We start from the raw sequence: 61,355 nt of genomic DNA, 5'->3' as shown, positions 1-61,355 counted from the left end.
ATCTGTTTTAGACTGCCTGACCATATACGGTCCTGCAGGCAGAGATCCGGGCGATCATGGAATGCGTGAAGTGGTGTGGTACGAACGCAAGGACGTCGAGTGTGTACATCTTTACCGACAGTGAAATGGCCATAAGGACAATAAAAACCAGGAGGGTAAGGTCACGAACAGTCTTGGAGTGTAAGAAGGAGATTAACACCTTCTCTGAGGATGGCAAAATCCGCACCGTTTGAGTGCCGGGCCATAGCGGAGTAACTGGAAATGAGAAAGCAGACGATTTGGCTGTGAAGGCCAAAGGACTGCCGTCAATAAACTTGGTTAAACCGAAGCATTTCGGGTCGACGCAGTCCTAGCTAAGGGCGTGGGCGACAAAAACGAAATAGTCGGCAGGACGGCGAAAGTACTGTGGGGGGATCTAGATCGCGAGAAGACGAGTTTTTAACTGAATGGAAGAAAGAAGCTTTCTGTGTCATAAGCACTTATAAAAAATCGGTGAGGCAAGTGATAGCATGCGTAGGGCATGTGGAGAAGATGATGAGACGTTGGAGCATTTCCTATGTCATTGTCCGGCTTTCCCTGCTAACAGACACCGACACTTAGATGGGGACACAATTCCAGACATCAACCAAATTAGAGGAGTGGTATGAAAAACAATTAAGGATTTTGTTAGTAGCACCGAATTCCTAACTTAGATTTTTTATTTCGAGGTTACTTTTTTTATACCCTCCACCATAGGATGGGGGTATACTAATTTCGTCATTCCGTTTTTTGGCACCTCGAAATACGCTAACTTTCGTCGAAAGCACGCTAACTTTCGGAGGAGTAAAGCTAGGCGCTTGATATTTTTAACAAATACTCTTTTTAGTGTAAATGGGCCATTGTGTCTTAAATAGAATTTAAGACACTCAAACATTCACTACTTTACCCACACAATTTCATGTAACCACTGTATCTCTTCTGCACATCAATGGTAATTCAGTTAACGTTACTCGTGGACTGTGCACAGATATTTAAAACCCTTGCGTTTGTACTTAATTTAAATCATGAGTTTCCGCAAATATCGAAACGAAAAGACGTCAAAATATTTCAAAGGTGTGGAACATTCGCCAAGTGTATCTTTTGCTCATTGAAATTTATGCGATGCGATTTTAAAGAGCTACAGCTAATTTGGTATTTTGGACAAGATTTTCATATAAATGTGCCCCCGCCCCCAGGAGAAATGGGTCATTAGAGTAACACAGTGTAGGAAAGGAATAACGACAAGTTGAATATGCAGATGACTGAGTGAATTAGCCGTTTCCCTTAACGATCATATGTGCGCGTACTTACTTAAAATTCTGAACTAGAATTTTGTATGGGGGAAATAAAACACAGTGTTCGTTAGTTTCGTTCGTTAAACATTTCATTTCATTATAGTTAAACAATTATTTTTGAGTCGTTTTTTTCAATTTTAAAATGTTGTTGCTTGTTTCGTTTGCTTCGTTGCATGCCCTTGTTTGAAAAAGAAAGTGGTATTTCATTAAAACTGGGACAATCTTCAAAAATGTTGGTAGCAGGTGGTATTTGGCAACAAAGAGACTTGGTGATGGAAATGGAAACTGATTTTTTTATTATAATATTTTTTTTTCGTTTTTTTTTTATTCATTTAAATTGAGATAAATTAACAAATATATTAAAAAATAGAATAAATAAATAAATAAATATTAAGCTAAATTTTTTTGAAAGAAACATTTTTGCTTCGTAAGCGGTTTACTAAGATGTGGAGAAAACCGTTGGAAACATTAATAGCTTTCTTAAAATACATTATTGGCATATTAAAATTTTGTTTGGTTTTAAACTTTTGCACAATTTCTTTTGAAATTTTAAATTTTGTCGTAACACACATATATACATACAATACTTTTTCATTCATGATTTCACATTTGCATATGTTTTAATCTAATTCTAATTCAATTTACAATTTAATACCAAAATTTCCAATTTTTAAAACAAAATTACATGGTCTTGCTTAATACGGAGCTTAACTCTAAACCACTACTTCCGCTATCGTTTGTCTACTTCCTTTGCCATTGATTGCGATATGCCAAGTATTGAGCATCATAGGGTTGTTGTTGCTGCTGTTGCTGCAGTTCCGGCCTAGGCTGATAACTGTCGGTAACCGAGTCATATTCGTCACCCGGGGTATCCGTTTGCAGAGATCTCTTCCAATAGCCGCCTCCTGATTCATTCCAATCTTCGCCATGATCCTCATAGTGATGCTGGTGATGAGCATGTTCAACATAGACAACCTGTTGTTAGAAAGATTTATTCTTTGAAATGAAATCACCCAAGGAAATACCATAGAGACCAGGTGTATACAACAACAAAACACAACAAACAAACAAACGTATGTAAAATATACATGTGTTTGAGGGACAACAAGGGTGGGGGGGATAATATTGTCCTTTTCTTGTTTTGTAGACAGTGTGGAATTATAGAGAGAGAAAGTGTAAAAAGTTTGTAGAATGGTGTAGTAGTTTTGTATTGGAATGTAATATGAGGAAAGTGTTTATTATTTTATAACGGATAAATAATTTATTAGAACATCGAAATTTGGGTAACGAAAACAAATATTTACATTATTATTATAATAATAGATATAAAATAACATTTAAACATGATTTAATGTCCAAGATTTACAAGAGAAAGGGATGATTTGGGTCGAATTTTGTAATGACCGATTCATTATGGTCTTCTAAGCCCATCCACAGTAGACATTAAAAAAATTTTTAGACAATTTATCAGTCACATTTTCTCCAAATTGACTCTATACTTTCTTCTTGCTTGTTTCTCTTTCGAGACGAGCTCAATGATCGGAGATGCAAATGGAAAAGGAAAGCCAAAGATAGCAATACACACCAACCACTATGGGACGAGTTTCGTCTTTGATTAGAAGACATTTAAACCATATTAGGTGTGATGGCTTCAAGGGCCATGCGTTGGTATGTTGTATTTGAATCGTATCAATAGCGAAAACGCATCTATGATACAATTACCACATTAACCACGCTCGACAACCCTGTCTATTAGCTGTACTTTTCCCAATGCATATATTTTTGTGTAATGACAGACATTCTTTCTGTAACAAATTACACTTCTTCCGTACTTCACATGATTTTGTGCATATGTTGGAAGTTGTATTGATGTATTCGAATGCTAAGATAACGACAATGGCTCTCGCTGTTGCTCCGTGTGGCCAGATTCGAATCCTGGCCGGGCTCTGCCGAATTTCTTATTTTTTAAGTTTTTTGCCTCGTCTCGAAAGGGAAACAAACAAGAATTGTAAAATTTAATGATCTTCGCCCTAACAGGCAAAAAACTTGAAAAATGAAAAACCTTCTTCGTTTATTATGCAAAATATATAAACATTTTAGGTTTTACGGCTTTGCAAAGATATGTAGGTATTATCACCGACCATATTGAGCATTTCTCGTTTTCGCATCATTAGGGAGTTGCAAGCATTTTAAGTTTAATATAATCAATGTGGATTTTTATTAAAAACAGGAATATAAAAAACATATGCGGTGGAAAATAACATCTAGTGTGAAAGGTGTCAAACCTGATTAGTGTTGTGCTAATATCGCAAACACTTTTGGACAGTATAAACGATATAGGCAAAATCACCAATTAATGGCCTCCCCACCTATTATATTTGAAAACCCTTCTAACCAAAGTTGAAACGCATCCCATAGTGGTTGGAGGGTTGTGTGATCTCTGGCTATCCTCTTCCATTGCAAAAAAATCTTCGATCATTGAGCTCGTCTCGAAAGAGAAACAAACGGGAAATTGTGAAATAAAATGATCTTCGCCCAAAAAGTCGAAACAAAAAAAAACTTGAAAATGAAAATTCGGCTGAGCCCGTCCGAGACTCGAACCTGCACACAAGGAGTACCAACGAGAGCCGTTACAATTGTCTGGCGTTCGAAGCCATCAATACAACTCCCAAAAGATGCACAAATATCATGTGTATACCATTGAGGCCATGTAGTCGTGAGGAAAATAACTCCATCACTGCAAATAAGAAATACACGCAGTGGAAGGGAATAACTAATGGGAAAAGTGTAAAACTTGATTAGTGTCGTGCTTACATCGTAAACACGTTTTCACCGTATATTCGATATAAGTACAATACAACCTACCAATGTATGGCCCATGAAGTCTCCACACTTAATACAGTTGAAGAATCTTCTTACCAAAGACCATAATGGTTGGTGTGTTTTGATCTCTGACTTTCCTTTTCCACGGCAAAAAATCTTCAATCATGATGTGAAGTAAAATTATCTTCACCCAAAGCAAAAAAACGTATAAGAATTATAATTTTTCGATCACTTTTTGGTGCAATTGAAATTTTTAAAAGCAAAAAAAAACGTATAAAAAATATTATTTTTCGATCTCTTTTTGGTGTAATGTAAATTTTTAAAGATTAATTGTAGTCCTTTTCTTGATTTGTCGTGTACAAGGGAGTTCCAAGCATTTTGAGTTTGATACAAAATAATTGGATTTTTGATAGATAAAAGGAGAACTAGTCTAATGAAAGATGAGCTGCGAAACTTCTATATTAGTGGATAGTAGTTGTAGTAGTGGCGCAGAGTTTAACATGTGCGCCTATGACGCCGAAAGCATGGGTTCAAATTCCAGCGTGAAAATCACAAATTTTTAAGCGGTAGTTACCCCTTTACTAATGCTGGCAACATTTGTGGGGTATCGTGCCATGTTTAAACTTTTTACCAAGTGGTGTCGTTATGCGGCCCGCCGTTCGGACCTGCAACAAAAACGGAGGCCCCTTATCATTGAGCTTAGACTTTAATCGGACTGCAACACAAATTTTATTTTCGTACGATTTGGAAGTTACGAACAATCATCGGTTTCTTGCGAGACACAATAAACGAGTTACAGGCAGTTTAAGTTCAAGAACTTTAGGTTATGTTTGAGTGACCGTCTGCCATCAGACTCTTTTTGGCGGTTTCGTCCATTGTGATACCCCAGGAACTGGAGAAGAAAGATTTTGTTGCTGTTGTTATCGAGTTTCTACCGCTGAACAATCCAGATCGCTTTAAGAAGCCCAACAATAAGAACCTAAAGTAGAACTCCTTCTGACTGGCAGCGCGGGACACCTACATTAAGTAGATATTCTATTATCTCTTCTTCCTCGAGGTCCCTCTAGCCTCTGAGGAAGTCTTAATTTGCAATTTTGAGGTTATCAGCATGTTTTCCGAGGAGACAGTTATACCAGTTGCCCTGGAATGTGTTAGGTAGTTCTTAGAAGCTCGTCTGCTCTACAATTCCCCGGGATATCTCTGTGGCCCGGCACCCAGAACATTCGAGAGCGGTTTTTTAACTCAGAAATATATTCCTCAGTGATTTTATAGCTGTCTGAGAAGATATTTATGCCAATCGTTGTTATGACATTATATCTTAGTCATTCCACCGCTTCTTAAATTGCAAGGATCTCCGCTTAAAACATACTACATACACAAGTATCTAGAGCGGACAACAAGCCGCTTATGGCTTGCTGGCTTATTTGTTCATAATCACCTGGGGCAAATAAAAATATCAAAATTTTTTTTTCAACCTAATCTTACCTGCTTTAGTTTGTAAATTTGAAGATATTGAAATTAAACTCGGTACTGATCAATATTCTATCTGTATGCAGGTTATGTTAGAAAACGGACTTCATGGGGCTATATCTTGATATAGCCCCCAATATGACCGGTCTCTCCATTAAATGTTTTAAGGCGAGCTTTTAGCCGAAGTTTAGAACAGTGATTTGTTGTAGACCCCCTGAACTTAAGGGACAATCATGGTCCAAGTCGGACCATATATAATGTAGCTGCAGTAAAAAACCAACTCCAAATTGAAGTTGAATACTTTCTACTCATTTGCACTAAATATTAGAAGAGTGAGTTCCACTGGATATTTGGATATAGCTCTCATAGAGGACGACCTCTTGACTAAACTTTACTTTACTTTTAATTGACCTAGTTTCCTGAAACCCATATAGAACTAAGACAATATGGCTAGTGAGTACAAATCCAACATCAGTATTTGGGGTCAAGTGTTAGAGGAGCCGGCCCTATCCCCGAAAACTCACCGTTTAGGACTAATGAATAAAAAGGGAATCTAAACTCAAATGAAAGCAGACGATTTGGCAGTGAAGGCCAGAGGACTGCTGTCAATAAACTTAGTTAACATGAAGCCTTTCATCCGATCGTCTTCATTTGGTACATGCTTGTTCTTGGGCCTAGAGACGAAGCCTATTGAAATTGGGAAAATCGGTTCAGATTTAGATATAGCTCCCATATATATGTTCTTCCGATTTGCAGTAATAATGTAATAAATGGTCATTTGTTAACCAATTTATTCGAAATTTAGTAGGAATGATTTTGCCTTGATTATCGTCGTTACTGGTGAATTTCATAGAAATCGGTTCAGATTTGGATATAGCTCTCACATATACATATCGACCGATTTTCACTCCTAGAGCCACTGTAAGCGCATTTATGGACCAATCCTGCCAAATTTTTGTACAACGCTTTCCTCGACGACAAGCACAATATCCGTGAAGTTTGATCGAAATCAGTTCAGATTTAGATATAGCTCCCATATGTTCGTCCGAAGGATTTTCTTATGACTCTCAACATTACTGGTGAATTTAATAGAATTCGGCCCAGATTTAGATATAGCTGTCATATATGTATATCGCCCGATTTTCACTTCTAGAGCCACTGCAGTATTTAATACATATTTGGTCCAAATTTTATACGGATTGTTAATAACTCATTTGAAAAACATCCGCCGAGGTCCATCAAAGTTGATTCGGAATTAGATGTAGCTTCCACTTTGTACCTATAGAGTAGGTGCAGGGTATTACAATATAAAGTTGGCACCGCCCACCTTTTTCTTTTCCTTACTGATTTTTTTTTTTAAATTCTCTGTAAGATCAAACTTTGATCCTATTTGTGATAATTTTTTGGCAAAATTTTCAATTAAAACTAAATTTAAAAATTTTTTGGAAGATTTTGTTTTTGTTTCGTGGAAAATTCGTCAATATTTCATTTACATAGTAAAGTTTTTCGAAACCATATTTCATTCTTTCGCGTTTTTCAGATCATCATCAGCAACCTCGTAATACATATTCGCCCGTCTGTCCGTCCGCCAGTGGTGTGATATCCGTCTCCCGATTTGTCCGAAAACCAATCTCTCCTTTCTAATTGGCATTTCGGGATAATTTTAGCTTAATAGCCCAGGATTAATTCACAACAGGCCAAGCAAGTAAAAAACAGATGCAATTTTAGTTTCATAAAATATTTTGTCGGAATTTGATTTGCATTGAAAATTACGGCGAAATTTTATTTTCAGGGAAAATATTTTTAATTTTGATTTTCACAAAAGATTTTGCAACGTAGTCTAACGGTCTGAGCAACTTATCCAAATATTTCAATTTACAATATTTTGCTTATTTCCTTTATAAATAACCCTATGGTCAAAATTATTCTTTTAATTTACAGTATTTGGCTTATTTTCTTTACAAATAACACGATGGTAAAACCGATTTAAAAATTAAGCAAGTAACACTACATAAAAACTGTGCTATAAACAAAACATAAAGGGCCGAGTGTTGCAAGCCAATGTGAAGTTTAAATGCCTTCATGAACAAGATGTTTGTTCATCTTGCCATAAAAATAGTTTTCTCATATCTTTATCTACTATTTCCCTAAACTAATCAAAACGTATTTACATTCTTTTTACAGATACTTCAATTGACGTTAAATATTTACATTCATTGAGGACGTTGCTGTTTGAAAAACCATATCAATGCCTCAAAGAAGTACCAATCAAACTTTCGCCTCAAATCACATTCACTTTTCGTTATCAACCTCGGCCACAACTATTATTGGGGTGAGTAATCAATAAAAATATTCAAACCACAACACAAAACAAATAACACTGAACGAGATAGAAAAAGTGGAGCTAAAACATTCATACCTTTTGTGGAACTCCACCACGTTTCACATCTATCCAAAACCGGGCAATATTTATCAGCAAACCAATCAGGGCAATGGCAAAGAATTTGATTTGCAAATGAGCTCCCAAGATTTTCAGCAAAAGTTCAATTTTCGCCTTTAGGAATGTGCCCAACAAAATGAGTTTCTGCAGAGCCTTCTTCTTCTTCTTCTTTTTGCCACGAGTCACTGTCAAAGAAGGGCAAATGTGAAATGTTACAAAAATCATTCTTTTTCTAAGACAGAGGAGCTTAAAGACAAAATTTGAAAAAGAAATAAAAATAAGCAAAAAAATTGGGAGGTTGGTGGTGTTTGTTAGTAAGGGTGCCATTTAGGTGCATTCGACAGTTAGAAAGCAATTTAAATAGGTATATAACAAAAATCCAACTTAAAATAGAAAACTATAACCTACTGAAATATTATCCAGAATTATCAAAAGAAAAAGTCATTTTGGAAAAACATTAGGCCCTTTTTATAATAAACCATCGATATGTACATCTATTATATAAAAATGAAATTGGTGCGTTTTGTTTGTTTATCTGTTCCGATGGTAGAGTTTAAGCTCCACGTGAAAATAGGGTACTACATTTTTTGATATCCGAAGGGGGGACGGACCTTCCCCCCTACCCCAATTTTCAAAAACGCCATATCTCGGGTTGGGTGCACCGATTTAAGCGAAGTTTTGCATGTCACTTTATAATACCCCAATAACACGAAATTAGTATAAAATTTTGGGGTCAAATAACCTGGGGGGACGCCCCATCCCAAAACCCACCCGAACGGACATGTTTACCGATTGGGACAATATGGGTATCGAATGAGAGGTATTTAAGAGTAGAGTACGAACTTCGCATACAAAAGTCACCCTAAGTGTCGGGGGGTCCCCCACCCCCATAAACACCACTCAACAGGACACTTTAACCGCTTTGGGCAATATGGGTATCAAGTGAAAGGTATTTGAAAGTTGAATAGAAATGTGACATAAAAATGTATTTTTTTGGTATCTGAGGGCCCATTCCGGTCCCCAAAACCCCCCAGCAGGACATATTTACCGATTGGGACAATATGGATATCAAATGAAAGGTATTTAAAAGAATTATTTAAAAGTATTTCAAAGATTTAAAAATATATTCCTTGATGTCTTAGATCGCGGCAATAAAAGACTCAAATAAATTGCCAGGACTCAATAGGGGGGATGACCGAGAAAATATGGCACTCAAATGAAAGAACGTGTCAGAGGGCAATCCCCCTCCCCTATCCTACCCAAAAAAAAGAAATTAAAAGCAAGTAAGAGCGTGCTAAGTTTGGTCGGCCGAATATTATATATCCTCAGCCACAGATCGCATTGTCGAGTTCTTTGCGCGGTATCTCTGTTTAGGCAAACAAAGAATAATAAATAAGAACAGTTATGCGATTGGAGCTATATCAAGTTATAGTCCGATTCGGACCATAACTTGAATGCTGAACATTGTAGAAGTCTATAGAATCTGTAGATCGATTCAGACCATATTGGACACTTATGTTGAAGGTCATGTGAGAAGCAGTTGTAAAAAAGTTCTCATAAATCGAATGAGAATTGCTACCTCTAGAGCCCTAAGGAGTCAAGATCCCCGATCGGTTTATATGGCAGCTATATTAGGTTATAGATCGATTTGCGCCATACTTAGCACAGTCATTTAAAGTCATAACAAAACACCACGTGCAAAAATACAGCCAAATGAGATAAGATTTGCGCCTTCTAAAAGCTGAAGAAGTCTAGACCCAAGATCAGTTTTTATGGCAGCCCTCTAGAGGCTCAAAAAGTCAAGACCCAAGATCGGTTTATATAGCAGCTATATCAAAACATGGACTGATTTGACTCATTTACAATCCCAACTGACCTACACTAATAAAAAGTATTTGTGCAAAATTTCAAGCGCCTAGCTTTACTCCTTCGAAAGTTATCGTGCTTTCGACAGACAGACGGACGGACATGGCTAGATCGACCCTCTACGATATCAACAAATTCTATAGCGTATTTCTTCTTTCAGACAATATTCGAAATAAAATCTCTAATCCCTTTCATTTGAGTCCCATATTGTCCCGATCGGTCCACTTTTATTGTTGGGTGGTGCTTTTGGGATAAGGGGGACTCCGCCCCCTCACTATATCAACAAATTCTATAGTCTATTTCTCGTTCCAGACCATATTTGTAATATAATACCTTTCATTTGAGAAGGGCCACCTTAGCGCAGAGGTTGGCGGGTCCGCCTATGACACTGAACGCCTGGGTTCGAATCCTGTCAAGAACATCATACAAATTTTCAGCGGTAGTTTTCCCCTCCTAATATTGGCGACATTTGTGAGGTACTGTACCATTCGATGTGGCAGATATATAAAAACTTCTCCACAAAATAGGTGTCGCACTGCGACACGTCGTTCGGACTCGGCTATGATGAAAAGGCCCCTTATCATTGAGCTTAAACTTGAAGCGGGCAGCAATCATTGATATGAGAGAAGTTTGCCCCTGTTTTTTAATGGAATGTTCATTGGAAAATTAGCTTTTTTACCTTTCATTTGAGTCCCATATTGTACTGATCGATCCACTCTTATTTTTGGGTGGTGCTTTTTTGGTAAGGGGGGAGGTCCGCCCCCTTAAGATATCAACAAATTCTATAGCCTATTGCTTTTCCGGACAATATTTGTAATCTACTCCCTAATACATTTCAATTGAGTCCTATATTGTCATTATCGGCCAATATGCCTATTTGGGGGGATCGGGCGGGCCCCTATGTATCTAGATCCAATTTTTAATATCAAGTTGGTACTCGACTCTCGAATTCCTTTCGTCCCGATCGGTCTACTTTTATTTGTGGGTGGTGCTTTTGGGGTAAGAGGGAGGGTCCGCCCCTTTCAATATCAAAAAATTGTGGAGCCGTTTTCGTGTCTATTCGGAACAAACAAACACACTTCGTGGTTCATATTTAGATTGTATTTTATTTTACATACAATCGGATTTTATCCCGCTGTAGACTGTGGTCCTCACTGTTTCTGTTAGAATTACAAATCAAAACACATTTTCTGTCTCACTTTAAAAATAGGGGGCTTTGTTTTTCTAATTCAGTAGAAACAGAGAGCTCCACAGTTTACAGCCGGACAATATCCGATTGTAGGTGTTATTTCAAGGCGGAATGAATTTAGCGCAAAACGTGTATTTTATTTTATTTTATTTTATTTTATTTTATTTTATTTTATTTTATTTTATTTTATTTTATTTTATTTTATTTTATTTTATTTTATTTTATTTTATTTTATTTTATTTTATTTTATTTTATTTTATTTTATTTTATTTTATTTTATTTTATTTTATTTTATTTTATTTTATTTTATTTTATTTTATTTTATTTTATTTTATTTTATTTTATTTTATTTTATTTTATTTTATTTTATTGTATTGTATTGTATTTTATTTTATTTTATTTTATTTTCTCTTATTTTTAGTATATTTTATTTTATTTGATTGTATGCATTACTTTCTTTTTAATTTTATTTAACATATTTGTTGTTTCACTTTTGGGAATGCACCAACAATGTTCATGGTCTCGAAGAACCGTATTACCGTCCGTTTAGTACTCTCGGTAGATAATACAGTTCATTCATTATATTTGGTTCATGACCTTGCTAACACCGCTTAATTTGTACCACAACCACAAAATGCAGACATCAAGTGTTGCATCGGTAACAGAATTAGTGCTTTCCAAACTATTCTAAAATATATGTTTGTATGAGGAAAACGGAGCTAAGAATGATTTTTTTATAATAAGAATAACAACAATTTCAACTCGAAAATTGTAAAATAACAAAAATACGTTATGTCAATAACTGTTCTACTTGAATTGAGTTATATATACCTGAGGTGTCAGTTCATTTTCGTCCGTCAGATTAATAGTAGCAGCCATCCTATAATTAAAAGCAAGCTGAAATCTATTGGTTTATATTTTAGTTTGTGCATGTCAAAACCCGTCGCCTTCGACGCTGATTGCCTGGGTTCGAATCCTGGCGAGAACTTCAGCGGTGGTTATCCACTCCTAATGCTGGCGACATCTGTGAGGTACTATGCGATTAAAAAAACTTATCATCAAAGAGGAATCGCACTGCGGCACGGCGATCGGACTCGGCTAAATAAAAACCAGTTAGGAAAGGCAAAAGTCGGGCGGTACCGACGGTACCCTACACCTACCCTGTAGGACGAGCGAGCAATGTGTAATTCTGAAACAATTTTGATGGACCTCGCCGGATGTTTTCAGATGGGTTGTTAAACAATCCGTATCTCATTTCGAGTAAATATGTTCAAACTGTAATATCTACAGTTCACAAATGACAACATTATTGCAAATTACTCAGATAATGTGGTACTCATCGAAAAAACCGTTGTGCAAAATTTTGGCAAGTTTGGAATGGCTCTAGAAATGAAAATCGGGCGATATACATATATGACAGCTATATCTAAATCTGAGCCCTTACAAGCCGCTATTTTTTCCGGTTCGGCTGAAATTTTGCATATAGTGTTCTGTTATGACTCTCAACAACAGGGCCAAGTACGGTTCAATTCGGTCTTTAACTATATTTTAGCAGAATCCATGGTGGTGGGTTCCCAAGATTCGGCGCGGCCGAACTTCGCACGCTTTTACTTATTTTTTATGGAAAAAGAAAGTCATAGGATATCAAAAACAATCATGGTGCGTTTGCTGAAAACAAGTAGGGCAACACTGGCCAGTTGGTCACTCAAATTGTCAATCCCTAGTTTGTGGTTAATCCATCTAACTTTCTATTTATACGACTCTTTAATTAAAGGCCTATATGAAAATTGCTTTCCTTAAGAAAAGATTAACATAATTTCCCATCATAGGATTACGCAGCATCTTTCCATAGTTCAGCCCTCGTCATATACATATATGTACAAAACCCAAAAGCAGTTAATGAAAAATAAGAACCAAAACCAAAAAAAAAGCAGAAAATATCTACAAGCTCGGGGTGTACGGAAATGGTGCACAAAAGTTATTCAAACACACACCTCCATTACTTCTACCATATTTTGTTGGATGCTTTTTGTGTTTTCCTCCGCCATCCAGAACATCCAAATCGGACAGGGCGTCCAGCAAACCCAAAGAAAAGTGGTCCGTTGAAGGTTCTTGTTCCACAACAACTGTGGTGACGTCCTCATCCTTCTTCTTGCGCTTACGCCTCTTTTGCTTCGATGGCTTTACCTTTATCTTATGGCCACCGAGTTGGTTTCCATGCTGTTGCTGGCCTTGTGCTAATTGATGCTCCAACGGTTGTACGATTAAAAGATTAGCGGCTTGTGAGGCAAGTTCGCCCTTTTTCTTTTTCTGCCTTTTATTGCCATTGCCAGGTTTTTTCAATTGGCCTATGGTCTCTGCGTCGCTATCATCATCATAATTAACATCATCATTATCGCCATCGTGGGATTCGATGTCAATGAATTCATTGCCATTGGAAGTGTTGTCACTCGATTGGAAATTGGTATTTTTCAGACTACCCGTGTTGTTGTTGTTTTCACTTTCTTCCTCTTCTCTGTCGGAGTCATCTTCGTTATCTTCCTCTTCATCATCTTGGTCAACTGTATTATTATCACTGGGCTGATCATTTTGCAAGCCATTGTAATTATTATAAGCTGGCACATAGTCATATTCTCGTCCTAGGAATCTGAAAGAGGTTGTGGGATAAATAACAGAGTATTGGATAGGATTGCATTTTAAATATACCCATCCATAGTTTCCGCTAAATATTCCTTCATGTAGTTCGTTCCTATTTCGATTTTCTTTAAAATCGTTGATGGTTTCTCCTTGATCACCATTTCGGATGCACTGTAGCCTCTTCTTTCTAGCGTTGAATTTAATTGAATATCCGCTTCCACTAGAAATTAAATGGAAATAAAATATTGTAAGTTTAAATTGTATCAATATATTTAGAATGAAGGATATGAAGGATTCATTCATACAACGGTCCTGTAGTTGCATACCATGAATATAATTTATTTATTTTCTGATATTTCTATCGCTCTGGTATTCCACATCATAACCAACACCGATATAGTGATGGTGTGGAGTAACAGAGTGATAGAAATATGAGTTTGATACGCCAGAAACTAAATATGATCTTCATCGATTTAGCCATTACCTTCTAAGATCCCCATATTAAGACGAAGAAATCTGAGGAACTGATCAATACAAAACTCCATCTAAAACAGAAGGTGTTCTTTCGCTCTCCTTGAGTGGAGAGAAAATTTTATATACTGGAAGCTCAAAACACCTTGAGTTTTATGTTGGACTGAAAAAGGTTATAACGCCATCACTTGCCCTATACACATTCAAGAGGGCTATTAGCAAACGTAGGACATTTATTCTTTGGCTGCATACAGCAGTTAGCCGACTGATAATGTTATATGGTGTTGTGTTCTGGTGTACAACGTATTTTTTCAAGCAGCGACAAAAATTAAATTTGTGTTTGTTTGTTAGACAAAAAATGGGAGGAGGGCGGACCCTCCCTCCTATCCCAAAAGTACTACCCAAAAATAGAAGTGGACCGATCGGGGCAATATGAGATTCAAATGAAAGGTAGTCCGAATTTCATAATAAAGTTGGGTCCAAGTACCTGGGGGGCCGCCCCAACCAAAACCCCTTAAAATAGGTTTATTTGACGATCATGACAATATGGGACTCAAATGAAAGGTATTCAGGATATTGATAACGGAATAGGTTTGTCTGGAAGGAAACATAGGCTATATTTTTTTTTTTGGACTTTAATTGAAATGGCAGAGTACGACTCTATATGCCAGGTTGTACTTCCGAAGTTGGTGTCCCCACCAACTGTATATAAAAACACGTGTAATAAAATTACAGAATTAAAAACAATGTACAGTTATAACTGTACTGAGTATAACGATGACTATGCACCGAATCCCGAAGCGTCCACTTCAGACGAATTCTAAATGCAAAGTGATAGGCTATATAATGTTTCGGTATCGAAAGGGGGACTGACTCTCCCCCTTATGCCAAATAAAAGGTATTGGAAAGTAGAATACGAATATGGTATTAAGAGTCTAAGTACCCATCGGTCCGCCCAACCCCCAAAACTCCCCCAAACAAACATATTGGACGTTCATTTCAATATGGGGCTCAAATGAGAGTTATTCGGGAGTAGATTTCGAATCTGGCATACAAAATCAGATCAAAGAATAGGGGGTCATGCCACCCTTCAAAAACGCCATTAGACCCATTATGACTATATGATACTTGCCTGAACCGATTTTCTTAAAATTTTCATAGATTGTGTACGTTTGTCTGGAAGAAAACATAGGCTATATAATTTTTAGATGGGCGGGTGGAGGCCGTTGTTCGGCCTTACCCAAACGATGCGGATAGTGCCAGACTCAGAGTTTGTGTTAATCCTCGTCTTACACTCCAAGGCCGTCTGTGGCCCTACTGTCATGGTTGTTATCACCCTGATGCCGTTAAACCACTTCACGCATTCCGGATCTCCGGCTGCAAGACCGTTTTATGGACAGGAAGTAAAAAATAGATATCAGTCCCTGGATCCTCTTATAGGACTCTAGGCCAAATCTATCCTCTAGCTTTGATTCGTCCATGTAACGTGAACCTCCAATATGGCAAGGCCAAAGATCCCTCTATCTTAGCCCTTGTCGCTGGTAGCAGTGCCTCTCACTCGACCTGAATTGTCGTCTCAGGTTTTCGAACATCTATTTATTTTTTATACCCAAATACCACAAATACTTTCTATTAGCGTGGGCCAGTTAGGATTGTAAATGGGCCATTTCAGTCCATGTTTTGATATAGCTGCCCTACAAGTCGATCTCGGAACTTGACTTCTTGAGTGTCTAGAGGACGCAATTTTTATCCGATTTGGCTGAAATTTAGCATGAGATATTTTGTTTTGATTTCTAACTCCACCACAAATACCGTTAAAGCCTGTCTGGGGAAAAAGAAGCTACTTTTGTGATATTTAGATTGGGTAACGTTCAAGTTAATAAATTCAATGACTGGGCCATATTGAAGGAGGCTAGTATATCGGACCAAAAGTACATATCATGTTTGGTCAAGCTGGGCGACTATATTTGATACCATTCAGGAATCCCAGGAGGACCAGATGGGAAAGGTCGTCAATTGGTTGAAAGGTTGGGGATATTTCAATTGGGTTTCGTGGCGTGGAGAATATTGATCTTCAGGTTCAGGCCATGGGGTTTCAAATGACGTCGGCTTTAAAATCGGCTTGTTCGATGAGTGGGTCGAAGAAGAAGAAGAGTTCTGTAGAATCCAGATGGGTAATGGACGGAATCCCTACGTAATACTCTGTTGCATTTTAATGGAACACATTTTCCTGGTTGTGAGCTCAGGGAAGAGGCGGAAATCGATTTGATAATGTTGGGGAACGGTGATGCTGATATGGCAAGGAGACTTGTTACTTATGATAGTGTTCGTTGGGCTTTACGGTCTTTCGGTCCTTACAAGACACCCGGACCGGACGGCAAACATGCAAATGTTAATTTGTCCATGAACATTCCATTAAGCAACAGGGTCACACTTCTCACATATCAATGAGTATAGTCCGATTCACGTTTAAGCTCAATGATAAGAGACCTCCTTTTTATAGCCGAGTATGGACGGCGTGCCGCAGTGCGACACATCTTTTGAGGAGAAGTTTTTACATGGCATAGTACCTCACAAATGTCGCCAGCATAAGGAGGGGATAACCACCGCTAAAAATTTTATGATGATCTCGCCAGGATTTAAACCCAGGCGTTCATCGCCATAGGCGGACATGCTAACCTCTGCGCTACGGTGGCATTCAAGACCAGACGGCATTCACCCGAAAATACTACAGGAGGCATACGAGTGCCTTTCGGGAAGATTTATTGAGCTGTGTACCTCAATCTTGGAGGAGGGTTAAGGTGGTGCTTACACCGAAGTGCAGGGAAGCTGAAATAAAATGCTGCCAAGGTTTTTAGAACGATCGGTCTCTCCTCCTTCTTTGTTAAGACATTGGAGAGAATTTTGATTTTCCACATTAAGAGTAAACTTGGGGGTCTTACTTCTCTAGATGCCATTACGCATATATTTACGGCAGATCAGTGTACTCTGCTCTACATAGTGTGGTGCGTCACCTTCAGAGGACACTGGATAATAAAGAATTCACCTTGGCGGCTTTTTTGGATATTGAAGGAGATTTTAACATTGTGCATGTGTCTTCTATTGAGCGGGCGTTATTGGGTGTAGGAGTGGATGATAACGTGATAGTTTGGATAATGAGAATGCTTACGCAGAGAGAGTTCATGGCCAGTATCGATTAAACGACGGTAATATTAACGCCACTAGGGGTTTAACTTTGGGTGTCGTCATTTCACCGCTGCTTTGGATTCTTGTAGTTGATGAGATTCTTTTCAGATTGAAGGCGAAAAGGACCTGCAGACGGACTTATAAGTAGGAACGGAAAAAGAAGACAGCCGGCTATAAATTAGGATTCCAACTTTGACGGAATGGCTAAAGAGTCGTAAACTTCTAAGACGATTTAACGATGCCCGTGTGACTGTCCGTTGAAATTGTATTTAGTTGAAATTTTACTCAGACTTGTATTTCTTCCATACGCAGGTTGAATTCTTGAATGGGCTAAATCGGACTATATTTGAATATAACTCCCATATAGACCGATCTGGCGATATAGGGTCTTGAGTCCGTACAATCCGCAGTTTTTGTCCGATTTCGTTGAAATTTGACAAAGGAAGTTGTAGTAGGGGCCCTGATATTCAACCCGAATATGGCCCATATCGGACCATATATACATATTGCTGCCATATAGACTAATATGCCGGTTCGGGGTCTTATGCCGATCTACCAATTAAGGGTCTTAAGCCCATAAAAGCCGCAATTATTATCCGATTTCGATGAAATTCGAAATAGTGAATTGTTTTAAGCCTCCCGACATCCGACCCAAATATGGTTCAGGTCGGACTATATTTAGAAATAGCTGTCATATAGACCGATCTGCCGATTTAGGGTCTAAAGCCCATAAAAGCCGCCATTAATATCCGATTTCGCTGAAATTGGAAACTTTGTGTTGTTTTACGTCTCCCGGTATCCGACCAAAATATTGTTCCGATCGGATTATATTTAGATATAACTGTCATATACACAGATGTGCTGATTAAGGGTCTTAAGCCCATAAAAGCCGCAATTATTACTCAATTTCGCTGAAATTTAAAATGGTGAGTTGTTTTAAGCCGCCTGACATTCGACTTAAATATGGGTCAGATCGGACTATATTTCGATATAGCTGCCATATAGACGGATCTGCCGCTTAGGGGTCTTGAGCCCATAAAAGCCGCATTTATTACCAGGATTCGCTTGAATTTGACACAGTGACTTGTATTAAGCCTCCCCTGCCATATAGACTTATCTTCCAATTTAGGTTCTTAATCCCATAAAAAGCGGATTTGTTGGCCGATTTCGCTGAAACTGTGGCTTGTATAAGAGTTCTCCGGATCTCAATAAAATATGAACAAGACCGGCCCCGATTTGCATATCACAATGAATATAGTAGTTAAACAGTATGGTTAATTTATCCATAATTTATTTTTTGTTATGTTTTCGCACTGGCATGATCTTTGTCTGGTGTTGGTCCACATAAGAACTGAGGAGACAGCCCTGGCTGATCTGAAACTAATGGCGCTGCGCATCTCTCAACTGGTGGATTCACACTGTTTACATAGTTTACAACTGCCTTGCTTGATATTTGTCTACAAGGTTTTTTTATCCGCAAGAGCAACCGGCAAGTGACTTGAGGCCCTTATTCCTACTTCTGACTGTGTCGCAAATGGCAGTAGCATGTGCGAAGGACCTGTAACGGCTGTGAAATATGATGTCAAGTATTTTGAAATATTTGGAGGCCAAAATCGTTACGCCATCGGTAACCACATCCAACTAATGTTGGAGTTCCCTAGTGGAAAATGTGGCTGACAATTTATTGGCGGATATTTAAAAATTTATTGCAATAAATTTAGTGTTAAGCACCTTGAGGTGTTCTGCTATCGCTGATGTTATGCGGGGGCATGAAGCCTTTATCTTGAAATGACAAAATCTCCATGTCCTCTGGAGGGAGTAAAAAGAAAATTTTACTCTTTGGGGCTTTCAGTTCTTACGGCTGGTGATCAAAATATAATACGTCACCCAATGTTTCAGTCTTGTTAGACCGTACGGAAACCTGCAGTAGGTCCAAAACCATAACGACCGTCCTATGACACAGCTTGGGCTGGCTTAGACCACTTCTGCTTTGATCTTATTGGCTACAACAAAAATCCCCTTCCGTTTAAGAAATAACGACTAGAACTAATGTTAATGTTTAGCGGAATGAATGCGATTCGGGATCACCATTTAAAAGTAACTCTCGATGAGTGTAATGCAAATTTTCTCAAGAAAACTCTTTTAGGAATTGCAGGAAAACCTGTCTGATATCTATGAGTGTCATTTGAATTAACCACATCTTTTAGTAATAATTTTATATTCTTTAAGGCCTTCCAAGTATCTCCCGCCCTAGCGAGAAGAACCGGAATCCAAATGTATCTCTCTTCTAGCTGGAATTTTACACTATACCTTCGACATGGCCTAACAGCAGCAGTGACTGTGTTTTTGTAAAAATTTTCTAATTAAAAATTATGTTGCATTTGGTTTCACACTAAAAAACATCTGCAAAACATCTGTGAAAACAATTAATTTTTTTTTTTTTTCAAATTATAGTCCCAACACCCAAAATATTTGATGATATAATTGTAGCCCTACCCATTTTAATTTCTGGCCATTACAAATGGTCACCCCTAAGACATTTCTTCGACGACTAGTTCGCACAAAACCTGTGAATAATTGAAAACAATTGTTCCCCATCAAATATCATCACAATCACCGACCACACATATAAACAATCTGCCCTGTTACACAGACCATTTTCCTCCAAACGATCCAACTTGTTAAGCGCGTTAACTGTACCCATGGGCATTATACCATTAAACTAACATCAGATAAACAAGACAGTCGAAGAAATGTAACAGTCATCTTACCAAGTCGTTAGTGGTTAGTAAACACTTTTGGTTTTTCTTTTCACACATTTAATAAATTTTAATTGCATAATTTCACAAAAAAAGAGATGGACTTGTCAAAACAACCGTACTGCTTAGTAATTTTTTTTTTTTTTCTTTTTAACAATTTGTAACCACTTTTCTCACACACTCTAGGGAGGTGGGGGAGAACGGACTTACCTTTTAGCTTTTGCCATTGCGCATGCAATTCATTGTCCCAGGCATCCAAAATTCGTCCAGACTGTTGGCGGGCACATGACCAGGGTTCCACTCGCATGGGACATAATACTAAGTCTAAATATGGCGAAACTTCTGTAAGTAGAGATAAGAAACAAAACAAAAACGGAGACTGTTACAATTTTCTTTTTTTATTATGTTTCCAAAAGTTCCATTGATGCTACAAAAGCTCCTAATTGGCAATGGAAAAGACATGAACATGCGTTTTGGTTGCGCTTTGTTGGTTAAAATGATTTCTCACAAGTTTTGAAAATAAAATTCAGTTACCGATGTTAAGTCGGTAGTAAGCTTTGTGCGCTTGCGCACTGTAATCCTCGGGGGAACACAAAATATGCACTAAATGCAAGTTCATGGGAGGGAGGGGGGTAACTGTGTGCGTCTGCCTCTTCTCTTAGTCGTTAGGTGCAATAGATAAATCACTAAATAGTATTTAGAGAAAGTTTGTATTTATTCGCTTGGCTGGTGCAAAGTGTGATATTGCCTAATTTTGGTTTTTATATTCTATTAACACCAATAAAATTTCCTCTCATGCTATGTTATGCTACTATGCATTTATTATTGGCCGTTAAAATGTTTGAAATTCTAAAAATAATGTAAAGAAAGCATTACATTGCGTTTAAAAATTGTTATAAAAAATTTATTTTTTTATATCCACCACCAGCAACATTCATGCAACAGATCGATGCATCCATATTTGACCCTACAAAGTAAGTATAATTGAAATCGGTCTAAAATTCTAAGACGATTTTATGATGTCCTAGTGTCTGTCTGTCCTTCCGTCAGTTGTTATCATGCCACTGTCTTTAAAAACTAGAATATTGAGTTGAAATTTTCCACAGACTCGTATTTCTTCTATATGCAGGCAAGTTCTTGATCTGGCAATTAAAGGTCTTAAGCCCATACAAGCCGCATTTATTATCCGATTTTGCTGAAATACACTACAGTAAGCTTAATTGGGACGATCGACATCCGACCTGCATATGGGCCTTATCGGGTCATATTTACATATAGCTGTCATGTAAGGCGACCTGCCTGTTTAGGGTCTTAAGTCCAAACAAGCGCATTTATTACCCGATTTAGCTGAAATTCAGAATAGAAAGTTTACTTAGACCCATCGATATTGGACCCATATTTGGATACAGCTGCAGTATATGGAGGCCACCGTCCGACTATGACCCTGAGAGCCTGAGTTTGAATCCAGGCGAGAACATCAGAAAATTTGTCAGGGGTAATTAGCCCCTCCTAACGATGGCGACATTTGTGAGGTACTATGCCATTTGAAACAAGTAAAAAAATAACCATCCTCTTTTAAAGCAACTCCACTACCATAGTATTACTCACATGGGAGCTGGTCTGAATCATATTTGATTCAAGTTCCAAGAACTATTACACAAGTCACAGTTTCAGCGAAATCGTGCAACAAATCTGCTTTTATGGGATTAAGACCCCAAATTGGATGATCGGTCTATTGGACAGCAATATCTAAATAAACTCTGATCTGGACCATATTAAGGTTTGATGACGGAAGACTTCAAGCACTGTGCCCTTTGTCGGCAGATCGCTCTAGGTTGGGTTTAAGTGGCAGTCTGCCATCAGACTCACTCAGACGTTTTCGTCTATTGTGATACCACTGAAACAGTAGAAAGAAGATGCCTTCCAATTCCTATCGTTGAACCATCCAGATCGCTTTGAAAGCCCAATAACTAGCGAATGTTCACATCCGCTAAATCACACAGGTTCTCAAATAAATGAGAACCTTAAGCGGAACTCCTTCTGCTGCTGCTAGTGCAGGACACACACACAGAAGGTGTTCCATAGTCTCTGCTTCTTCGATGGCCTCACAGCTTCTGCAAAAGTCGTTGCTGGCAACGTTCAGTCTGCCAGCATGTTTTCCGCTTAGACAGTGACCTGTCATGACGGACACCATGACTGAGACATCTGTTCTAGCCAATGATAGCAAAGCGGTAGACCTTTTCGAGTCTAGATTAGGCCACATAGTTTTGGAATGCTCACAGCTCGCTCTTTGTGACCATCTATCATTCGTTGTTCTTCGAGCCTAATCCTGAAAACTTATCTTACATGTCGCTAGAGGCATACCCACAGATTCCAGTATCCCTGGAAGGTGTAGGCTAAATGACTTTCGAGTCCCTCCATCCCATAGGTATATATGACATTCTGATACAAGCAGGGTATATCTCCCTAAACCAGGAAACTAGTCTATCAGACACAGCTTATCATTCAACCGGTGATGCATCATCAGGGCCTAGCGACTTAAAGGAGTCGAAACTTCTTATCGCCCAAGAGATTTTCGACTCAGACATATATTCCCTAATTACCTCTGACGAATGCATACCAGTGACAATCTCTCCTGGTGCCACATTGTCCGTTGGAGAATTTCCCGGGAAATGTGTATCAACGAGTAGTTCTAGTGTTTCCTCACTTGCCATTGTCCATGCATTCTCTGACTTCTGAATATACCCCACCGTAATAGGTGTCGAGGACAGAATCTTCGAGGCCTCAGATGTATCCTCCTCGGAGCTGCAGAATTCTACCCAGGATTTTTTCTGAACCTTTCTCAACTCGCCCTTATATCTTCTTAACTCAGACTTATAGATGTCCCAATCGTGTGGTGCTCTCGTGGCTTTGGCTCTGTTGAAGAGCCTGTTGTTCTGTTGTTCTGCAGTCCTTCCTTAGACCAACCAGCTCTGGGGTTCACCATGGCGGTCGCTGTTTGCCCCAAGGCTTGGAACTTGGACATGCTGAAACAAGCGAGTCATTCAGGGCCTTCGTGATCTGCTTAAGTTTCCACTTCCTTCCAGATCGCTCTATATAGCAGCTATATCTACTAATGTTCCCATCTGAACCATATTTATGTTGGATGTCGGGAGGCTTAAAACAACTCACTGTTTCTAATTTCATCCAAAATAAACAAAAAAAATGCGGCTTTTATGGGCTTAAGACCCTAAATCGCAGGATCGGTCTATATGACAGCTATATCGAAATGGGGTCCGATTTGGCCCATTCATGAACATAACCTGTATATAGAAAAAGTACGAGCCTGTGCAAAATTTTAACTCAATATCTCAATTTTTAAAGACTGTAGAGTGATTACAACTAACACGGAGGGACAGACACACGGACATCGTTGAATTGCCTTCGAATTTTTCACTGTGCGAAATCGAAAAATTCTCAAAATCCTTCGGTAACTGTGAAGTGGATAAAAATATTGCAAATTTTTTTATGGGCAATTTTAGTCACTACTGTTGTACAGAGTATTCTAGTAGTAGTAACACCCAGAAGGAAGAGAGATAGACCCATTGAGAAATGTACCGATCGACTCAGAATCACTGTCTGATTCGATTTGACTATGTTCGTCTATCTGCCTGTCTGTATGTCAGTCGGCCTGTCCGTCTGTCCATATTAATTTGTGTACGAGCTACTACGAACTTATCCTTTCATCTTCAAACTTGGCACATACATTTTTGTTCGAGTAAAGACGAAGCCTGTTGAAATTGGAAAAAAATCGGTTGAGATTTGGATATAGCTCCCATATATATGTTCGTCCAATTTGCAGTAATAATGCAATTATATTGTAATTTGTTTACCTATCCTCTCGAAGTTTGGTAGGAAGGATTTTCTTATGACTGTTTGGTGAATTTCTTAGGAATCGGTTCATATTTAGATATAGCTGTCACTGCCCGATTTTCACTTCTAGAGCTTCTAGAGCAAGCGTATTTATTGACAAATTTTTCCAAAATTTTGAACAACGCTTTCCAAGACGACTACTACAACATCTAAGAAGTTTCCTTGAAATCGATTCAGATTTAGATATGGCTCCCATATATATGTTCGTCCAATTTTGAGAAATATTGCAATAAAGTGCTCATTAGTTAACCGATTCTCTTGAAATTTGGCACGATAGATTTTCTTATGACTTTTAACAGTACTGGTAAATTTCATAAAAATCGGTTCAGATATAGCTATATCTGCCACATATGAGCTCCTTGAGAGAACATATGAACGCTGCGTCATGCATGACATTAAAATCGTTGTAGAAGATTCAAATCGTTCTAGCTACGGGTTGAAACCCTAACCCGTAGCTAGAACTTACCAAAAAACATTGCAACAGAAGTTACATAGACTTCTAAAATATACGGATGGTTCCAAACTAAACGATCAGTTGGGCTTTGAGGTGTACTCTAAAGATCTGGAACTTCTCATATCGAAAAGGTTACCCGTCCACCACAGTGTGTATCAAGCGGAAATCCTTTCAATTAAGAAGGTGGTGGAATGGCTTAGATATAATGTCATTACGACGATTGGCATATATATCTTCTCATACAGCCTGGCAGCCATTAAATCCCTGGAGAATATATACCTGAACCCCCCTCGACCGTCGCAAATCTCCCAACGAGATGGCTGAATAGTTCAAAATTCATCTGCTCTGGTTGCCGGATCACATAATTGTAAAGTGGATGAGTTTGCGAGACTAAGAACTACCCTACACATTCCAGAGATATTGGAATCTGTGGGTATGCCTCTAGCGTCATGTAAGCTAAGTTTTCTGGTCCAGGCCCGAAGTAAAACGAATGATAGATGGTCACAAAGAGGGGGCTGTGAGCATTTCAAGACTATGTGGCCTAATCTGGACTCGAAGAGGTCTACCGCTTTGCTATCATTGGCTAGAACAGATGTCATTGTGTCCGTCATGACAGGTCACTGTCTAATCGGAAAACATGCTGACGGACTGAAGGTTGCCAGCAACGACTTTTGCCGAAGCTGTGAGCACATCTAAGAAGCAGAGACTATAGAACACCTTCTGTGTGTGTGTCCCGCACTAGCAGTCAGAAGGAGTTCTACTTTAGGTTCTCATTTCTTTGAGAACCTATCTGATTTAACGGATGTGAACATTTGCAAGGTATTGGGCTTTTCAAAACGATCTGGATGGTTCAACGGTAGGAAAGCATCTTCCTTCTTTTGTTCTTGTGGTATCACAATGGTCGAAAACGTCTAAGTGAGTCTGATGGCAGACTTCCACTTAAACCTAACCTAACCAACCAAAAAACATAATTCCATATTACAATTTGTAGAAAATGTTTTTCCTCACAACAAAGTCGAGAAGAGAAGACTAAAGAATCTCTGAATATTCCTCGCAAGTATTAAATTGGCCACTGCTGTTAAGTTTATGCCGATTTTGTTATCAGCATCCTGTCCAAGTGGCAAAAAATAATGCAAATTTTGCTCATGAACATTTCACTAAGGAACAGGTGCAAACTTCTCACATATCAATGAGTGCAGTCCCATGCAAGGTTAAGCTCCATGATAAGGGGTCTCCTTTTTTAGCCGAGTCCGAACGGCGTGACGCAGTGCGTCACCTCTTTGGAGACAAGTTTTACATGGCATAGTACCTCACAAATGTTGGCAGCATTAGGAGGGGAAAACCACCGCTGAAAATTTGACTTTGTTATCAGCATCCTGTCCAAGTGGCAGTGGTCTCAATTATTCGTTTGGATATGCCAGGGTACTTTATTCTGCTACCATGGGAGTCGACAACCCACCGGAATTTTTGTCTAAGCCGGACTGTTGATGAGATCATGTTTGGGGAGTAAAATGATGGTTACATTTTAAAATAAATTTTTGTTTGTTTTTTTTTTTTTCGATCTGGTTTTATACCCACCACCATAAAATGGGGGTATACTAATCTAGTCATTTCGTTTGTAAAATTTCGAAATATTCGTCGAAGACCCCATAAAGTATATATATTATAGATTGTCTCAACGTTCTGAGTCGATATAGCCATGTGCGTCCGTCCGTCTGTCGAAATCACGAAAGCGGTCGAAAAGCAAACCGTGCACAGATATTTAATATTAATGTACCGATTTCACGATTTGGAAACCGATTTGACTATAATTTTGCAGAAAGTGTTCGGTTATGACTACCTACAACTGTGCCAAGTACGGTCCAAATCGGTCTATAATATATGATATAGCTCCCATATAAACCGATCTTCCGATTTGATTTCTTGAGCCCCTGGAAGCCGAAATTTTTGTCCGATTTGGCTGAATTTTTGCATGCCGTGTTCTGTTATGACGTCCAATAGGTGTATTAAGTATGGTCCAAATCGGTCCATAACCTAAAATATCTCCCATATAAACCAATCTCCCGATTTGACTTCTTGAGCTTCTGGAAGTGACAATGTTTGTCTCATTTGGCTGAAATTTTCCACGTAGTTTTCTATTACGACAAGTGCGGTATAAATCGGTCTATAACCTGATATAACTCCCATATAAACCGATTTGCCAATTTGTCTTCTTAAGTCCTTACAAGCCTCAATTTTTGTCCGATTTGGCTGTAATTTTGAATATGGTGTTCTGTTCTGATTTTCAACAGTCGTGCCAAGTACGGTCCAAATCGGTCTATAACCTGATATATTGTAGCTCCCATATAAACCGATCTCCCGATTTGATTTCTTGAGCCCCTGGAAGCCGCAATTTTTGTCCGATTTGGCTGAAATTTTGCAAGTAATGTTTTTTTATGATTTCCAACAATTGTGCCAAGTACGGTTCACACCGGTCTATAACCTGATAGAGCTCCCATATAAACCGATCTGCCGATTTGACTTCTTAAGTCCTTACAAGCCGCAATGTTTATCCAATTTGGCGGAAATTTTGCATGCGGTGTTCTGTTACGACTTTCAACAACTGTGCCAAGTACGGTCCAAATCAGTCTTTAACCTCATATAGGTCACATAGAAACCGGTCTTTCGATAATCCTTGTTCGGTTGCTAGAAGCTTTAATTATTGCTGGTTTGACAGAAGTTTGGTATCTAGAATAAAATTATGTTTGCATAAATTTTTAGCAGAACCCATGGTGGTGCGTTTCCAAGATTCGGGCCGGCCGAACTTAAGCTTTTGATTTTTCTTTGACTTTCATACAACCGACCATAATTACTACCTATTGTTATACCATTTTGCACTATGCCACAAAATTCAAATCAAATAAATCTTTAATGATTTTTCTTCAATGAAAACTCCAAGCATTTCACCATTAACTTGACAAACAATGGCCAATGGAAAATAATTTTCCCCTGCCATTGACATTTGTGCGAGAATTCGATATACTATAACCGAAGGTGGTGTTATCATATTTAACATTTTCACCATCCACATTTTTCCTTTATTGACAATGTTTAAGGCTAACAATGACAATACAATACAGTAGGAAACCAAAATGCAACCACTAGTTTTTAAATTTTTTCCTAAAAAAAATGTGTACTGACTCCAAGCTTTCTCTGCAAATAAACCCAAAGCCTAGGAAAAATAGAAGAGAGTTTTCATTAAAAATCCTAAATACCTGTAGAGGTTGTGAACTTTTTGTTCATTTTTATTTGTTTGGGTTTTAATCTGGGCCATCACTCACTTAATGAAATAAAGAAAGACCAGACCATTTTGGAGTTTATGCAGTGAGTGGAGTGCTGAACTGATCACACGAATGTTTGTTTCTGCGCTATTTCTAATTTGGAATAGTTTATGAAGATGACCTTGTGTGGTAAAAGACAAAGACGACACATCACGTTGTGGTTGAAAGTGTTTTGAAGATGCAATATCTCCGTTTGTGGCATTCAGCCACTTCGGTGTACATTTGCTGCACAATGGGTTGGTAGCATGATATATATATAAAGGGTGATTTTTTTGAGGTTAGGATTTTCATGCATTAGTATTTGACAGATCACGTGGGATTTCAGACATGGTGTCAAAGAGAAAGATGCTCAGTATGCTTTGACATTTCATCATGAATAGACTTACTAACGAGCAACGCTTGCAAATCATTGAATTTTATTACCAAAATCAGTGTTCGGTTCGAAATGTGTTCATTCACCGTAACGTTGCGTCCAACAGCATCTTTGAAAAAATACGGTCCAATGATTCCACCAGCGTACAAACCACACCAAACAGTGCATTTTTCGGGATGCATGGGCAGTTCTTAAACGGCTTCTGGTTGCTCTTCACTCCAAATGCGGCAATTTTGCTTATTTACGTAGCCATTCAACCAGAAATGAGCCTCATCGCTGAACGGTGAATGAACACATTTCGAACCGAACACTGATTTTGGTAATAAAATTCAATGATTTGCAAGCGTTGCTCGTTAGTAAGTCTATTCATGATGAAATGTCAAAGCATACTGAGCATCTTTCTCTTTGACACCATGTCTGAAATCCCACGTGATCTGTCAAATACTAATGCATGAAAATCCTAACCTCAAAAAAATCACCCTTTATATATATTTTGCGAAAGTGGGTTTGAAATCTCTACAAGTACGATGCACGGAAGCTGGACATTGAAAAGCTGCAGGCACAACAAATGGCAGCGGCATACTCCACTCGACTGACCCAACTGCTTGATGAAAGCTCTCCTTGTTCCGATGATATAATGGCGCAGTGGCAAACTATTGCCCACTCCATGGAAAATGAAAAGCCAAGAATGCGGCATATAGAGCAACCCTGCAATCAGTAGCAACGCGCCAGATGAAGGAGAGGTATCGGGAGAAAAGGAGAGAGGAGAAACGTCTATTCCGCAGAAAGAAAAAGGAAATGGAAAGACGTGAGTGCGAGCGAATTGAGATGTACGGGAGTCAAAATGAAGTCCGGAAATTCTACCAAAGAATTAAACACCAAACCGATGGCTTTGGTGCAGTCACATCCTCCTGCAGAGACAAAGAAGGAAATCTGGTAACTGACACAGACAACATGCTGAGGATATGGAAAGAACATTTTACCCAACTGCTAATGTCCGATGTTGGCGGCGAAGAGGATACCGCAGAACCAATCCCTGATGATGGTATATAATGTTTACCTCCTAGTCAGAATGAGGTCCAAGTAGCAGTAACCCGACTAAAGAACAACAAGGCAGCAGGAGCCGACGGGTTACCCGCTGAACTATTTAAGACCGGAGGCGACACGCTGATAAGGCGTATGCATCAGCTTATATGCGCAATCTGGCTAGAAGAACGCATACCCGATGATTGGAACCTCAGCATACTATATCCCGTACACAAGAAAGGAGACAAGACGGAATGTGCCACCTATAGAGGAATAAGTCTCCTCCCCATCGCATACAAGATACTCTCGAGCGTACTGTGTGAAAGATTAAAACCTAACGTCAATGAGATAATTGGGCCCTATCAATGCGGTTTTAGACCTGGTAAATCCATCCTAGACCAGATATTCACACTGCGCCAAATCCTGGAAAAGACCCGAGAAGGACAAATTAACACCTACCATCTCTTTGTTGACTACAAAGCCGCCTTCGATACTCCTTTACGTTCAAAGGTATTTCAAGCCATGTCTGAGTTTGGTATCCCTGCAAAATTAATAAGACCCTGCAGGATGACACTTGCTGATACGCGTTCCTCAGTAAGAATAGGAAAGAATCTCTCTCTCTTTAATACCAAACGAGGTTTCAGACAAGGAGACAGCCTATCGTGTGATCTCTTTAATATCCTGCTGGAGAAGATTATACGAGATGCAGAAGTGAATAGATATGGCACACTAATCACAAGAGAGCACATGCTACTTGCCTATGCCGAGCAGATAAAGAACATGGAGAAAGTTGGGAATCACAACTTTGAGTCAGTAACTTTATCTACCTCGGCACCGCCGTAACCGAAACGAATGACACCAGTTTTGAGATAAAGCGAAGAATAATACTGGCAAACAGATGCTACTTTGGACTAAGTAAGCAGTTTAGAAACAAGGCCATCTCTCGACAGACGAAGACTACACTTTACAAGACACTGATACTACCCGTGCTGTTATATGGTTTTGAAGCATGGGTACTTGTGAAAGCAGATGAGACAGTGCTTGGAGTATTTGAGAGAAAGATTCTTCGTAAAATATATGGATCAGTTTGCGTTAACGGAGAATATAGGCGACGTATGAACCACGAGCTGTATGAGCTGTATGACGACGATAGCATAGTTACACGCATCAAAATACAACGGCTGCGTTGGCTAGGTCATGTTGTCAGAATGGATGAAGAAGCTCCAGCAAAGAAGACTTTTGAAGGCAAACACGGTGGTACACGCAAACCGGGAAGACTAAAAGCCCGATGGAAAGATCAAGTTGTGGGAGACACTTCGAAACTTGGTGTCAGAGATTTTAGAATGAGCGCAGAAGATCGAGGCGCTTGGAACGCTATTCTACGTTCGGCTAGTGGAACAAATATTCTGTCAAGGCCAATTAAAGTAAAAGTAAAGTAATGTTTTTATATTAATTAAAAGTTCCTCAGAGTCCGAATGACACGCAGTAGTTTAGTATCTAATGCAAAGTCTATAACTACGGGTTCTATCAGGAACGATTGTAGTCCAAACAATACTTTGAGTTCTAGATTGTGGCTTCGGCTTAGTAGATCAAAGGGAACTGATCCTACAGATTAGCTTAAAGTTACATGGGTCTACCTTCACTTGTCCTTCTGTCTGTTATTCATTGTACCATGTTTACACATAAAATTAAAACCCTTAATCCCATTGTGCATTAAACACTTTTGTTTCTCCAAATACAAGTGCTCATGTTTTTATATTTGAGAAATTTTCCAACTAACTACCATAATCAGTGAGCAACTAGACATTGCTTATAGATCCTCATTAAATTTCCATCCAGTAGCCAGTAGTAGAAGGCCAGAGAAACCTTTGCCAGTTGCCAGGAACAATCATACAAATATAACATCAACATCGAATTTTTCCATCAGCACAGCCACACCGCATTACCTTTGCCAACTTCTAGCGGCATTGTAGTGTGGAGGAGATTGCAGTTTGTATGCTGTACAGGTTTGCCATCAGGTTAAAAAGTCAAATGACTGCTGAAGCGCTCTAGCAGTGACATCTACTTTTGCCCACACACTTTAAAGATAAAACACCACCACAAGATTCACTTTTGTCCTTCCATTGTTTGCAGTAAAGGAAGAGTTATGGGCCATATTAAAACATCTTGTTGGTTTTGTGGTCGTTTGCATCACGAATTCCCATGAAATGTCATTGCCATCATGACATTGGTCTTTTTTTGTTGCTTATTTTGTATTTGGTTTGTTTGTTTTTTTTTACATCCTTTAGAGAAATCTAATGGTATTTGGTGTTGTTTAGTTGTTTGATATTCCGTTTTCACTTTCTCTCTCTCTCTCTATGGAAATGTGCGCAACGAGACATTCATCATTTGATTGTTGTGAACTCAATCAATTTCGAAATGTTTGAAGGAAAATAATATTCATCAAATTGAGGTATTTTCATCACGATTTTGAGAGTGAGAAACAAAGTGTAATGCAATTTAATGAGATTCGCATCGATTAGGCGGCCAAGAGAGTACAATCGTATTATATAGAGATAACTATTTCTCTACAAATTGTGGTAATCTATACTAATTTGGAATTATCATCAAGCAATGAATAGCTATTGTTTAGATACATGGTTCGTACTACACAGAAAAAGGTAAACAGCAAAAGTGTGCTAAGTTCGGCTAGGCCGAATCTTGGAACCCACCACCATGGATTCTGCTAAACATTTATACAAAATAAATTTAGTTGAAGGGCATAATAGAATAATCTACACACCAAACTTCTGTCAAAACAGAAAAAATTTAAGTTTCTAGGAACCGAACATGGATAATCGATAGACCGGTTAACATGGAAGCTAATCAGGTTATAGACTGATTTGGACCGTATTCGGCACCGTTGTTGGAAGTCGTAACAGAACACCGCATGCTAAATTTCAGCCAAATCGGCAAAAATTGCGGCTTCCAGAGGCTCAAGAAGTCAAATTGGGAGATCGGTTTATATTGGAGCTATATCAGGTTATAGACCGATTTGGAACGGACTTGGCACAGTTGTTGAGAGTCATAACAGAACACCGCATGCAAAATTTCAGCCAAATCGGACAAAAATTGCGGCTTCCAGGAGCTCAAGAAGTCAAATCGGGAGATCGGTTTATATGGGAGCCAGGAGCTGAACCGATATGGCCCATTTGCAATCTCCAGCGACCTGTTGTTGAGTTGTTTGGACTACGAACAACGAACTTAAAACAACTCACTGTTTATAATTTCATCGAAGTCAGATAATAAATTCGCCTATTAGGGGCTTAAGACCCTAAACCGGCATATCGGTCTATATGGTCCGATATGGGTCATATTCGGATTCGAATATCAGGGCCCCTAGTACAACTTCCTGTTTTAAATTTCAGCGAAATCGAACAAAAATTCGGCTTTTAAGGGCTCAAGATCCGCCGATTTAGGGTCTTAGGCCCATAAAAGCCACATTTATTATCCGGTTTTGCTGAAATTTGGGACAGTGAGTTGCGTTAGGCCTTTCGACATCCTTCGTCAATTTGGCTCAGATCGGTCCAGATTTGGATATAGCTGCCATATAGACCGATCTCTAGGTTTTGGGTTTTGGGGCCATAAAAAGCGCATTTATTGTCCGATGTCGCCGCAATTTGGGATAGTGAGTTGTGTTAGGCCCTTCGACATCCTTCTTCAATTTCACTCAGAGCGGTCCAGATTTGGATGTAGCTGCCATATAGACCGATCTCTCGATTTAATGTTTTGGGCCCATAAAAGGCGCGTTTTTTGTCCGATGTTGCCGAAATTTGGGACAGAGAGTTAAGTTAAGCCCTTCAACAGATGTCTGCAATTTGGTCTAAATCGATCAAGATTTGCATATAGCTGCCATATAGACGAATATCTCGATTTAAAGCCTTCACCCCAAAAAAGGTGCATATATAATCCGATTTAACTGAAATTTGACACATTGACTTATGTTAGGCTTTTCGAAATCCATGTTGTATGAGGTTCAGATCGGTTTATTTTTAGATTTATCTAATAAAAAGACCAATATTTTGTTATACACAATTGAAAAATGACTTGTACTTATTAGTATTTGGTCCAAATCGGATCATTTTTCGATATAACTGCTATGGGACATAAGGTATGCAATTTTCACCGGATTTTAATGAAAGTTGGCGTCCGCTTTGGACGCTGAATGCCTGGATTCGAATCCTGGCTAGAACATTCGAACAAATTTTCAGCTGTGGTTATCCCCTCCTAATGCTGGCGACAGTTGTGAGGTACTATACAATTTGGTATGGCAGCCATGTATAAACTTCCCCTCAAAGAGGTGTCGCACTGCGGCACGCCGTTCGGACTCGGCTATAAAAAGGAGGCCCCTACCAATGAGCTTCAACTTGAATCGGATCGCACTCATTGATATGTAAGAAATTTGCACCTGTTGCTTAATGGAATGGTCATGGGCAAAATTTGCAATTTTCATTTTTTACTTAAACTACTCTTTATCATGACTCTCTAAATTAATCAAATATCCAAAAAAGTCTCTCTGACTTTCACAATATCCAAAAGCCCTACAATTGACTTTTAGACGATTTCCGCAAATGAAATGCACTATTTTGCAATCTACACAAAATTAAACATTTTATGCTACTTCAGGGGCAAATCGTTAGTCATTGTAAATAAATAAATAACATTCTTGCCCTTAAGTACTAATAATTTATTCAGCCCATATTGCACTGCAGCGTGATGGCTTTCACTGGCTTTGTATGTGTTCAGCGACGAATAAAACGCCAACAATGGCACGAGACCAAAAGTAGACCCAAAACTTATGGTCAAATGAAGTTGGTGGTGGTCAATCGTTCATAGGATAGATAATTTCTTTGTAAAATTTTTTCATCGCCTCTCATTCATAAACAAACTGAGTGGTGAGCTCTTATTCAGAATAATAATAACGAATTTATAGCAGCAAACGTCAAATGAAGAGAGCCAGCCAGGTGGTTTAAGCCTTTTGTGGTAAGACTTTCATAAGCCAATATGAATGGCATTGTTTTATTAGCACTGCCGGCTAATGACTAGCTGCCTGATATCAGCCATGCCCAAGAGATGAATTAAAATGGGAAAAAATTAATAAATTCAAAATCTTTTATTAAGATTTCTTCAAATCATATAATAGGTAAGATTACTATTCTTCAAATGGATAAAAATAAAACATGACATAAATGTTTACACTAGTCGACAACCAACAAATATTATAAAAGTATACAAGTCTTGCTGTTTATTTTGTAACACCTTGAAATATAGCTCTGCATCTTCATGAAGTATGTGAGTACTCGTAATGTCTGTCCGTTTTTTATTGTCATTGTCATACCATTAGCGTTTGCATGAATAAAACCATGCTCTTAAAATATTGTCTAGACTTTTATAACCACCGCCATAGAATAGATGGTATACTAATTTCGAAATCCCGTCTGCAAAGCTTCTACAACTTTCAAAAAAATCCCCTACATTTATTCTAAAATTATTTGTCATCTAGTGTTATATATTAACATAACCCAATCTTATTAATCATACGTCTTCATTTCTTTCTTTCTTTTGTTATGACAAAACATCATCGAAATTACTCAATATTGCAATTTTTATTTCTTTATTTCTTAAGAAATCAACACAATTGGGTGTCGGTCGTGTTTATTTGATTAACATTGCATAGTATTGTACTTTCACCACTTTCATTTGAGACACATACGAGAGACGTTTAAGCCATACGCAATACCATACTCATGTGGTTATCTTTTTGGAGTTAGTCAGACGAGCTGTGCGTATTTTTTTTTTTCATTTGAATTATAATAAACTTAACAAACTCAACTTGTTGGCCATATTGGTTCAATGCCGATTTGGAGAAGGTGTCTTAGATTGATCACTTGGTGGAGCAACCTAGTAGTGCAATAGACAAGTGTTTCACTTTTCACAAATTTCAGGTTTTACAAAAAAATGGAAAATAAAATTTTGTTTTTAATTTCATATAACACAAAGAAGAAAAAAAAATAACAAAGTCACCAAACAACCAACTCGTCGTTTGGAAAACAAAAAAGTCTTATGTTTACTTATGTAGGTTTTGGGAACCAAAGCTTATAAAATCCCCCTAAATGGAGGCAATAACCCAATTAACAGAAGAAGAGGCACAGAACTTAACAAAGGTGTTTATACGTACACATGTCTGTCATCGGCTTTGCCTTGTAAATACCTTATTGTTGGTGTACTTTTACGGCTGTCGGGCGCTAAATTAAGAATGGTTAACAATGGATATGCAATGGGTTATGAAATTTGTGCAAAACATATTGATGGAAACATTTTTTAAAAGTTTACAATTTTGTTAGTTTATATTTAATAAGGTAATTAATGTGTAGTGATCATGACTATATGGGTCTTAAAGATTTTGGAAGAAGAGAACGAAAACCAGTAAAAACGTGTTAAGTTCGGCCGTGCCGAACTTTGGATACCCACCGACATGGATAAATTAATCATACTCTTTTATAACAACTTCACTACCATATCCCTTGTGATATGCAAATCGGGGCTGGTCTGGATCATATTTGATTGAGGTCCCAGTTTCAGCGAAATCGGGCAACACATCCGCTTTTTTGTGGGATTAAGACCCTAAATTGGAAGATCGATTTATATGGCAGCTATATCTAAATTAGTCTGATCTGGACCATGTGCTGATTGGATGACGGGAGGCTTAATACAAGTCACTGTGTCAAATTCCAGCGAAATCGTCTAATAAATGCGGCTTTTATAAGCTCAAGATCCTTAATCGGCAGATCCGTCTATATGTCAGCTATATCGAATAATAGATTGATCTGAACCAAATTTGAGTCGTATGTCGGGAGACGTAAAACATCTTATAGTTTAAAATTTCAGCGAAATCGGATAATAATTGCAGCTTTTATGGGCTTAAGACCCTAAATCGTCCGATCGGTCTATATGGCAGCTATATCTTAATATAGTCAAATGTAAATCATATTTAAGCCGGATGTCGGGCGGCTTTGAACAACTCACCATTTCGAATTTCAGCGAAATAGGGTAATAATTAAAGCTTTTGTGGGCTGAAGACCCTAAATCGGCAGATCGGTCTATATGGCAGCTATATCTAAATATAGTCCGATCTGAACCATATGAGAGTTGGATGCCGGGAGGCGTAAAACAACTCACCACTTCGAATTTCAGCGAGATAGGGTTATAATTGCGGCTTGTAAGGGCTTAATACCCTCAATCGGCAGATGGTCTATATGGCAGCTATATCTAAATAGAGTCCGATCTGAACCATATTTGAATTGGATGCCGGGAGACGTAAAACAACTCAAAGCTTAAAAATTCAGCGAAATCGGGTAATAATTGCAGCTTTTATGGCCTTGAGACCCCAAATCGGCAGATCTGTATAACTGACAACTATATCTAAATATAGTCCAATCTGAGTCAGATATCGGGAGGTTAAGAAGAACTCAGCATCTCAAATTTCAGCGAAATCGGAGAATAACTTCGGCTTTTATTGGCTTAAGACCCATAATCGGCAGATCGGTCTATATGGCAGCTGTATCTATATATAGTCCGATCTGATCCATATTTTGGTTGGATACCGGGAGGCGTTAAACAACTCAAAGTTTCAAATTTCGGCGAAATCGGGTAATAATTTCACCTTTTATGGGGTTGAGACCCTAAAACGGCAGGTCAGTCTATATAGCAGCTATATCTATATATAGTCTGATCCTAACCATATTTGGGTCGGATGTCGGGTGGCTTAGAACAACTCTTATTTTACTTACTTTAATTGGCCATGACAGAACATTTGTTCCACTAGTCAAACATAGAATAGCGTTCCAGGCGCCCCGTCCTTCTGCGTTTTATTCTGCATTTTATAATCTCTGACACTAAGTTTCGGTGTGTCTCCCACCAATTGATCTTTTCATCGGGCCTTTGGTCGCCTTCAAAAGACTTGTTTGCTAGAGCTTCTTCATCCATTCTGACAATATGACCGAGCCAACGCAGCCGTTGAATTTTGATACGTGTAACTATGCCACCGTCGTCATACAGCTTGTGGTTTATCAGACGCCTATATTCTCCATTAATGCCAACTGGTCAATATATTTCTCTCAAATACTCCAAGCACTACCTCATCTGCTTTCACAAGTACCAATGTAGTATCATTGTATAGTGTAATCTGTCGAGAGGTAGCCTTGTTTCTAAACTGCTTACTTAATCCAGAGTAGCATCTGTTTACCAGTATTAATTTTCGCTTTATCTCAAAACTGGTGCCATTCGTTTCGGTTACAGCGGTGCCGAGGTATATAAAGTTGCTGACTATCTCAAAGTTGTGATTCCCAACTTTTTCCATTTTCTTTATCTGATAGGTTGTACATGGCGTTTGGAGAGTTGATACCATCCATTTCATTCTATCTCCATTTACTGCCAGACCCATTTTCACTGATCCTCTTTCGATTATTTCAAAGGCTGCAGTTATTATTGGGTTGCCCAAAAAGTAATTGCGGATTTTTCATATAGTCGGCGTTGACAAATTTTTTCACAGCTTGTGACTCTGTAATTTCATTCTTTCTTCTGTCAGTTATCAGCTGTTACTTTTAGCTTGCTTTAGAAAAAAAGTGTAAAAAAAGTTTATTTGATTAAAGTTCATTCTAAGTTTTATTAAAAATACATTTACTTTCTTTTAAAAAATCCGCAATTACTTTTTGGGCAACCCAATACTTCCGGTGACAGACCTATGATGACGATGTCGTCGGCATAGGCAAGCAGCATGTGTTGTCTTGTCCGCAGTATATCATATCTATTCACATCTGCATTTCGTATACTTTTCTCCAGCAGGATATTAAAGAGATTACACGACAAGCTGTCTCCGTGTCTGAAACCTCGTTTGATATTAAATGTTTCGGAGAGATTCTTTCCTATTCTTACTGAGGAACGTGTATCAGCAAGTGTCATCCTGCAGAGTCTTATTGATTTTGCAGGGATACCAAACTCAGATTTACCAGGTCTAAAGCTGCATTTATAGGGTCCCATTGACCTTAGGTTTTAATCTTTCACATAGTATGCTCGAGAGTATCTTTTATGCGATGGGGAGAAGACTTATTCCACTGTAGTTGGTACATTCCTTCTTGTCTTGTGTACGGCACATAGTATGCTGAGGTTCCAATCATCGGATATGCGTTCTTCTATCCAAATTGCGCATACAAGTTGATGCATACGACTTATCAGCGCGTCGCCTTCGGTTTTAAGTAGTTCAACGGGTAACCCTTCGGCTCTTGCTGCCTTGTGGTTCTTCAGTCGGGTCACTGCTACTTGGACCTCATTCTGACTAGGAGGTAATCATTATATACCATCATCAGGGATAGGTTTTGCGGTATCCTCTTCGCCGCCAATGTCGGACATAAGCGATTGGGTAAAGTGTTCTTTCCATATTCTCAGCATGCTATCTGAGTCAGTTACCAGATTTCCTTCTTTGTCTCTGCATGAAAATGTGCCTATACCAAAGCCATCAGTTTGATGTTTGATTCTTTGGTAGAATTCGATAATACTCACGTCTTTCCATTTCCTTCTTCTTTCTCGTCTCTCCTTTTCTCTCGATACCTCTCCTTCATCTGGTGCGTTGCTACTTATAGCATGGTTACTCTGTATGCCGCATTCTTGGCCTCAGTAGCATCTCGACACTATTGGTCGTAGCATGGGTTTTCATGGGGGAGGCTTCCGGTACCTAAGTACGAATTGCGTGGCATTTTCCATGAAGTGGGCAATAGTTTGCTACTGCGCCATTATATCATCGGAACTAGGCGTGCTTTCATCAAGCAGTTGGGTCAGTCGAGTGGAGTATGCCGCTTTTCAATGTCAAGCTTCCGTGCAGTGTCAGATCGCACTTTCCTCACCATGTACAAATGAGTGCGAACCTTTGCTGCAACAAGGTAATGATCCGAATCTATATTCGCTCCCTGGATCAATCTTACATCTAACACACTGGATGAATGCCTTCCATCTATCACAACGTGATAAATTTTGTTCCTCGTGTTTTCATCGGCTGAAAGCCATGTGGCTATGTGAATATTTTTATGTTGAAATCTGGTGCTGGATCTCGTGGAGGCTTAACTTTCCGACTGTTGGACCAAAGCTATCTTGCTTCCCCATCTTCCCATTTAAATCTCCCAGAACGATTTTAATATCGTGGGCGAGGCAGCGGTCATATTCTCTCTCTAGGCGTTCGTAGAAAATATCGTTGGTCTGCTTGTTGGTCTTCCGTCGAGGCATGGGCACAAATAAGGCTGATGTTGAAAAATTTGGCTTTTATGCGGATTGTGGCTAGCCTCTCGTCCACCGGAGTAAAGCTTGAGACAAGGTGTTTCAATCTCCCACTAACCACAATTCCACAGCCAAATTCATGCCTTCTGTTATGGCAGCTATAGTATAGTTCGTCACCGTTTGGTGTTGTAGTGACGCCATTCCCAGTCCATCGCACTTCCTGTAAGGCGGTAATACCTGCCTTGTACTTTTCTAATACATCCGCCATCGCGTATACTGCACCTTCTCTATAAAGAGTGCGGACATTCCAGATGCAGTTCCGCAAATCATGGTATTTTTTTCGTTTGCGTGTCCGTTCTTAGAACAACTCACCATTTCAAATTTCAGCGAAATAGGGTAATAATTGATGCTTTTATAGGCTTAAGACCCTAAATTTGCAGATCGGTCTATATAGGAGCTTTATCCAAATATAGTCCGATTTGGCCCATTCAAGAACTTAACCTGCGTATGGAAGAAATACGAGTCTGTGCAATATTTGAGCTCAATATCTCAATTTTTAAAGAGTGTAGCGTGATAACGTCCGAACTGACGTACGGACAGACGGACGGACGGAGGGACTTCTCCCCATTTGACTTCTTGATCCCCTGGAAGCCGACTTTCAACAATTGTCCCAAGAACGGTTTGAATCGGTCTATTGTTTTCAGTGTATACTTTATGTGGTTGAGGATCAATATATATATATATATATATATATATATATATATATATATATATATATATATATATATATATATATATATATATATATATATATATACATATATATATATATATATATATATATATATCTATTATTATACCCCATCCTATGGTAGTGGGTATAAAAACGTTCTAACTAAACCTGTCTAACATACAGATCAGTGAGATATAAGACCCTTAACGGTCTATTTAACATTTTCAGACACACATTCTGTCATGCCATGAAGCATTTTTTGCAAACAAAACTAAAAAGTATCTAAATTTTTGTGAAAGAAACTGCACTGCGTTAAAGTTTTATGTTTTCAGACTTTACATAATATTTGAGCGAATTTGTTTTATACATGAGCTGAAGCATTATGCGAAACTATCAAGAGATTTGCAAATTGACTATTTGCATCTTTAATCTAAAGTTTTCTGCTATTTTGTTTTATCACTTTTTCTGCAGTTACCACCCATTGTATTCGGGTATTAACTTTCATGTTCGTTCATAAGAAAACTTTTACTATTATGAAATATAGTTTAAATCAATAAATAGTGTTATTCAAATTAATCACTGTATAGAAAATTCCTTTAAAAAAAATATTATTTATTTTAATGATAAAAGTAGTTTAGTAATTCGCTATTCCACCTAAAACAAAGTAAATAGCACGTTTCTGGTTAGATTACTAGTGGATAAGAATGAATAATATAATTGTTGAAAAAATGTATCATTTCTTGAAGGAAAAGTTACCGGGGACAACGAATGACAGATGGTTACCTTGTGCGGATTGTGAATGATTAAAAATAATGTAGCCCAATCTAGACTTGAAAAGGTCTAATGCTTTGTTGTCGTTGGCTAGATCAGAGGTCTCACTCACTTTTTCCATCATGGCAGGTTACTATTATATCGGAAAAAATACTGATAAGCTGAAGGTTGCAAGTAACGACTTCTGCAGAAGCTGTGGAGACGACGAAGAAGAACAGACTATTGAACATCTGCTGTTTGTTTGTCCCGCACTAGCAAGTAGAAGGAGTTCCATCTTATGTTCCCAATTCTCAATGTCAACATTCGCAGACTGTTGGGTTTTTTAAAACGATATGAATGGTTCAACGAAAGGAACTCAAAAGCATTTTCATACCCACCACCATAGGATGGGGGTATACTAATCTAGTCATTCCGTTTATAACACCTCGAAATATTCGTCTAAGACCCCATAAAATGTATTTATTCTTGATCGTCTCGACTTTCTAAGTCGATCTAGCCATGTCCGTGCGTCCGCTTGTCGAAATCACGATAGCGGTCGAACGCGTAAAGCTAGCCGCTTGAAGTTTCGCACAGATCCTAAGTATTGATGTAGGTCGTTGGAGATTGCAAATGGGCCAAATCGGTTCAGATTTAGATATAGATCCCATATAAATCAATCTCCAGATTTGACTTCTTGAGCTCCTGGAAGCCGCAATTTTAGCCTGATTTGGCTCAAATTTTGCATTTTATATTCCGTAATCACTTCCAACAACTGTGCCATGTACGGTCTAGATGTATTCATAACTGATATAGCTCCCATATAAACCGATCTCCCGATTTGACTTCTTGAGCTCTTGGAAGCCCCAATTTTACTACGATTTGCCTCAAATTTGCATGTTGTGTTCTGTTCTCACTTCCAACAACACGGTCTAGATCGGTTCATAACCTGATATAGCTCCCATTTAAACCGATCTCCCGATTAAACCGATCTTCTTGAGCCCTTACAAGCCCCAATTTTAGTCCGATTTAGCTGAAATTTTGCACATAGTGTTCTGTTCTGACTTCCAATAACTGCGCTAAGTACGGTCTAGATCGGTTCATAACCTGATATAGCTCCCATATAAACCGATCTCCGATTTGACTTCTTGAGCTCTTGGAAGCTCCAATTTTACTACGATTTGCCTCAAATTTGCATGTTGTGTTCTGTCCTCACTTCCAACCACTGTGCCATGTACGGTCTAGATCGGTTCATAACCTGATATAGTTCCAATTTTAACCGATCTCCCGATTTGACTTCTTGAGCCCTTACAAACTGCAATTTTAGTCCGATTTGGCTGAAATTTTGCACGCGATGTTCTGTTACGACTTCCAACAACCGTGCCAAATACAGTCCAAATCGGTCTATAACCTAGTATAGCTCCCATACAAACCGGTCTCTCGATCATCCTTGTTCGCTTTTATTTTTGGTTTGACAGAAGTTTCGTATGTAGAAAAAAATTATTAAATTTACTTTGCATAACCTTTTGGCAGAATCCATGGTGGTTCCCAAGATTCGGCACGGCCAAACTAAGCACGCTTTTACTTGTTCTTTTTCTGTTCCTGAAATCACAATGGACGATAATGCCTAAGTCAGTCGGACTGCAGACTACTCTAAGTAAATTAAGTAGTGTGTGTGTGAAATTTAATGATCTTTCTAACAGACAAAAAACTAGAAACTGAAAAAATTCGGCAGAGCCCGGCTGGGATTCGAACCTGGGCACACGAAGCAACAGTGAGAGCCGTTGCCGTTGTCTAGCGTTCGAAGCCATCAATACAACTTCCAACAGATGCAAAGAATCAAGTGCACCATGGAAGCAGTGTAATTGTCGCAGAAAAAAAGTCTGTCATTACACGAAAACACAAGCATTCGGAAAAAGTACAGATAATAGAGAGGGTTGTCGAGCATGGTTATCGTGGTAATAACAATAAATACGATTAAAATACAACAGTGTTTGGTGAGTGTTGCAATCTCTAGCTTTCCTTTTCCATTTGCAAAGAAAATCTCCTATCATTGAGATTGTCGCGAAAAAGAAACAAAAAAAATTGTAAAATTAATACTTTCGAGAAGTCAAATTTCCCTAAAACTTGCGGATAAAAAAGGATATTCACCTATACTCGAGCTGCGTCGGTCCAAAAGGCTTCACATTCACCAAGTTTACAGATGGCAGTCCTATTTCTCCTACGACTAACTCGATTGCCCTTACATTCCTTTTACTCTACTATGGCCCGGCACCCAAACGATGCATATGTGCTCTGAGAAGGAGATAAACATCTCCTTTTTACACCCCAAACTGTTCATGACCTTACCATCACGGCCCCGATGGCCAGTTAACTGTCCGTGAAGATGTTCATACTCAACGTCCACGTGATAACACTATACCACCTCACCGTTCCTCAGTCTTCAGTTTTGGGAACGTAACTATGACAGAAACGAAGAGATGCGCCAGATTGTTAAACAGTCAATTTATCACCGAGAGTGACAGCATTAGGAGCAGAGCCAATCGTCATATCCGTGGTTTTTAAGCCGATGAATAGCCATCACAATTTACCTTGGAGGAAGTTGCGAATGTCATCCGTGGCGCCAAGTCGTCCAAGGCGTGGGCCCCGACGGAATCTCTACATTGATGCTGAAGAATCTGGATCTACTTGGAGCCGAGTACTTAACAACTGTCCTCAACCTGTCTTTGAACACTCATATAGCAACCAATATCTAGAAGATGAGCAGAGTGATCCCGCTACTGAAACCTCGAAAGGTCCTTTTTCTCACCAGTAGTCAAGACGCTTGAGGGAATAATGCACCCGAGCCTCGTTGGAGTATTTCTAGTCGCCGATCATCAGCATGGAATTCGAAGACTGCAGAATGCAACAGGAGGCCACCGTGGCACAGAGGCTAGCATGTCCGCCTTTGACGACGAAGCCTTGGTTCAAATCCCGACGTGAACATCAGTTGTATTTTCAGCGGTGGTTATCCCCTTACTAATGCTGGCTACATTTTGAGGTATACTGCCATACTAAAACTTCTCTACCAAGAGGTGTCGCTGTGCTGCACGTGCGGACTCGGAATAAAAAAGGAGGCCCCCTATTGAGCTTAAACTTTAATTGGACTGCTCTCATTGATATGAGAGAAGAATCCCCTGTTCCTTAGTGGAAAGTTCATGGGAAATTTAGTCTTAGTTAGTAGTTAGCATATTAAAAACAACTGCTTTGCATGCCATCACCGCACGCATTTGCCGTGGCTTCAATCAGCCCAAGCCATGCAATAGGACGGTCGTCGTGGCACTGAACCTATCGAAGGCATTCGATATGGTACGCTATGCAAAACTATTTGAGGACATCACCAACACGTCCCTCCACCCAGGCGAATTATCTGTGTGGTCGTCAGTCATTTGTGGAATTCAGGGATAAGAAATCGCAACACCTCAACGAACGTACAGCTATTTTCTCTGCAAGGGATTTATACATATCTGTCACCAAATCTTCAGCCACGTTGTTCACTTCAAATACGCGTGAAGTGAATAATGAGCTGAACGTGATAGTCCGTTGCGAAATGATTCCGACCATTAAGTGTCCCAAAATACTTGGTGTCACATTTGACATCTCTTACATATTCTCCCCACATGTCACAGAAATTTGCGTTAAAGTCAAGAATAGCAAGAAGGTCCTCAAATCACTTGCCGGAACCACTTGGTGTGCCGATAAAGAAGCCTTGTAGACCACGTACACAGCAATTTGGCGGTCTGTGGTAAGTTATGCAGCGCCAGTGTGATCTCGTCAGCTCCGTGACACGCATAGCAATAATATTCAGATCTGACGCCTCCGAACTGCGACGGGCCGCAAACCAGAGTGGTTCTGGGTCAAATGCGATCTGGCGGACGCAGCCACCTTAACTCCCACGTGCAGTATGTATGTCCCGATTGAGATCTGTTTACTCTGACCTCAAATTTTTATTCATCCATATAGCATGGCAATACTTTGCACATATTCTTTTAAGTTCGAAGGTGGGCTATATCGGACTTTATCTTGTCATAGCCCCCATATAGACCGATCGCTCGATTTAAGGTCTCAAGCCCACTAAAGCTACATTTATTATCCAATTTCGCTGAAATTTCTGACAGTGAGTTGTGTAAGGCCTGTCGACATCCCTGTTCAATACGGTCCAGATATGGATATAGCTGCCATATATCCCGATCTCCCGACTTAAGGTTTAAGCCCCCTTAACCGATTTCGCAGAAACTTAGCATTCGCACTGAGTATGGTCAAGATCCGGCAATATTTAGATTTTGCTGTTATGCATACCAATATCCCAAACTATGTTTGGAGAATTTATTAACCGATTTTGCTGAAACTATGCACAATGGGTTGCGTTTTTCCCCTCGGATATAGCTGCCATATGTACCGATCTCCCGATCTTAGTTCTTGGGCCCATAAAAGTAGCATTTATTACTAGATTTCGCTGATATTTGTAATAATTATTCATATTCAATATGGTCCGGATCGATCTATATTTGGATATAGTTGTCATATATACCAATCTCCCGATTTAAGGTATCCCGCACCCATAAAAGGATTTTTCATAAATGATTTTCCACCGCATTATGACGAAAGATTGTTTATATATATGTATATCCGAGGTGGTGGGTATTGGTATATCGGCTGACTTGTTCTTATTTTCATTGAATTCGTCGAAAGATTCAATTCTGGAGATTATTTATGGAGGTGGCAGCTGGAATAGTCATATTTAGTCTTTTGGACTATCTGACGGCTACTACAACTGCTACTATAACACATCGAAATATTGATCTGAGAACCAACAAAGTGTATATAGTCTTGATCGTCTTGTCATTCTTAATCGATTTACCCATGGCCATTCGTACGTCCATTCATCCGTCCGTCCGTCCTTCTGTCTAGAAATTTTGGGACTATAAATGGGCCAAATCGGTCCATGTTTTTATATATAAACCTACCTTGAGTCTTGACTTCTTAAGCTTCTGGAGAGAGCAATTCTTATCCGATTTGGCTCAAATTCACATTTCGTTTTGGTATGACTTCCAACAACTGTGCCAAATATTACCTAAATCGGTTCAAAGCTGCCATATAAACCAATCTCCCAATTTGACTTTCTGAGCCTCTTGAGGGCGAAATTATTATTCAATTTGCCTGAAATGTTGGAGGTGATATTTTTCTATGACTTTTACGGCATGTACTTATCCAAATCGGTCAATAACTTGATATAGCTCACATATGTTTGAAAAAGTGAAGGGTATATAAGATTCGGCCCGGCCGAACTTAGCACGCTTTTACTTGTGTTTTGTATTTTAATTTCCCCTGAAAGCATTGAAATATTCTTCCACTACCCATCGGATATCAATAGTTTAAAATTTGACATACCACACATTTAATAACCCTTTATAACTAGACAATATGAATTGTAGCTATCAACACTTCATATTGTCTTCCCTAGTTGTAGTGCTATGTACTTGTACATTCTTATAGACATGTATGTACCCATACATCTGTATGAGTATAAATTTCATGTTTACCTAAACATTAAAAACATTCTTAACTTAATACATCAGAGTGGTTTTATTATTTCTTTTTAGTTTTCGTTCTTAACATCATTGTAAATATGACCCACTTCTTGCGCATGCTCAACAAAACACCCTTTTAGTTTCATATCAAACCTGAAATGTTGGCCGCAGTCATTGTACCTTTTGGTGCAATTTCAAAAAGAAAAGAAGAATAGCAAAATAAATATCACGGTTTACGGTTTCATTTAGAGTCATATGCATTATGCATTCATTCAAATGTTTTCAGCACAGAAGTGAATCAAAGTGTTGCAAGAATAGAACAGGTTGCAATTTAGTTCTACTCTAAAGTAGACTATAGTTTAGAAAAGCGCCTATACTTGAGAGAGGGAAAGAAAACCATTTGGCAACACCAATTTAATTAAATGAAAGGCTCAAAATTATTTAAAATCATCATAGTGAAGACTTGCAATTATAAAGCAATGACCAGTAAGTATTGCCATGGAAGAAGAAAGACCATAGAAAACATAAAGGCGTGTTGCCGTGCATACAAATGGCTTGGGAAAGTAACGCGAATAAAATTGCTCTTATTCTCGCATAACTACTTTATTCTAAGTCTTAACCAACAGGTGCATCCTTCTTATAAGCGATAATATGTAATTGTTATACCTATAATGAAATAATGCTGCTATTATAATTATTCAAATCTTTCTAAAATTGGATTCGATACCAACAATGTATCGCCCTATATATAATTTTCTATGATTACAAATTTCATTTTAAAGTATTTGAGATGCAAGCAGTTTGAATGTCTGTCAATCAATCAGCAAACTTTCTGTTGAGACACCTTACGTTTTTGCATTAATTTAATGCTATGGGCAATTTCAAAACAAACGACTTAGGAAACAAACTCGATTTAAATATGGTACAGGTTTAATGGGAACGATAAACAATAAGTACTCATTTAATCATTTTGTATTTTTTTATCACATGTTATAGAAAGTAACAATATACACATTATCTACTCGTACATTACATATTGTATATGTACATATGTATATATGTTTTTTTTTATTTGGTCACACACGTGTATGAAAATATATTTGTTTACATATTGAAATTGCTGTACACATGAAATGCCTCGGGACATCTTAAGTTCAAATTATTTAACAAAAACCTTTTTTCAATATGTCTAATGACACCATACGAGTTCGTTTCACGTGATGTACAGACCGAAATTAAAATCAGCATTAAAAAATTTTTATTAAATTTTATGTAAATTGAAATGACATCCCACAAGTTTTGTACACAACACCTCATACAATGGGCTTATATTTATCTCCGATCTCGCTAAAATTTGGAGCAGTGAGTTTAAATTAAAATTCTCGAAATCCCCACGTTGAGTATCGTCCAGATCGGACATTAATGGGATATAGCTTCAATATAGACCAATGTCCTACAAAAAGTTCTTAGGTCCATCGAAAGCTAATTTATAACACTCTTTTGAGAAACTCAGAAAAGTAAGTTGTATAAGATCCCTTGATATTCACACCGAGTATGATCCAGATCGGACCATATTCAGACAAATCTGTCATTTAGACTGATCTCCCAATTTAAAGTCTTAGGTGCATGAAATGCTCTTTTATTAACCTATTTCAATGAAATTTGGTTATCCCATATCATGATCAAGTTTCTGCGGGTCGCCAACTCCCAAAACACAACTCAAACTTGACATTTGTACCGACTATGTCAATGTGGAACTCAAATTGAATTATATATTCTTTTTCGGGGCGAAGTGTCTATGGGCCCGCCACACCCTTTAAACACAACTCAAACCGAACATAACGATTGATCATGGCTAACGGTAGGTGTTTGAGAATACAGCAGGAAACTGTTAGTTAAGTGTCTGAGGGACAACCCCGCCATTGACAACATCACAAGACATATAGACCCATAATGACAATATGGCGGTATTTGCTGGCGGCATTTGTTGGGTATACAGCCGTATGAAACTTCTGAACTAAGTGATTTTATTCTGCAACAGGCCGCACACTGGCCAAAACGCAAAAATTTAACATCAAAATAACTAGATTGGCAATTCACATTCCACTAAGGAACAGGGGCAAATATCTCACAAATCAATGATTGCAGTTCGATTCAAGTTTAAGCGCAACGATATGGGGCCGAGTCCAAACGGCGTGCCGTAGTGATACAATTCTTTGTGGAGAAGTTTTTACATGGCTGCCACACCAAATGACACAGTTCCTTCCAAATATCGCCAGAATTAAGAGAGGATAACCACCGCAGAAAATTCTCATGATATTCTCGCCAAGATTCTAACCCAGGTGTTCAGCGTCATGGGCAGACATGCGTTATGAGGCCACCGTACCTCTGAGCTACGGTGGCCTCAAAATTGCTCTTTGCTCTTTTCAAGAATTCGCAATTTTTGTCTGATTCGGCTGTTTTGTTACGACGTCCAAAATATATATGTGCCAAATACAGTCCAAATCAGTCTATAACCTGATATATAAGATTATATAGAACGATATGGATTATACTTCATATTTGTATACCACCCACCATAGGATGGGGGTATACTAAATTCGTCATTCCATATGTAACACCTCGAAATATTTGTCTAAGACCTAATAAAGTATATATATACTTGATCGTCATGACGATTTAAGTCGATCTAGCCATGTCCGTTCGTCTGTCGAAAGCATGCCAACTTTGGAAGGAGTAAAGCTAGCCGCTTGCAATTTTGCACAAAAACTTTTTATTAGTGTAGGTCGGTTGGGATTGTAAATGGGCCAAATCGGTCCATGTTTTGATATAGCTGCCATATTAACCGATCTTGCGTCGAGACTTCTTGAGTTTCTAGAGGGCGCAATTCTCGTCCGATTTGACTGAAAATTTGCATGTTGTGTTTTGGTATCACTGGATATCCAACTACTGTACTAAGTATGATTCAAATCGGCTCATAATCTGGTGTAGCTGTCATACAAACTGATCTTTTATCTTGACTTCTTGGGCCACTAGAGGGTGCAATTCTTACCCGATTTGGCAAAAATTTTGTATAAAGTATTTTGTTATGACTTTCAACAATTGTACTAAGAATGGTTTAAATCGGTTCATTACCTGAGTTAGCTACCATATAAACCAATCTTTTATCTTGACTTCATGAGTCACTAGAGGGTGCAATTCTTACCCGATTTGCCTGAATTTTTGCATGAAGTGTTTTGTTATGACTTCCAACAATTGTGCTAAGTATGGCTTAAATCGGAAAACAACCTGATATAGCCTCCATAAAAACCGATCTGTGGTCTTGATTTGATTTTTAAATTTTGTACAACGACTTTTCCCGTGATGTATAGCCTGTACAGCTCCCATATAAACCGATCTCCCGACTATGTTTCTTGAGTTCCTACAAGGCGCAATTCTTATGCGAATGGACTGAAATATTACCCAATGACTTCTACTATGGTCTTCAACATTCAATTCATCGATGGTCTGAATCGGACTAAAACTTGATATAACTCCAATAGCATAACAATTCCTATCAATTATTCTTTGTTTGCCTAGAAAGAGATACAGCGCAAAGAACTCGACAAATGCGATCCATGATGGAGAGTATATAAGATTCGGCCGGACCGAACTTAGCACGCTCTTACTCGTTCTGCATTAATTAACAATTTGTAATTTTCTCAATATTTTTGCAAATTGAAAAATGAATGAATTTGTGGTACTGATTTTATTGCTGTTACCCATATACACAGATATCGATTTCTGCTTCGCTATTCATCTCTGCTTTTTATTAAAAAAAAAACATTGTTCAATAAATTAAACTCATGTTTATTCATAAATTTTACGTATCGACTGTCTATCTCAAACATGTTTTAAATTTTTTTCCGAAATTGCAAAAAAAAGTAAAAGTTTTCAAGCGAAATACAAGTGGGAGAAATGCACCATGGTGTGCCAAAACATTATGTATCCTCTTTGCTGCCATGGCACAAAGTTTTGTAAAATTCGCCAGAGGAGAAGATCTAATAAAATGCTATGTACACTGGCTTAATGTAATGAAATTATGCATTGATAAGATTTCCTCCAAAAGAAAAACGCAACGTGAAAAACTTGTTCAGAAATGTTCATTAGTAAGGCTGAGTAGTACAGAAAACTGAAGACAATAGTTGCAAACTTACCGTTTCTTTGTTGGCGTCCATCTCGTCTCGGTGGTGTGCTGGGTATTGCACTCCAACTGTGGGCAGATGGCATAAAAGCCATCATCAGCAGCACCAGAACACTGACACTCGTCGCAAGCCAATCCATTGTTTAGTCTTAGTTATTTATGTTGGCGTTCTTGATAAACGTTTTTCTCAAATAATTGCTTTGTAAACTCACTCACTTGGTGCAATACAAATCCTTTTAATGAAAAGATTTTACCGGCATATTATTTGTTGATTTACATCATTTCGTTGTTTTTTTAACCTATTGTTTATGTTTAAATATTATATAATTTTTTGCTGTTTCTTTTCCCACCAAGCCAATGACTTATTCAAATTTCTTTGAAATTAATTTCATTCAAATTTCACTCATTTCATTTCTTTTTGATAACTTCGATGGCTGTGCCACAATTTTTTTTTTCTGGGTCTTTTGTTTTTTCGCTGTTGATGACGATGCCACCAAACGCCTTATGGGCTATTCACTTATGATATGATGCTACGATCCGAACACTACCAAGTTCAAGGTGATATTAAGCCATGACTGGCATACGAAAGAAGTTTTATACCGGCTTACAGCCTAACCAACCAACTTCAGTTGTTAGACGAAAGAGCCTAAGAGTGGTCTGAGCGCGAAAAGGAAAGAGAAAAGATATGGCAAAGAGAAAAAATATTTCAACTTATTTTTCTCCATTTGGTAAAACAACTCTCATAGAAACATACAAACACACTCGCAGTCACACTCTCTCATGGTATGCATAGAAGTCATAAGCTAAGCATGACTTGAGCTGGGCCCCCCAAACGAGCATACCGCTGAGTTAAAGCTGTTATAGCCGTCAGCGGAAACTTGCGGCTACTCATGTGGTAAGTGCGGCTAATTGATTGTGGCCCAACCGCATTGATTAATTCATTGGCATTACAATGGCACATAAGTTGTTCACAGCCCAGGATAGCATTTGGAAAATTCACGAGTACGTGTCTTAAGTCTTTCGTTTCGAAGATGCCTCGTAACCCATTGTCTTGCATTTCACGCGACAATTGAATCATTTGTTAGGCTACCAAGTATTGTCATAATTGAAAATTGCCTTTTTGTTGCAATTGATACCATTTTTATGCATACTCACTCATAAGTATGCCTAAAAGTATTTTTAAAATAATATTGAAGAAATTTACAATATCGTCAACTGTAAGCAAACATTTTTGTGTGTCCTAGTTATGATATGAAATATTCAATATTTCCGAAATGGTCATATTTTAAATACTTTTTTAATACATTGTATAAAGTTTATGGAGTATGGAGAGAAAAGAGAGGATACCCAGTTTTGTGCCAAATATAAAATAAAATTGATGACAACAAATGTACGTCAAGTAAACAACTATTTAATATAATTTTCTCGAATAATTTTCTTATCCAGGAACCATGGGTATATGGGGGAATGGTTCGTGGACTAAGAATTCCGGCGTTTAAACGATTCAAGGGTACGGGAAATGGGAGACGCAGATCCTGTATTCTTGCAAAGAGTAGTCTAAATGTTTTTCTTCTTCCGTCGCTAAGCACTGAAGATTCAGTGGTAGCCAGCCTTGAAATTAATAAATATCATTACTGGCTGTCGATTCAGAGATGCTGCCTTCAAACCTTAAGTGGCTGGTTGAAGCCCGCTCTGCAGGGAAGAAGCACTTCATTGAAGGAAGTGATGCTAATGCACATCAAGAGATATGGGGAAGTTCGGAATTCAAAGAATTGGGTGAGCTGCTTATCGAAACTATTATATAACAAGTAAGAGCGTGCTAAGTTCGAACAGACCGAATCTTATATACTCTCCGCCATGGATCGCATTTGTCGAGCTCTTTGCGCGGTATCTCTTTTTAGATAAACAAAGCATAATGAATAAGAACTGTTATGCTATTGGTTATAGTCCTATTCGGACCATAAATGAATTGAATGTCGAACATTATAGAAGACATTGTGTGATATTTCAGTCCATTCGGATAAGAATTGCGCCTTGTAGGGGCTCAAGAAGTAAAATCAGGAGATCGGTTTATAAAGCTATAGATACAGGGTGGCTGATGAAAGCCGCTACCAAAAAAAAATGTAATAACTTTTTTTCTATTTAATAATAATAATTTAATAATTAATTTAATTAATTAATTAATTAATTTAATTAATAATAATTTAATAATTAATTTAATAATTTAATTTAACATGAATAAAAGAAAAATGTATTCCATACACCGAAAAAAAAATGTAGCAATATTCATCATTGTAGCAATATTCATCAGCCACCCTGTATATTCAAACCATATTGGACACGTATGTTGAAGGTCATGGTTGAAGCCGTTGTACAAAATTTCTGCCAAGTCGGATGAGAATTGCGCCCTCTAGAGGATCAAGAAGTCAAGATCCCAGATCGGTTCATATCGCAGCTATATCAGATAATGAACCGATTTGCGCCATACTTAGCACAGTTGCTGGAAGTCATAAGAAAACACCTCATGCAAAATTTGAGCTAAATAGGATGAGAATTGCGCCCTCCAGCGCCCTCCTCAAGAAGTCAAGACCCATGATCGATTTATATGGCAGCTATATCAGGTTATGAACAGATTATGAACCGGCTCAAGAAGTCAAGATCCAAGATCGGTTTATATGGCAGCTATATCAGGTTATGAACCGATTTGAACCAAACTTTGTACAATTGTTGGAAGTCGTAACAAAACTCGTCCTGCAAAATTTCAGGCAAATCGGACAAGAATTGCGTCCTCTAGTGGATCACGATCCAAGATCGGTTTATCTGGCAGCTATATCAAAACATGTACCGATATGGACCATTTACAATTCCAACCGACCCACACTGATAGAAGTATTTGTGCAAAATTTCAACCGCCTAGCTTTACTCCTCCAAAATTTAGCGTGCTTTCGGTAGACGGACATGGCTTGATCGACTTAAAATGACATGACGATCAAAAATATATATATTTATGGGGTCTTAGACAAATATATCGGATGTTACAAACAGAATAACCAAATTGGTATACCCTCATCCAAAAGTGGAGGGTATAAAAATTAAATTGTTGCGTTTTGTTTGTTTATTAGTTTGTCTGTCTGTCTCAAAAACGACTGAACCGATTTTCATGAAATTGTCACAGATGGTAGAGTTTTAGCCCCCGGTGAAAAAAGGGTATAACACTTTCTGAAAATTTCTGGGGGGGATTTCCCCAATACCGCAATTTTCAAAAACGCCAACTCTCGGAGATGTGTGCACCCATTTAAGCGATATTTTGCATGCCACCTTATGCTACCCCAAAAACATTGCAATTTGTATAACATTTTGGAGTCAAATAACTTGGGGGATGTCCCTTTCCGAAACCCACCTGAACGAACATGTTTACCGATTGGGACAATATGGATATCAAATGAAAGATATTTAAGAGTAGATTACGAATTTGCCTTAAAATGACACCACAAGTGTCGGGAGGGTCCCCCACCCCCAAAAACACCACCCAACAGGACACTTACCGCTTTGGGCAATATGGGTATCAAATGAAAGGTATTTAAAAGTAGAGTACAAATCTGACAAAAAAAATTTTTTCCTTGGTGTCTGAGGGGCATCCCCACCCACCATATGAAAAGTATTTAAAAGTATTCTAATAACTGATATAAAAATGTATTCCTTGGGGTCTGAGGCATCCGCCAACCCCCAAAACCCACTCACCAGAACATGTTTAGATTGGGACAATATGGGTATCAAATAAAAGTTGTTTGGAATTTAGTACACATCTATTGTAAGAATTTGGTCCAAGACATCTACAGGACCTCTCCAACCCCAAAAACCCCCAATAGGTGGGTTAACGTCACAAAATAGTTATGAAATAAAAGGCATTTGAGAGTTCACTACGAATCTGATATACACATTGAGGACAGAGCCTGGGACCTTCCCACTCACCTAATATGCTTCAATAAAACGTTTAGTTCGATCGGGATAACATGTGAATTGTTTTCAAATGAATGGACGTGTCAGAGGGCAATCACCATCCTAGCCAAAAGAATTAATTAAAAATAATAAATGAAGGCCGAATAGATTAGAATAGGACAGCAATAAAAGGTCTTTGGTAGGAGAGTACACTTTTCACCCTCAAATTTGGATAGACACAGGAGGACCTGCGGATCTTTAACAAGTAAAAAGGCGTTAAGTTCGGCCGGGCCGAACTTTGCATACCCAACACCACGGGTACATACGTCATACATACGTAACCCACCTTTCGTCAAAATCCAGTGAAAAATGCATACCTTGTACCCCATAGCAGCTATATCGAAATATATTCCGATTTAGACCAAATACTAATAAGTACAAGTCATTGTTCATTTGTGTATAACAAAATACTGACCTTTTTAGTAGCTATATCGAAAAATAAACCGATCTGAACCATATACGACACGGATGTCGAAGGGCCCAACACAACTTACTGTCCCAAATTTCGGCGACATCGGACAATAAATGCGCCTTTTATGGGCCCAAGATACAAAATCAAGAGATCGGTCTATATGACAGCTATGTACAAAACTTGATCGATCTAAGCCAATTTCCAGAAATATGTCAAAGGGCTTAACTTAACTGACTGTCCCAAATTTTGGCGTCATCGGCCAATAAATGCGCCATTTATGGGCCCAACGCCTTAAATCGAGAGATCGTTCTATATGGCAGCTATATCCCAATATGGACCGATCTGGGCTAAATTGAATAAGGATGTCGAAAGGCCTAACACAACACACTGTCCCAAATTTTGGCAAAATCGGACAATAAATGCGCCTTTTATGGAAGCAAGACCTTAAATCGAGAGATTGGTCTATATGGCAGCTATATCCAAATCTGGACCGATCTGGGCCAAATTGAAAAAAGATGTTGAGTGGCCTAACACAACTGACTGTCTCGAATTTCAGCAAAATCGGACAATAAATGTGGCTTTTATACAAGCAAGACCTTAAATCGAGAGATTGGTCTATATGGCAGCTATATCCAAATGTGGCATTTATGGGCCTAAGACCCTAAATCGCCGAATCGGTCTATATGGGGGATATATAAAGACAAAAAAAATCTGTGCAAAGTTTCAGCTCAATACCTCTATTGTTTTAGACTGTGATTTTATAGACGTGATTTCAACAGACAGACGATCGGACATGGCTAGATTGTTTTAGATTTGCAAACGGAATGACAAAATGAATATACCCCCTCCTTCGGTGGTGGGTATAATAAATATAGTTGAAGGGCATAATTTTATTTTATATACCAAACTTCTGTCAAACCAGAAAAAATAGAAGCTTCTAGGAAACGAACAAGGATGATCGAGACATCTGTTTACATGGGACCGCGAACATCGCATGCCAAATTTCAGCCAAATTGGACAACAATTACGGCTTCCAGGGGCTCAAGAAGTTAAATCGGGAGATCGGTTTATATGGGAGCTATTGTATATCAGGTTATAAACCCATTTGGATCATACTTGGCACAGTTGTTGAAAGTCATAACAAAACACTACGTGGTCAATTTCAGGCCAATTGGACAAAAATTTCGGTTTGTAAGGGCTCAAGAAATCAAATAGGGAGATCGATTTATATGGGAGCTAATCAGGTTATACACCGATTTAAATCGCACTTGACACAGTTGATGGAAGTCATAACAAAACACTACATGCTTAATTTCAGCCAAATAGGACAAAAATTGCGGCTTGTAAGGGCTCAAGAAGTTAAATCGGGTTAAATCGTTATATGGGAGCTATATTAGGTTATAGACCGATTTGGACCATACTTGGTACAGTTGTTAAAAGTCATAACAAAAGACTACATGCAAAATTTTATCCAAATCGGACAAAAATTGCGGCTTGTAAGAGCTATGGGGAGATCCAGATCGTGAGAAGATGAAGAGGCTTTTACTGAAAGGAAGCAAGAAGTATAGCTATTGGTATCATAACGGGACACATAGGACTACGAGCTCACTTATGTAAAATCGGTGCGGCAAGTGATAGCATGTGTAGGGCATGCGGGGAAGATGATGAGACGTGATTGGCCGGCTTTCGCGTCCAACAGATACCGGTACTTAGGTGGAGACACAATATCAGACATGAACCAACTTAGGGGAGTGGCATTGAAAACAATTAAGGATTTTGTAAGTAGCACGGTATTCCTAACTTAAAATTTTCTTTTTAGTTTACATTATAGTTTTTAGAGCGCACAACAATTATAGAGCGCCGATTACTGGCTTAGGTGTATGTCCATAGTGACATGGGGCGGATTAATATCTACACCCTCTTTTCAACCTTACCTAACCTAAGGGCTCAAGAAGTCATTTGGGAAATCGGTTTATATGGGTGTTATATCTGAATCTGAACCGATATGACCCATTTGCAATCCTCAACATCAATATTTAGCATCTGTACAAGCCGATAGCTTTATGCGTTCGACCTCTATCGTGATTTCGACAGACGAACGGACGGACATGGCTAAATCGACTCAGAACGACAAGACGAAATATTCGTCTAAGACGAATACATCGAGGTGTTACAAACGGAATGATTAGATTAGTATATCCACATCCTATAGTGGAGTATATAAAAATTACACATTGACGAAATTCTTGCCAAATGTCAACCAAAAAAATTCGTCTTTTACTATTTTTTTTTCTGGCGAAAATGTATGGAATGACCAAGTAATGGGCTAGCAACTATTTGGGGAAAATAAAAGAACGTGATGAAACTTACAATTGCAATGAAATTGACTTTCAATTCAGCCAAAACAATCAAAGAAATAAAACAGAAACGTATGGGGTTTTGATCGACTATGTAGTTACGAAACATCAAAATTATTTATTTTGTTTTTCTTTTGCATTTTTTATTTTATTTCATAAATTATGCATTGCCTTTTTCGCTAAATGTTTTCTTTATGGCTTTAATTCAATTTGTGCAACTTTCAACTTTTATCACACGTTACAAATATTATCCCATCTAATTAACACCGTCGACACATTTATTGACATTTGGGTAGGTCGGCAGTAGTGATGGCTGCATTCGTTCACAGTGTCTCTGGCGTCCACCTTCTGCTCTATGCGCATTATTAGAAATTTGAAATCGCAGGTAAATGATAAATCAAACAGCAATGGGAAAGTAATAGCGATTGCTTGTTAACCATGGAAGAAATGACCAAATGACAAACCAATACATATTGATGTAAGTACGTACAAAAAAAATGTGAGCAACGTGTTAACCACAAATGGGAAAACTTTAAACAATCATGGGATATGGATGGTTACATTGGAAGATGATGCCCATGATAAACGATGACATTACACAAAAAAAAGAAAAAAAAGACAAAGACCACAATTTTACTACTTAGGTGTAGAATTAAACAAGAAGAGTGAACCACGACATTTCATACCAAACATTAAAGTCATTACCTTGGTCACTTTCGATTTTCATCGTTTGATGCCACCATCACCATAGGCCGATAAGGAGATCCCCTATCGCTGGGGGACTGATTTATCGGTAATTTTTCGAAATGTGTCATGTGAATCTACCAATTAAATCAACAAACCAAAAATGAAGAAGTTGTTGCTATTTCAAGTGTTTACTTACAATGTCTCACTTGCTGCAGGGGCAAACACTTACATGAGCTTTAGTTGTCTTGTTATCCATTTATGTTTAGAAAATTGTTGTAAACCAAATAAAAAATATATATTCATGATTTATAAACATCAATGTTTGTAGTGGCCTTTTTCGTTGATGCCTTTGTGATTTCTGCAGATGCGTCTGTATTAGGCATGTTTCAATGTTGTTTCAAACTTGTCATGCATCATATTCCATAATGTGCAACATGATTTTTAAACATTTTTAATATATGGTATTTAAAATGTTTTCAATGAATTATATTAAATTTTTTTACCCACCACTATAGGTAAGGAGTATATTCATTTTGTCATTCGATTTGCTACACGTCGAAATATCTATTTCCAATCCTACAACAGGGCCCGCTCCGCTGCGCCTTCTTTCTCTCTCTTATGTAATCTGAAGCCTACACTGGCACGATCAGGGGGTGCTGCTAAGGCCTTTCAGATATTTCGTCCCAATGTGGATATCATATTGGTGCTCTACTCCCAAATACCATTCATTTGAGCCTTATATTGCTATGGTCGGTAAATGTGTCCCGTATGGGGGTACTTCTAGGAGTGAGATATATATATCAGATTCCTGCTCTAATCTCAAATACCTTTCATTTGAGCCCTATATTGTCATTATTTTCCCATCATTATTAGTTATATTTTCATTTGGCGGTTATTGAGGTGGCGCGGATCCCTACACCAAATTTTTGTTTTCCAGTTTTTATAAATAAACAAAATTTCGCTTAAATCGCTCCATCCATCTCCGAGATCTGGCGTTTTGGAAAATAGGCTAAGGGGCGAGTCTGCCCATTATAGTTTGGATGTTAGATCTACTTCATTCTCTTGGTTTTGGTAGTGGAGCCAAGTAGCCAAACCCTTTGCCCCGAAAGTGGAAATTGGATATCAGATTCATACTCTACTCCGAGAAACCGCATTTGAACTACGTATTGTATAGTCGGAATATAAGTGTGGTTTATGAGGTTAGGCGTCCCCGAAGCACTAGACCATAAAACAGATATCAGATTTGAGCCCCTTTTTGTCATAATCCACAAATATGTTCAGTTTAAGGAGTATGCATGGTGAGGCTGACACCCACGCACATTGCCCTGAAAATATATCAGCATCGTGGCTTACTATTATATTTCTTTTATTTAAGCGGCGATTGCCTTTGGTTTTGGGGTAGTTTATGGGGTAAGACGATCCTCAAACACTTTGCCGTAAAATTGGATATCAAATTCGTTTTCTTATATGAAATACCTATTATTTGAGCCCCTTATTGCCATAGTAGGCAAACATTACCGGTTTGAAGGGAATATAGGGGGCGGACTCTGAAATAATATCAGCATCGTGCTAGAGTACTATTTTGTTTGAGCCCCATAATGTCAAGCATTTCGAAGGTGGCTATCAATATATTCAGGGCTACGAGTCTCATTCAGATCCACACAAATGATATTTTTTTTTTGTATTGGTTATCTACATTCATAATCATATTTCAAAGCCGACACTTGGGATACCATATTTTTAAAGATCCGCAGGTCCTCCTGTGTCTATCCCAATTTGAAGGGAAAAAGTATACTCTCCTACCGAAGCCTTCATTTATTACTTTTAATTCCTTTTTTGGTTAGGATGGGGGGAAAGGATGTATATCAGATTCGTGGTCAACTCTCAAAGACCTTTAAATCTATACCCATTTTGTGACGTTGGACATTCATGCCCGTTTTGGAGGTTTTTGGGGATAGAGAGGCCCAGTAGACGCCTTGGACCAAATTCTTATAACAGATGTGTGTTTAATTTCCAAACATCTTTCATTTAATGTCCATATTATCCCAATCGGTAAATATGTCTTGTTGATGGGTTTTTGGGGGGCGCCAATCTTTATATCAGCTTTTTACTCTACTTTTAAATACCTTTTATTTGATACCCATATTGCCGAAAGTGGTAAGTGTGCTGTTGGGTGGTGTTTTTGGGGGGTGGGGAATCCCCCCACTAAAGGTGAAATTTTTATGTCAAGTGTGTAATCTACTCTTAAATACCTCTCATTTGATACCCACATGGCCCAAAGCGGTAAAATTGTCCTGGAAGGGGGAGGGACCGCCCCCCTACGGATATCAAAAAATTTAGTATCCTATATTCACCGGGGACATGCTAAATTTCAGCCATATAGGATAAAAATTGCGGCTTGTAAGGGTTTAAGAACTGATATGGCCCATTTGCAATCCCCAACGATCTACATCAATGTTAGGTATCTGTGCAAAATTTCTAGCGGCTAGCTTTACGCGTTCGACCGCTATCGTGATTTTGACAGACGGGGGGGGTCGCAGATCAATAGCCCATCCTATGGTGGTGGGTATAAAAACGAAGAGGAATAAAAACGCACTCTTTATAGAGTGAGTGCAGCGTACACATTGGCGGATGTATTGGAGAAGAACAGGCCAGATGTTACTGTCATACAGGAAGGGCGATGGCTCGGTAAGGCCTCCACAACAACACTGAGTGGTGATGCCCCATATTATAGCTGTGTGGTGTGCTACAAACTTTATTTTATATAGCCATTTCATGTGCTTTCCATATTTACTGTTTAGAGCTTTTACATGTGGACGGAAAAAATTTTTACCCAACTGTAATATACCCTTAATTTTAATATCATATTGTCATTATTGAGCTCTATGTCAGCTTAAATATAAGGAGGACTTTCAGCCGCTCGTTAAATGTTTTAATATTACGTTCGTACTTTACTCCCAATACCCTTTCATTTAGACCGACAACATGTCCTTTCGAGCAGGATAGGAGGCTTTTGAGATTGTTGACCCAAAATGTTGATGCCAAATTACTACTCTATTCTCAAATACCTTGAATTTGAACCCTTTATTGTTTGGCGTTAAACTCTCTGAAAGTTGAATCCAT

General features: G+C 38.5%; 1 protein-coding gene across 1 annotated transcript; it reads right to left on the bottom strand.

Annotated features, from left to right (window-relative positions):
- Positions 1-1,691: 1,691 nt before the first annotated feature.
- On the bottom strand, positions 1,692-51,289 carry LOC106084832 (uncharacterized). The gene is made up of 6 exons (XM_013248764.2): positions 50,791-51,289; positions 20,365-20,496; positions 13,808-13,958; positions 13,096-13,748; positions 8,026-8,231; positions 1,692-2,288 (listed from the first exon to the last, which is right to left on the bottom strand). Exons 1-6 carry the CDS (start codon positions 50,915-50,917, stop codon positions 2,055-2,057), a joined length of 1,503 nt encoding a protein of 500 aa, XP_013104218.1. The 5' UTR covers positions 50,918-51,289; the 3' UTR covers positions 1,692-2,054.
- Between the last annotated feature and the right edge of the window lie 10,066 nt (positions 51,290-61,355).

Source organism: Stomoxys calcitrans, chromosome 1 (genome assembly GCF_963082655.1).
Source record: "Stomoxys calcitrans chromosome 1, idStoCalc2.1, whole genome shotgun sequence".
Lineage (NCBI taxonomy): Eukaryota > Metazoa > Arthropoda > Insecta > Diptera > Muscidae > Stomoxys > Stomoxys calcitrans.
Note: the sequence above shows the minus strand (reverse complement) of the source record. Positions and strands in the feature narration are given on the sequence as shown.

Bases quoted from the DNA above. Each gene is read 5' to 3' on its own strand.
- LOC106084832 (XM_013248764.2), bottom strand. From the start codon at position 50,917: ATGGATTGGCTTGCGACGAGTGTCAGTGTTCTGGTGCTGCTGATGATG. The intron at 20,497-50,790 runs GTAAGTTTGCAA...CTCTACTTACAG, and splicing joins TGGACGCCAACAAAGAAACG to AAGTTTCGCCATATTTAGAC. The intron at 13,749-13,807 runs GTATATTTAAAA...AACCTCTTTCAG, and splicing joins TTAGCGGAAACTATGGATGG to ATTCCTAGGACGAGAATATG.